A 72,089-nucleotide genomic window follows, 5' to 3' on the forward strand; every position below is an offset into this window, starting at 1 on the left:
GAGAAGATTTGTTGAACCAGTTTTCAAGACCAACGACCAAAGATGAAGAACGGTTCGGAAGGATCGAGGAGCGTCCCCAACTTGAAGACCGGTTCAGGGGGCTACTGACGGTGTCCTGGACTAGGGGGTACTCACCACATGGTCTCCCAACTAGGTGGATCGGGCCGAGGACCCCCATGGCGGTTCACTCATGGGCCACTTCGGGCAGCCCATGCCGCATACAAGGCGTATTCCACAAGACTTGGTGATCAAGACAAGGACTCCTCTCCACCAACGTATTCGGCTAGGACTCTTGTTATCCTAGGCCTCCGGTATGTTATATAAGCCGAGGCTAGGCTAGTCGATAGATTATTATGACATTACTCATCATACCTCTAGGGTTTAGACCACAACATATGATCTCGAGGTAGATCAACTCTTGTAATCTTTATATTCATCAAGATCAATCAAGCAGGAAGTAGGGTATTACCTCCATTAAGAGGGCCCGAACCTGGGTAAACATCGTGTCCCCTGTCTCCTGTTACCCATCGATCCATGACACACAGCTCGGGACCCCCTACCTGAGATCTGCCGGTTTTGACAACGACAGCGGTCGAGCGGGGAGGAGGCCGGTGACATGCGGCGCGGGGCGGAGGCGAACGGAGCAGGGAGGCGGCGTACGGCGCGGGGCGGAGGCGGACGGAGCGGGGCCGCGGACAGGCCGAAGAGGAGGCGGACGAAGCAGGGCTAGAGAGGAGGCGGACGGAGCGGGGCCGGGCGGAGGATGGACCGAAGGCGGAGGCGGCCGGAGAGGAGGCGGGCGGAAGCGAACGCGATGGGGCAACGCAGCGGCAGGCGGCGGCCAAGGCGGGGTGGAATCAGTGGCGGGGGTCTAGATCTACGGCGGGGCGAGGCCTTAGAAAGTTAACATGTAACTCTTGCAAACTATTTCAAGAGCCTGTGGCAACGCACGGGCACTTTACTAGTATATTCTAAATGGGGGAGCGGTAAGCTGGTGCAGTTCCAAGCAAAGTGTGGTAGCTGATTCTACATGCAAGCGGAGCACATAGTTACCTCGAAGGTAGCGAAGGAAGGTGTCTGGATGAAGCAGTTTGTCGGATTTCGGGTTCCGGCAAAACCCTTAAGGTTCGAACACTGGGGTGCGCGCGAAGATCTCCCCCTCACCGATCACGCCCTCAAACACTTCGCGATCTCTAGGCTAGGCACGACGAACTCACAACACACGAGACACAAGATTTATACTGGTTCGGGCCACCGTTGCAGTGTAATACCCTACTCCAATGTGGTGGTGGTGGATTGCCTCTTGGGCTGAGGATGAACAGTACAAGAGGAAGAACAGCCTCCTGAGGGGAGGTGTTCTTGTGCTTGGTGAACTTGTGGGTGTGTGGATGGAAAGTAGAACCCCCTCCTAACGTGGTGGCTAGTCCTATTTATAGAGGCCCTGGTCCTCTTCCGAAATATTGAGCGGGAAGGGATGCCAAAACGGCCAATTTGAAAGGGGTCAACTAGTACAGCTTATCCTGACAAAAGTAGTCTTCGCCTACCAAAGGCTTTGGTGGTGACGCCATCTTAGGCTCCACGGTGACCTCCATCATGCCGTCCTGCTGGTCTTGGTCTCGTTACACCGATATGGAAACCTTTGCCTAATTCCTCCGAACTCGTCACCTGCGCTTGCCTCCTTAGCACCAAAGTGGAAGCAAGGACACTGTGCGCGTGGGCGCCCGCCTGGCCTTGGTCGTCATGGCTCACGTCATGAGATCCTCGCGAGGTTTGCCTTGCCTTGATCTCTCCGCCACTCGCGAGCCAGCCTGGTGAGGCCGCTCCTGAGGAGGTCTTGCGTCGTCCGCCTCGCGAGGCTTGGCCCCTCGCGAAGGTCTTGAGTTCTAGCTGCTGAAGATGGGTCGTACGGGCCCACTCGCAGAGCCACGTCGTGGGCCGCAGGCAGGCAAGTCTGGGGACCCCCATTCCCAGAACGCTGACAGTAGCCCCCGGGCCCAAGGCGCGCTCGGACTTGGCTTGAGGCGAAGCCAAAGGGCAAGTGCGGAGCGCCGCGGGCCCCATCAGCCTGCGGCCATGGTCGCCGCGTGGCGGATGATTGGACGTGGGCGTCCTCGCTTCCCCATGTTGCCTCGGCAACTGCCCGACTTGACGAGCCCCTACTGCATGCAAGGAAAAACCATCATTACTTGTGATCGTGGGGGATGCTGGTTGGCCTTCTCCTGCTATAAATGGGGAGGGGAGCTGAGCCCCCGTCGCCCATTTCTTCCCATTCCGCTTCCTTCTCCCCCTTTGCTCCATTGCCAGTAGCGACACCAATGGCGCCCATCCGAAGGTTTTCTGCTGCGGGGAAGGGAAAGACTCCCCGCGATGAGCCAGGGCCGCTCCCGCCGAAGAAGAGGCCGGTCCATCACCGTGACATGGTGGTGATGCAGGAGGTGACAAGGCCTTGGTGCGAGCGGCCTCCTCCTGGGCATCCGTTACCCCTGTACGCCCAAGCCGTAGGCTCAGGAGGGAGAGGCGACGAGCGGCTCCGCCCGCGCCGCAGCCTTGGTCGTCGCACCGCGGTGGCACGCATCGTCGCCCCCGGAGTCCACGCCGCGGACCCCTCGTGCGAACTCGTGTTGTGGGCGGTGATGCCTCCGTGTACTTGGATCCACTTCCCTTCCTTCTTCTCTGCCGATATGCCGCCAAGGGGGACCCTCGAGCTTTGGCTGCAGCACACCGACTGCGACGCGCCGGCAACTGGAGCGGAAGTTGAAGCCATCTCTTCGGGCAAGATCTTCATGACCCGGGGCTGGGGTGAGATCGCTCGGGTGTGCCGTGCGGAAGGCGCCCTCGCGATCCACTTTGAGTACGACGGCGCCTCCATGCTGTCCTTCAAGATCTTCGACGCGGAAGGCCGCCGCCTGGAGGCTTCTCCAAAAGGGGCCGTCAGGACGGAGTCGCAACAGGAGCAGGGCATGCTGTCCGTGTTGCCAGCGGCTCCTCCGATAGTAGCAGCGACGCTTGAGAGTCCAGCGATTCTCTCGAGCTCTACGAGACCCCGGAGACGAGCGACGACAGCTACGTGCCCCCAAGTTCTCGCCGCGCCCGGAGCAAGGCTGCAGCGTCCGGCCGTCACCGCCGCTGATCTGGATGGGGTTGGCGCTAGCCTCCCGTGGCCCACTGTTGATGATGGCGTCGGCCACCGGGGCGCGTATAGATAGGGCTCCTAGAAGTTCTTCCCTTTTGTTCCCTGCGAGGAGTCGAGAAGTACCCAGCGGGGGCGTGTAAGGGTCCGTAGTGTCCTTTGATATTATCTTCATTATGGAATTGCGCGTGTGCGTGTCCCGTTCCGTCTCAGTTTCCCCTTTTCCAACCTCGCGACGGCTTGGTGCTCTACGCCGACAGGCCCTAGTCCCCAGGCAGGCTTCAACCTTCGCTGGTATGCCAGGTCGCGATGCCGTGGTCAAGGCCAGGAGGTGAGCAACCCGAGGTCCAGTAAGAGCCCCTGAGTCGCGATGCTTAGGAGGTCCCCTTTAGCGTGCAAGCGACCGCCGAGAGGTAGGAAAGGGAGACTACGTTGCCGTAACGGGGCAACACAAATGAGAATTCTAGGCCGTAGTGATTGGTTGACCCGAGCGTGAAACTTATCTTGGTAGTCCCGGGCCGGTCCTTCATGAGGCGCCAGACTCGTGCATAGGTGGTTGTAGCATAGCCAGGTCCGGCCCGTACGAGTCTCTTCCCCATGCTCCCCTTCGTGCTCTACGTCCTCAGTCCCGGCCCTCGAGCGAGCTCAGCCGCCGCTGGTATGCCAGGTCGCAATGCCGTGGTCAAGGCCAGGGGGTGAGGGCTGGAGAGCCAGTAAGAGCTCCTGAGTCGCGATGCTCAGGAGCCCCCCTTTTAACGCGCAAGCGGATTACATGGGAGAAGAGGGAGCCCGCGGTACCGCCTGTTGTGGTCCTCAGGAGGTTCGTGCAAGCCAGCACGAGGAAGGGCGCAAATTGCCATTATGATTGCCAGCCGGCCACTGGTCGCTCCGCAAGAGAACAAAGGCACTGAGGGCCTGGTGAGGTGACGCGCGCGGGGCGTGCCACGGGCCAGAGCTCGACCGCTTAGATTTGTCGATGTTGCAGGGACGGACCCACGCACAAGTGTCGTGCCGGTGTGAGCAGCTCCCATGGTGGGTGACAATCGAGCAGGTGATAGTCATATGTAGATTAAGCATGGAAAGCAAACTAGCTAAGGTAGATGCATGAACGACACATGCCACTGGGTCAGGCCCGAGCGGATTGGGGATGGCGCAGCCCGATGGGCGCCCCCAGCAAGGTAAGCTAAAGACATAAAAATGGATACATGCCATAGGGACGGACCCACGCGGCCTGGGAATGATGCAGCCCTGGGGGCGCTCCCAGCTAAATAAACTTGGAAAATGTCACCTGGTTCCGTTGTAGAAGGAATGCTGGAGCAGCTGAAGATGCGTGGCGAAGGAGTTGCTTCTCACGCGCCACCGGGGGCCCGAGCCTCAGGAGGCTCCGGGGGTCCGGGCAGTTCCTTGAGGACCGCCTCCATCTCCGCCAGGACAGCATGCTGCCTGGCCTCCTGAGAAGCCAAGATGCTCCGCAAGTTGCGCGGGAAGGCAGATACCATGCTCGGCAGGCCAAATCGCATGCGAACATAGCTGTGAGGTGGTCCCTTGCAGCGTCCCACACGCGAAGGCCAGAAGAGCTCCTGAGACGCGGCCCTGTTGAGCCCTGGGACATCGATGCAGACGTGCAACCCGGCATCCTCGCCTGGATGGGGAGCTGCGCCCGGTGAGCGGCGGTCGCCGCGCATGGCTCTCGCGCCTTGCAGTTCCTGAGTAGTCTTGGCACTAACTCCTGAGCGCTGGGCGCCCCTCGCCCTGTGTCCTCCTGAGGGAGACGTGCCGCAAAGCACACCTCCAAGTGGTGCCCGAGCGCCTCCCTCGTGATGTTGGCAAGGTCTGAGGCCCTCCAGAAGAGAGCCCCCGATCCCTGCCCTAGGAGGGCGCCGGGCGCGCCTTCCTATGCGAGGGAGGGAGGCGCCCAGGCGAGGGCGCTGATCCTGACGAGGTACCACTCGCAACGCCGCCCTCCTGAGGTCCGTCACGGAGTAGCTACTTCTTCTTCTTGGGGACAACCTCAGGAGGGTACCGAGTTGCGCTGTTGTCGGGGTCTTCGATTGACGCTGCTTGGAAGGCGCGCTCGAGGGAGCACACCGCATCTCTTTCTTCGCAGGGGGCTGTGATGATCCCGCCGCTCCCCGGCATCTTGAGGACGTTGTAGCCGTGGTGCATCATTGCCATGAACTTGGCCAGGGCTGGATACCCGAGGATGGCATTGTATGGCAGATGGATGTGGGTGACGTCGAAGTCGATGAGCTCGGTGCGGTAGTTGTTGCGTTCTCCGAAGGTGACAGGGAGGCGGACCTGCCCTATCGGTGTGGTGGAACCGTCGGTCACCCCTGATAAGGGCTTAGTGGGCTGAAGTTGGTCGTAGGGCACTTGGAGACTGTCGAACGTGTCGACGGACAAGACGTTGAGCCCTGCGCCGCCGTCGATGAGGGTCTTGGTGACTTGTACGTTGCTGATGGCGGGTGAACAAAGCATTGGGAGAGCGCCAGCGGTAGCCGCGCACTTGAGCTGATCTGCCGAACTAAAAGTGATGGCGCACTTGGACCACATGAAAACGAGAGGCAAAGGCAAATAAAAATATAACAAGTAGATGATAGTTTGTGCGAAGGTACTTGATAAGTATTGAAGATGTCTCCTCGACAACAGCGCGAGAAATACTTCCTGCTACTTGTGAGCTGCCTTGGGATTTTCCCCGAAGAGAAGAGGAGATGCAGCACAGTAGAGATAAGTATTTCCCTAAGTGAGAACCAAGGTATCAATCCAGTAGAAGAATCACGCAAAGCCTCATGAACAGCACCTACACACACAAAAGCAAATACTTGCACCCAACATGGGCAGGAGGGTTGTCAATCCCCTTGAACTCGTTACTTGCAAGGATCAAATCTTGTAGTGGTAGATAGAAAAATTGCAATAAAAAATAAAAGATAAAAAATTGTAGCAAAGATATTTTGGTTATATATATATATGATAAAAGTAGACCCGGTGGCCATAGTTTTCACTAGAGGCTTCTCTCTCGAACACATAGCATACGGTGGGTGAAAAAATTACTGTTGGGCAACTGATAGAAAAGGGCATATTTATGATGATATTCAAGGCAATGATCATGTATATAGGCATCACGCCCGAGACAAGTAGACCGACTCCTTCCTGCATCTACTACTATTACTCCACCCATCAACCGCTATCCCGCATGCATCTAGGGTATTAAGTTAATAAAAACTGAGTAACGCCTTAAGCAAGTTGACATGATGTAGACAAAGTAAACTCAACTAATATGAATAAACCCCATCGTTTTACCCTTAATGCAACAATACAAATATGTGTCTTGTCCCTTTCTGTCACTGGGATAGAGCACCGCAAGATTGAACCCATTACAAAGCAGTTGTCCCACTGGACATAAATCAGTCTAGTTGAGCAAACCAAACACATAGATCAGAGAAAAATACAAAGCTATAACAATCATGCATAATAAAGTTCAGAAAAGACTCAATTAATTCTCATGAATGTTCATATCATAAAGCCACAATTCATCGGATCCCACCAAACACACCAAAAGGAAGATTACATCGGATAGAACTCCAAGAACATCGAGGAGAACATTGTACTGAAGATCGAAGAGAGAGAAGAAGCCATCTAGCTACTAGATATGGACTCGTAGGTCTGTGGTGAACTAATGATGCATCATCGGAGGCGGCAAGGATGATGTAGAAGCCCTCCGTGATCGATTCCCCCTCCGGCAGAGTAACGGAAAAGGCCTCCAGATGGGATCGCGGAAGAACAGAAACTTGTGGCAGTGGAAAAAGTGTTTTGGTGGCTCTCTGTTGGTTTCCCAATTTTATAGAATTTATAGAGGTGGAATTAGGTTAATCGAAGCCATGAGGGGCCCACAAGGAAACAGGGCGTGCCCCCCCCCTCCAGGGCATGCCCTAGTGCCCTGTGCCAGTTGTTATTTTTACCGTGTTTATGTCTTGCACAGAAAATCAAAACCAAACGAAGTCCAAACGGAACAAAACTTTTTGACGATTTTTCTTGGACAACAAGACACCTAGGAAGCTTCGGGAGGAGGCCAGAAACCCACGAGGGGGCCACAAGCCCTATGGGCGCACCCCCTAGGCTTGTGGGCCCCCCGTGGCTCTTCTAACCCTAATCTTCGTTCTATAAATACCCGAATATTCCCCGAAGACCAAAGGGCACACCAAAAATACTTTTTTCTGCCGCAAGCTTATGTTCTCGTGAGATCCCATCTTGGGGCCTTTTTTGGCACTCTTCCAGAGGGGGTTTCGATCACGAAGGGCCTCTACACCAACCATGCTTCCCTTCCGATGATGCATGAGTAGTTTACCATTGACCTAAGAGTCCATAGCTAGTAGCTAGATGTCTTCTTCTCTCTCTTTGATCTTCAATACAATGTTCTCCTCGATGTTTTTGGAGATCTATTTGATGTAATCTTCTTTTGCGGTGCGTTTGTTCAGATCCGATGAATTGTGGGTTTATGATCAGATTATCTATGAATATTATTTGAGTCTTCTATGAACTCTTTTATGCATGATTAAGATAGCTTTGTATTTCTCTTCGATCTATTGATTTGGTTTGGCCAACTGGATTGATCTTCCTTGCAATGGGAGAGGTGCTTTGTTTTGGGTTCAATCTTGTGGTGTCCTCCCCCGATGATAGAAGGGTAGCGAGGCACGTATTGTATTCCCGTTGCCATTAAGGATAAAAAGATGGGGGTGTTTACCATATTGTTTGGATCTATCCCTCTAGATCATGGCATCTTGCTTAAAGTGTTACTCCATTCTTGTTAACTTAATACCCTAGATGCATGCTGGATACCGGTTGATGTGTGGAGTAATAGTCGTAGATGTAGGCAGGAGTCGGTCTACTTGTTACGAACGTGATGCCTATATTCATGATCATTGCCTTTGATATCTTCATAACTATGTGCTTTTCTATCAATTGCTCAACAGTAATTTGTTCACCCACTGTATGCTTTCTTCAAGAGAGAAGCCTCTAGTGAAACCTATGGCCCCGGGGTCTATTTTTACCATATTATTTTTAGATCTATAAAACCAAAAACCCGAAAATACCTTGCTGCGATTTATTTAATTATAATTACTTTTACTTTTTTACTTATCTTTTATACCTATCTCTATCAGATCTCACTCTTGCTAGTGACCATGAAGGGATTGACAACCCCTTTTTCGCGTTGTGTGCAAGTGTTTGTTAGTTTGTGCAGGTGCATCTATTGGGGACTTGCTTGTGCCTCCTACTAGATTGATACCTTGGTTCTTAACTGAGGGAAATACTTATCTCTACTTTGCTGCATCACCCTTTCCTCTTCAAGGGAAAAATCAACGCAAGCTCAAGAAGTAGCAGGAAGAATTTCCGCTGCCGTTGCCGGGGAGGTTCTACATCAAGACTACCAAGTACCTATCATAAACTCTATCTCTTGCACTTACATTATTTGCCATTTGCCTCTCGTTTACCTCTCCCCCACTTCTAAAATGTTTTCAGAAAAACACAAAAATATTTGCCTTTTTATTCGCCTTCTTTCCGTTCGTCTTTTGGTTTGCTTGTGTGCTAGATTGCTTGCTTTGTCAAGATGTCTCAAGAAAATACCAAGTTGTGTGCTTTTTGCAACACTAACAATAATGATTTTATTAGTATCCGATTGCTCCCGCCACTAGTGCGGAATCTTATGAAATTAATTCTGGTTTGTTGAATCTTGTTATGAAAGAACAATTTTCTGGTAGCCCTAATGAAGATGTTGCATCCCATGTAAATACTTTCATTCAGTTGTGTGATATGCAAAAGAAAAAATGTGGATAATGATATTGTTAAATTTAAGCTACTTCCGTTCTCACTACGAGATTGTGCTAAAACTTGGTTTTCATCTTTGCCTAAAAATAGTATTGATTCATGGAATAAGTGTAAAGATGTTTTTATTTCCAAGTATTTTCCTCCCGCTAAGATCATCTCTCTTAGGAACGATATAATGAATTTTAAGCAACTTGATCATGATCATGTTGCACAATCTTGGGAGAGGATGAATTGATGATAAGAAATTGCCCTACTCATGGTTTAAGTTTATGGATGATCATACAAATTTTTTATGCTAGATTGAATTGTGCATCTAGAAATATTTTACATTCTGCCGCAGGAGATACTTTTATGGAAATCACATTAGGAGAAGCTACTAAACTCCTATATAATATTATGGCAAATTACTCTTAATGGCATACCGAAAGATCCTCTACTAGTAAAAAAGTGCATGCGATTGAAGAAATTAATACTTTGAGTGGAAAGATGGATGAACTTATGAAATTGATTACTAGTAAGAGTGCTCCTATTGATCCTAATGATATGCCTTTGTACACTTTGATTGGGAATAATAATGAATCTATGGATGTGAATTTTGTTCGTAGAAACAATTTTGGTAATAACGCATATAGAGGCAATTTCAACCCTAGGTCGTTTCCTAGTAATTCCTCTAATAATTATGGTAATTCCTACAAAAATTCTTATGTAAATTATAATAAGATACCTTATGATCTTGATAATAATATTAAAGATTTTCAATGCTATGGTAGAAGAAAATTTGCTTAAGATTGATGATTTGGCTAGAAACGTTGATAGAATTTCTCATGAGATTGATTCTTTTAAGATTAGATATATGCCACCCAAGATTGATATTAATGAGTTTCTGAAAGCTATTAAAATTTTCTATTAATGAAAGTAGAGAGAGAGCCGCTAGGATGCGTGCTAAGAAAGATTGGCTAGAAAAAGCATGTTCTTCTAGTTTTCGTGATAATAATGATGAAGATCTTAAAGTGATTGGTGTGACTCCTATTGAATATCTGTTTCCTAATATAAAATTTTATAAAGAAGGGACTGGAGATGAGTCAACTTTAGCTAGAAGGCGTCCCAATAATTTGGAGGGTGAAGATCTTAATGAAAAAATTGATAAAACTCGGATTGGCGAGGTCAAAACTTTAAGTAGTGATGAACCCACTATTTTGGATTTAAAGGACTTTACTTATGATTGTTCTTTGATTGATTGTATTCCTTGTTGCAATCCATGCTTAATTCACCTCATGCTTATAATCAAAACAAGGCTTTTACTAAACATATTGTTGATGCTATGCTGAAATCATTTGAAGAAAAACTTGAGTTGGAAGTTTCAATCCCTAGAAAGCTTTATGATGAATGGGAACCTACTATTAAAATTAAGATTGAAGATTATGAGAGCAATGTTTTGTGTGATTTGGGTGCTAGCATTTCCACTATCCCAAAAACTCTATGTGATGTGCTAGGTTTCCATAAACTTGGTGATTATTCTTTAAATTTGCAATTAGCGGATTCCACTATTAAGAAACCTATGGGAAGGATTAATGATGTTTGTATTGTTGCAAATAGGAATTATGTGCCCGTATATTTTATTGTGCTTGATATAGATTGCAATCCTTCATGCCCTATTATTCTTGGTACACCTTTCCTTAGAACGATTGGTGCAATTATTGATATGAAAGAAGGAAACATTAGGTTTCAATTTCCGTTGGCATGGAACACTTTCCAAGAAATAAAATTAAGTTAACATATGAATCTATTATGAGGGCTACTTATGGATTGCATACCAAACATGACAATACCTAGATCTATGCAATATGCCTAGCTAGGGGAGTTAAACAATAGCGCTTGTTGGGAGGCAACCCAATTTTATTTTGTGTTTTTTTGTTTTTTCTTCTGTTCTTGAATAAATACACAATATTACTTCTCTAATAATTGTGTTTTAGTGTTTTCATTAGTGTTCGAGCCAAGTAAGACCTTTGGGATGATCTATCGTGATAGTTGATTTGATTTTGCTGAAAAACAGAAAATTTTGTGTCCAGTAGCAAAATTGTTAAAATTCACTGGAGCGTGATAAAATTCTGATTTTTTTACATAATATTGATATACAAATTGCCTATGTTGTCCTAATTTTAAAGAATTTTTGGAGTTACAGAAGTTTGGCTACGTACAGATTACTACAGATTGTTCTGTTTTTGGCAGATTCTGTTTTCGTTGTGTTGTTTGCTTATTTTGATGAATCTATGGGTAGTATCGGGGGGTATGAACCATGGAGAAGTTATAATACAGTAGTTATAACACCAATATAAAATTGGAATGAGTTTACAACAGTACCTAAAAGTGGTTTTTTTTGTTTCACTAACGGATCTCACGAGTTTTCTGTTGAGCTTGTGTTGTGAAGTTTTCAAGTTTTGAGTAAAGTTTTGATGGACTGCGGAATAAGGAGTGGGAAGAGCCTAAGCTTGGGGATTCCCAAGTCACCCCAAGGTAATATTCAAGGACAACCAAGCATCTAAGCTTGGGGATGCCTCGGATGGCATCACCTCTTTTGTCTTCAATCCATCGGTAAAATTACATGAGGCTATATTTTTATTCACCACGTGATATGTGTTTTCCTTGGAGCGTCTTGTATTATATGAGTCTTTGATTTTTAGTTTTCCACAATCATCCTTGCTGTACACACCTTTTGAGAGGGACACACATCAATCGTGAATTTATTAGAATACTCTATGTGCTTCACTTATATCTTTTGAGCTAGGCAGTTGCTCTAGTCCTTCACTTATATCTTTCTAGAGCACGGCGGTGGTTTTATTTTGTAGAAATTTATGAAATCTCATGCTTCACTTATATTATTTTGAGAGTCTTATAAATAGTATGGAAAATTTCTTAGGTTATGAATTTAGTCCTAATATGATGGGCATTCAAGAGGGGTATAATAAAAAAATTCATGTAGATCATTGAATATATGAGAAGTTTGATTCCTTGCAATTGTTTTGAGATATAAAGATGGTGATATTAGAGTCTTGCTAGTTGGTAATTGTGGGTAGATAGAAATACTTGTGTTAAAGTTTATGATTCTCGAAGCATGCACGTATGGTCCTACGTTATGTGATGAAGTTGGAGCATGATTTATTTTTGATTGTCTTCCTTATGAGTGGTGGTCGGGGACGAGCAATGGTCTTTTCCTACCAATCTATCCCCCTAGGAGCATGTGTATTATTACTTGGTTTCGATGGCTAATAAAGCTTTGCAATAAGTATGTGAGTTCGTTATGACTAATGTTGAGTCCATGGATTATACACACTCTCATCCTTCCACCTTTGCTAGCCACTCTAGTATCACGCAATTTTCGCCGGTGCACTAAACCACCTTATACCCTTACTCAAAACAGCCACCATACCTACATATTATGGCATTTCCATATCCATTCCGAGATATGTTGCCATGCAACTTCCACTGTTCCGTTTATTATGACACATACCATCATTGTCATATTGCTTTGCATGATCATGTAGTTGGCATAGTATTTGTGGCTTGGCCACCTTTCATATTTTTTATACATGTCACACTAGATCATTGCACATCCCAGTACACCGTCGGAGGCATTCATGTAGAGTCATATCTTTGTTCTAGTATCGAGTTGTAATTCTTGAGTTGTAAGTAAATAATAGTGTGATGATCATCATTATTAGAGCATTGTCCCATGTGAGGAAAGGATGATGGAGGCTATGATTCTCCCACAAGTCGGGATGAGACCCCGGACTTGAAATAAAAAGAGGCTAAAGACCCCAAAAATATAGGCCAAAGAGCCCAAAGGGAAAAGAAAAAGAAAAAAATGAGAGAAAAAGAGAGAAGGGACAATGTTACTATCCTTTCCACACTTGTGCTTCAAAGTAGCATCATGTTCTTCATGATAGAGAGTCTCCTATGTTGTCACTTTCATATATTACTAGTGGGAATTTTTCATTATAGAACTTGGCTTGTATATTCCAGTGGTGGGCTTCCTCAAATTGCCCTAAGTCTTCGTGAGCAAGCAAGTTGGATGCACACCCACTTAGTTTTCTTTTGAGCTTTCATACACTTATAGCTCTAGTGCATCCGTTGCATGACAATCCCTACTCACTTGCACCAATATCAATTGATGGGCATCTCCATAGCCTATCAATTTGCCTAGTTGGTGTGAGAACTTTTTTCTCCTCTTTTGTCTACTACCACCTTCTATTCCACCCATAGTGCTATATCCATGGCTCACACTCATGTATTGCGTGAAAGTTGAAAAAGCTTTAGAACATCACAAGTATGAAACAATTGCTTGGCTTGTCATCGGGGTTGTGCATGATAAATACTTTGTGTGATGAAGATAGAGCATGACAAGACCATATGATTTTGTAGGGATAACTTTCTTTAGCCATGATATTTTGAAAAGCCATGATTGCTTTATTAGTATGCTTGAAGTATTATTGCTTTTATGTCAGTATTAAACTTTTGTTTTGAATCTTATGGATCTGAATATTCATACGACAATAAGAAAAATTACTCGATAAACATGTTAGGTAGCATTCCACATCAAAAATTCTATTTTTATCATTACGTACTCGAGGAGAGCAGGAATTAAGCTTGGGGATGCTTGATACGTCTCCAATGTATCTATAATTTTTTTTATTGTTCCATGCTATTATATTATCCATCTTGGATGTTTTATATGCATTAATATGCTATTTTATATCATTTTTTGGGACTAACCTATTAACCTAGTGCACAGTGCCAGTTGTTGTTTTTTCCTTGTTTTTGTCTTTTATAGAAAATCAATACCAAACAGAGTCCAAACGGAATGAAACTTTTTGACGATTTTTCTTGGACAACAAGACACCTAGAAAGCTTCAGGAGCAGGCCAGAAGACCCACGAGGGGACCACAAGCCCTAGGGGGGCGCCCCTAGGCTTGTGGGCCCCCCGTGGCTCTTCTAACCCTAATATTCGTTCTATAAATACCCAAATATTCCCCGAAGACCAGAGGGCACACCAAAAATACTTTTCCGTCGCCGCAAGCTTCCGTTCTCGTGAGATCCCATCTTGGGGCCTTTCCTGGCACTCTGGCAGAGGGGGATTCGATCACGGAGGGCCTCTACACCAACCTTGCTGCCCTTCCAATTATGTGTGAGTAGTTTACCATGGACCTAAGGGTACATAACTAGTATCTAGATGGCTTCTTCTCTCTGTTTGATCTTCAATACAATGTTCTCCTTGATGTTCTTGGAGATCTATTTGCAGTGCGTTTGTTGAGATCCGCTGAATTGTGGGTTTATGATCAGATTATCTATGAATACTATTTGAGTCTTCTTGAACTCTTTTATGCATGATTAAGATAGCTTTGTATATCTCTTCGATCTATTGATTTGGTTTGGCCAACTAGATTGATCTTTCTTGCAATGGGAGAGGTGCTATGTTTTGGGTTCAATCTTGAAGTGTCCTCACCCAGTGACAGAAGGGGTAGCGAGGCACGTATTATATTGTTGCAATTAAGGATAAAAATATGGGTTTTTTAACTTATTGTTTGGATCTATCCCTCTACATCATGTCATCTTGCTTAAGGCGTTACTCCGTTCTTGTTAACTTAATACACTAGATGCATGCTGGATAGCGGTCGATGTGTGGAGTAATAGTAGTAGATGCTGGCAGGAGTCGGTCTACTTGTCACGGACGTGATGCCTATATTCATGATCATTGCCTTAGATATCGCCATAACTATGCGCTTTTCTATCAGTTGCTCAACAGTAATTTGTTCACCCACTGTAGGCTTTCTTCAAGAGAGAAGCATCTAGTGAAACCTATGGCCCCCGGGTCTATTTTTACCATATTATTTTCAGATCTATAAAACCAAAAACCCAAAAATACCTTGCTGCAATTTATTTAATTTTATTTACTTCGACCTTTTTACTTATCTTTTATACCTATCTATATCAGATCTCACTCTTGCTAGTGACCTTGAAGGGATTTACAACCCCATTTTCGCGTTGTGTGCAAGTGTTTGTTAGTTTGTGCAGGTGCATCTATTGGGGACTTGCTTGTGCCTCCTACTGGATTGATACCTTGGTCCTTAACTGAGGGAAATACTTATCTCTACTTTGCTGCATCACCCTTTCCTCTTCAAGGAAAAAATCAACGCAAGCTCAAGAAGTAGCAGACACCACTAAAGAAAGAGCAACATAAATATCATCAAAATATTGAAGGAATGCCAACTTCTCATGATTACTTATAACAAGACTTCTCCCATGTCCTCAAGAACAAAAGTAACTACTCACAAATGATATGCATGTTCAAGATAAGAGGTGTATTGAATATGCGTAAGGATCTAAACATATAATCTTCCACCAAATAAACCAACTAGCATCAACTACAAGGTGTAATCGACACTACTAGCAACCCACGGGCACCAATCTGGGGTTTTGAGAGAATGATTGAATACAAGATATGAACTAGGGTTTGAGAGGAGATGGTGTTGGTGAAGATGTTGATGAAGATTGGTCCTCCCACGACGAGAGAATTGTTGGTGATGTCGATGGTTTCGATTTCCCCCTCCCGGAGGGAAGTATCCCCGACAGTATCGCTCCACCGGAGAGCAAAAGCGCTCCTGCCCATGTTCCGCCTCAAGACAGCAGCCCTTCGTCCCGAAAGTATTCTTTTTATTTTATTTTTTAGGGAAAATGGCATCATATAGGATAAGGAGGGCCATGAAGGCCTGCTGATGGGCCCGCAAGCCTGGGTGGCGCGCCCTAGGGGGGGCCACCTGAGCTTGTGGCTCACTGGTAGGCCCCTCCTGGTGATTCTTCTTCCAGTATTTTTTTATTAATTCCAAAATAATTCTCCATAAATTTTCAGGTCATTTGGAGCTCTAAAGAATATCTATCTCTGATGTAGCTTTTTTTAGGTCCAGAATTCTAGTTGCCGGCAATTTCCCTCTTCATGTAAATCTTGCAAATTAAGAGAGAAAACGCACATCATAAAGTGAAATAATGATCCAAAACATAAAAAATAACGCCGTTCACTGGTCATCCTGAACGGGCGCATGAATTGTTGGATATAACACATATGTATCTAGTCCAATGAGTATACCGACGCGCGGTGGATACTTATACTTCGTAACATTCACTAATGATTTGAGTAGATATGGTTATATTTACTTGATGAAACATAAGTCTGAAACATTTGACAACTTGAAGAAATTTGAAAACGAAGTTGACAATCATCGTGGCAAAAAGATAAAGTTTCTACGATCAGATCATGGTGGAGAATATCTAATCCATGACTTTAGCAAACATCTAAGTGATCGTGGAATTGTTTCACGACTTACTCCTCTCGGAACTCCACAAGGAAATGGAGTATCTAAAAGGCGTAACAGAACCTTGTTAGACATGGTGAGGTCAATGATGTCATTTACCGATCTACCTTTATCATTTTGGGGATATGCACTTGAAACAACAACACATACACTAAACAAAGTGTTGTCTAAATCTGTAGAGACAACACCATATGAGTTATGGAATGGGAAGAAACCCAACTTGTCACATCTCAAGATTTGGGGTTGCGAAGCTTATGTAAAACGTTTACAACCAAATAAGCTTGATCCCAAAGAAGATAAATGTTAAGTTGTAGGATATTCCAAAGAGATAATTGGGTATTCCTTCTACCAAAAATCTGAAGACAAAGTGTTTCTTGCAAACAATGGACACTATCTCGAGGAGTTTCTCGCCAAAGAAATCAATGGGAGGATAGTACAGCTTGACGAGATTACTGAATCTTCAGAAGTGAACAGGACTAATGAAACGGAATCTATTCCGCAAGTTGTCCACACGACTGACCCAGAAGTTATTACACCAGTTATAGAAATTGTAGTTAAGACTATAACTGAACCGCGTAGGTCAGGAAGAGTTACCGAACCTCCTGAATGGTTTCACAATTAAATATTCAACTTAGAGGAAGATGAACCTGCGCACTACAGAGAAGCGATGGCGGCGCCCAGCTCAAAAGAATGGCTTAAAGCCATGCAATTTGAAATGGAGTCGATGTACTACAATCAAGTTTGGAACTTGGTTGATCCTCTAGAGGGTGTGAAACCCATACAATGTAAATGGATCTTCAAAAGAAAAACAGATGCAGATGGTAATCCTGCTAACTATAAAGCAAGGATAGTTACGAAAGGATTTTTGCAGGTTGAGGGAGTTGATTATGACAAAACTTTCTCACTGGTAGCCATGTTCAAGTCTGTGCGGGTCATGATGGCAATTGTTGCATACTTCGACTATGAAATATGGCAGATGGATGTCAAAACTGCTTTCCTAAATGGAAATCTCAAAGAGGATGTATATATGATACAACCAGAAGGTTTTGTCAATCCTAAGGATGTCGGTAAGGTCTACAGGCTTCAAAGATCTATCTATGGTTTGAAGCAAGCATCAAGGTGCTGGAATCAACGTTTTGATGAAGTGGTTAAAGAGTTTGGCTTCACTAAAAATGATGAATAAGCTTGTGTATACAAGAAATTTAGTGGGAGCTCTATAGCAATTTCTAGTCTTATATGTAGATGGCATATTGTTGATTGGAAATTATATGAGTTTTCTTAGCACAATAAAGGACCATTTAAAGAGTGTGTTTTCAATGAAGGAATTAGGTGAAGCATCTTATATATTAGGCATAAAGATCTATAGGGATAGATTGAGACATCTAATTGCTCTAAGCTAGAGCATGTACATTGACAAGGTTTTAAGAGGATTAAAATGCAGAATACAAGGAAAGGTTTTCTCCCAATGTCACATGGCACAACACTTAGCAGAAATCAATGTCCCAAGACAGTCGATGAGCGAGTGTAGATAAGTGGAGTTCCATATACCTCCGCAACTGGATCCATCATGTATTCTATGATATGTACTAGACCATATATTTCTTATGCGCTTAGTGTTAGCAAAAGGACAAAGTACATGCTCCTTGTCTATGGAGGAGATGAAGAACTCGTCGTAAATGGTTACACCGATGCTAGCTTCATGACTGATATAGATGACTATAAATCTCAATCAGGCTGTTTATACCCTTAAGTGTGGTGCGGTGGTTTGGGAGAGTCTCAAGCATAACACTGTTGCGGATTCTACGACAGAAGCAGAGTATATTGCGGCTTCAGAAGCTTCAAAGGAGGCGGTCTGGATCAAGAAGTTCTTGAAGAAGTTGGTGTGGTCCCAAGTGCAATGAACCCAATGGCGCTCTATTATGAGAATAGTGGTGTTGTTTCTCAAGCAAAGGAACCAAGATCCCACATGAAGACCAGACATATCGAGCGTAAGTATCACATTATCCGACAGTATGTCGAAAAGGGTTTTGTGAAAGTTCTCAAGGTTCACACAGATTTGAATGTGCCAGACCCAATGACAAAGGCTCTACCACGAACAAAGCATGAGCAACACCGGATAGCCATAGGTGTTAGAGAAACTATGTAAACTAGATTATTGGCTCTAGTGCAAGTGGGGACTATTGGAAATATGCCCTAGAGGCAATGATATTGTATTATTATGTTTTCATATTCATAATTAAGAGTTTATATTCTATGCTATAACAGCTATGATCCTGGAATGTGTGATTCAGTGAAAAATTCATATGCACGTGTGGAATAATAAACGGTATAATAATATTCATATTCTCGCCTCTAAGACTGGCTCAAGTGTTGTCGATGATCATGGGTCACCGGCACCGCCGTCGCCTCCATGATCATCGCCGTAGGTCGCGGGCGTCGACAGGCCTACTTCCCTTCATCGATCGCGGCTCAACCACGCCCGCCTCTGTCGCCGCCCACAAGGTACCATGGTCGATAGCTCATATGAGTCCTTATACAATAACATCATATGTTCATCGAACAATGAATCATCCAACGATTAGGATTTTGTGGTTGCTAGTATGGTCATCAATGAGCACATTTCTAGGATGCGTCGAATGTTCAGGGGGTCGATCCCAGGTCATGCTCCGACGTTGAATCGTAATAGAGAGAGCGGCCATTGTCTGCTCTATAGCGATTATTTCCGGTGCATGCCCCCACTCTTCAATGCGAAGCTTTTCCGACGACACTTCCGGATGATGAGACATGTGTTCAACCGTATTAAGGAGTGGTGGAGTTTGATGATTACTTTAGATGCAAGAAGAATGATGCCCTCAGAAGGGCTGGCTTCTCCTCTTACCAGAAATGCACTGCAGCTATTCGGATGCTTGCATACAAAATTCTTGGTGATCTTGTGGATGTGTATGTCTACACGAGTGAGTCCACATGCCTTGCATCATTGTACAAGTTCTGCACAGCTGTGGCTGCAGTGTTTGGCCCGGACGATTTGACAGAAGCAAATGTTGCAGATACAGCCGGGTTGTTGGCGGTCAATGAATCCAGAGGCTTTCCGGGAATGCTTGGTAGCATAAATTGTATGCACTGGAAGTGGAAGAATTGCCCATTTGCTGGCAAGGGCAGTATAAGGGGCTTGTTAAAGCTTCCACGGTCATGCTTGAAGTTGTGGCATCACAAGATATCTCGATTTTGCACTCTTTTTTTGACATGGCAGGTTCTCACAATGACATCAATGTGCTTCAATAATCTTTGGTGTTCGCATGGCTTGCATAAGGCAACTGCCCAGAGGCAACTTTGAGGTCAATGGCCACCACTACAATAAGGGATACTACCTAGTTGATGGTATTTGCCCTCAATGGTCAACTCTTGTGAAGACAATCTCCTAGCCCGCAGGAGAGAAGTAGGCTAGGTTTGCCCAAGCACAAGAGAGTGCTAGGAAGGATATGGAGCGTAGAACATGGAGTCGGCGAAGATGTGGGAGGTGATTGACTGTTTGTATGATCATGCACAAGATGAGGATGAGCGTGATGACAGCATCTTCGACCAAGGGTTTGATTTTCAGGAATGTTGAGCCTGAGCGTGGATCGGCAACTTCGTCATGAAAATCATGATTGGACCACTCACATTCAACTTCAAAATGATTTGGTTGAGCATCTATGAACTCACCAGGCAACAATAAATGTATCAGATCTTCTTCTTTCAATGTAATTAATATAAGAGCGTTTATAGATAACTAAAGTAGTGATCTAAACGCTCTTATATTATAGTTTACGGAGGGAGTACTTGTGATAATTTCAAATTCATTTGATTGTAAACCATGAGATTTTTATTTAGTTATAAACTTTTTATTGTGATGTAAAACTAGTTGATTTTTTATTTGTATCCATATGCATAAAATGTAAAATGTTAAAATTTGGACAAAAACCAGCCAACTGGACCAAATGGGTTTTTGGTCCGGCCAATTCGGCACACTAGCAGGTAAAACACGGACGAGGGTGGACACTGCCCCTTCGGCCGACCCAAACAAACAAAAAGCAGACTAAAATCACATTTGTTTGCCTCGGCCGGTTGGAGTTGGCACTAGCTCAACGGTGGGAAAAGGGAGGTATTCACACGGACTACTCCTGTCATATTTCTGACGATAGAACCAATGACTACATGTTTATATTCCTTCAAAACAAAATTTGGTCAACATGATCCTTGGGATCACCTATAACTTATAGCCTTAATGTGGTGTCTGCTGCAGCTCCAGAGTTCACAATCTTGGCTTGGAATTCATGACAACCTACTCCTAAATCGGTGAATTCGTTAATGAGACCCTTAAATAATATCTCAAGCGAGCACTTGAAATTTTGTGAGCAGCTTTTGTCACCCTCGTCAACATCTTGCACTCCGTCTCCAGCAAGGCATCCAACTTGGGCACCGCCCATGTAAGCTTTGCATCCTACGAGGATGTCACGCCCATATTTCCGGAAATGTCCACCAATGAAGTGCTCAAAATGCTGCAAAATGTTGTAGCCAGGTCAAATGCATGAATAGTCTTCGTAATACCTCTTACATTTTGGCAGAGAGAGTAGATCATACACAGCACAACTGGTTCACCAAACACAATTCTTCACAAACGAAATTGTATGACATCATGTGCAGATTTCCTGCCATGGTGTTAGCTATGCCTGTGCATGTTATGGTAACCGTTGGATCCTGGCTACTTTTTATCCGTGACACATTTTTCTTTAGCTGATGCAAAAAAAATTGCGCTCGCTCCCGTCGCTCCCAGGGGGGCGGCACGGGCGATAACCTAGCCGCCGCCGCCCCCACTCCCCGCTCCTTCCTCGCTCCCCTGCCGCCGCCGGGGGATGCCGACGGGCAAAGCCCGCTCCGCGGACGGCGGCGGCGGGGCCTCCTCGTCGCGTGGCGTGCGGCTTCGGCCCTGGACGGAGCTCCACTCCTGGTTGCGGCTGGGCGGCGGCGGGCCCTATCGCCGGCGCAGGCAAGCCGGGGCGACGGCTCCGGAGCTGGGGGTGTGTGTTTGTTGCGATTGTGGCCTTGTGTCGTGTGGTCGACAAGGCTTCGTTGCTTGTGCGGTTTTCGGCTCGGTTTTCCTTATAAACCGGCCACTTTGTGAGGTTTTCGATCCGGTTTCCCTTATAAACTGGATCAACTCTCTTCTTCTATAATGCAATGCCAGAGCTCCTGGCCCTCTGACGAGGTTCCGTCAAAAAAACATTTTTCTTTGACCTCCTATTGAGGTACTGTTTCGGACATTACATCTGTTTGTTTGCACGATTAAATATTTCTAACCGGGTTTCCCTAAAAAAATCTGACCAGGTGAGAACTGGGGATGGTTGTCAGCGTTATTTTGCTTCAGAAGGTAAAAAAAATATTTGTTCCTCAAAAAAAGAAGGTAATCTGTGCTGCATCCTACAGCCGTACGTGGTTGGATTTTACCCCTATTGCTATTTTGTTCAGAATGACACCAAGCCTTGTCAAAGTACAGAGGAAATGTGAAAAAACACGCTAATACGTAAGGTATCAATTACGCTGGTCCGCAAAGATGGTTAAAAAAACTAAAAAACCTGGCCTTAAGCAATGAGATTCAACCTAAAAAATGCATGGATTCTACCATAAAAAATTAACAACCTGCTCTCAGGAGATGAACAAACCTAACATATAAAATTGCACAGATTCTGCCAATCAAGCAAGCAGCTAAGAACCTGTCCTCAGGCTACAAATAAACCTCCAAGAGATCGGTACTGGTTTGTAACAGAGGAAAGGGGTGAAAGTGTGTGTGTGTGTTGGGGGGCGGGGGCGGGGGCGTCTATGTTTAGAACTTCTTGTAGTGCGTCATGGCATACGGAGCGCCGGGGCACTAAATCATTTGAACAGAACTGAAAAGTTGGTACCCAATGCAAAAAAAAAAAAGAGGCCCACAGTTCAAGCCATCCTTATGTGAACGGCGTGCGCTGGTACAAAACATTGCGGGCAAACCATTTAACTGTTGGGATGGTGCGTGTGCTGACCGTGTGACATCATATGTCAGCCAAATGAAGTGTGTGTATCCAACACCAGGGATAGTGAGACATTTCTGATATCCAGAAAACTAGAAAAGGAAAACATAGCACCAGTGTATAGATATTCATACCTTTGGTGGATTGCGAAGAGAATACAGCATGGTTCTACAGGATAGCAGAAAAGTCTCCTCATTATAAGCCAGGGACAGCTTCTCCCCAAGGGGTGTGTTAGCATACATCGAATGACCAGGTTCATTGAAATAAGGTTTAGCATTCAGCACCAAGGCTTGAATGGAGACCAGGACCTGCAACATAGTTGAAGTGGATGGGTTCCACATCTCACACCCACTACCAGTCCATGTGTTTAAGAGGCTAAGGCAGACTTTCCCACAGGCATAGAGATTTGGATTAAGCCGCAGACCTCCAGAGCGGTAATTCACTTGCTGAAAATAATAGTCACGTATATACATCTCAAATTCTCACATCCATGCTTCGAATAGAGAGAGAAATGAAGAATGAGCTATACTATGTGTGTAGATGACATCAAAGAATACTTACAGGAGGTTTACATGGATACTGGGAAGGGAAATAGACATCAAAAAAGAACAACCCGTCATGGTAAGGAGTGCCTGCAGGCCCAACTATGACAGCTCTAAGCAGGTCCATTCTGTCCTCATAAGCTCTTACAAATATTGTATCTGTTCAATTTGGAGAAAACTAGCAGTCAGTACATGAAACCACTGTACTCCATGAGTCCATGTTAGTGCCAAGTTATATCCAAAAAGGGTACATTTGGCTAGCCTGAACTCGATGTCATTTCAAACATGCAAATGTAGTTGTAAACATCAATCGCCAGTACACCCGCTGTGGACGCACAAAGGGAGGAAAGGAAAGGCAATAGAAGAAATGTGCAACGTCTTTGGCAAATAGACCATAAATATTTTGTCCCTTACCTGGTAAATCTTTCCCTAGAACTTTCCATTCATGCTGAATTCTCTTCACCCAGTCCTTTGATGGCTGTTAAAGTGACAACTTAGTACTGAAGTAAGAAGATGGAATGCAGACAGAGCATCAACAGAATACAAAGCACTACCTTCTTCACGGTCCGAAACTTCAAATAAAAGTGATCACTGTGGTCACCAACAGTATCAAACTGCTTAAATGCCTTATACTTTTCCTCAATTTCACTTTCCACAATCTTAACTTGCTGCCGCTGCTGCGTTGAATCAGCAGGGGCCACATGTCCCCTTGGTAAATACAACCCCACACTAGGTGGAAAGCCGTAATGATCCACATTCAAGTTAAAGCTGCTATCGTTTTCCATCAGAGGAGTGTTGTAACTATAGTTACTGAAATCATCTTCATCATAAGCGTAGTGTTCCTCTCCAACTGCCCCCAAAACATCATCAAAATAAGCTGGAGGCAATGTACCTGTATGGTAAGTTCCTACGCTTTGCCATGGATAAGAAGCAAAAGAACTTGGGCCAGCAAAATCCGTAGGCAAGCCATAAATTGGAAGTTTGGGACCTCCATGGTAAGTTCCCAGGCCATCCCACGGATAAACAACTTTGGCAGAAATAGCACTTGGGCAAGCAATGTCATCGGCCGCCAAGCCAATCTGAGTGTTCCAACAGAGAAGCATGTATCAATCAATGGTAGATTGCACAAACCAATGGCACCAAAAGTAAGCAAGTACACAAAGGATCCACCTTTGCATTCTTCCAGCAATTTACAGGATGACCAACAGCTTGTTTATTCTTGTAATCTGATGTCTTTGCATCAATGATTGTAACTCCGTCATGATCATCATCAGCATCAAGTTCGATTATTTCATGAGGAGCAACCTGTTTATTAAACATGTGACGGTTAAAAAAAAGAGGCTGTGTGGTACATTCACAGCATGAATTTCTTTGAAGATTAAAAGAAATGTCAACCATTGCACTCCCACATTATACAATGCGATCACGCACTTATGTTGATTTTGTGGGGGCGGGAGAGAGAGAGAGATTGCCATGCATTTCGCAAAAGGCAAAGCGAGAGAAACATGACAGCCTCATTTGGTTTCCAGTTGATGTTCTTGTAGTTTTGTTTACATTTGTTATGTATTGTTGATTCTTCTTTTATTGATAGAGACTAACTTTCCCACATGAGACTAACAGCATAACTGTTAGGCACTATGGCGCTCTTTACAAAAAGAAGCCACATAACAAGACTCTAGTTCGTTCATATAAAGGGATAATGTATCATCTATATATAGTTATATACCAATATAAAAAGACCCAAAGAGGCAGATCCAACTAATCTCGGCCATCAAACCATGTGCATCTAATGACCTACATTGCTCCAATGGTGAGTGCTCAACATGTTTAGCGTGCAATCATTATCATACCAAATATTAACATTAGCACAAACCGTGCAATTAATACTACCTTTCCTAAAAACATATCCTGCCTAATACATCAGCATGCAATTAATGTCACCTTTTTTAACTCTCAATTAATACCCTACCTGATATCAATGTGCATTGCATGTACGCATTTACTATAATATTAAGATTGCTATTACTAGAATATTTAGATTGCTAAGTTGAAACTAATACCGTTAGATTTTTCATGAGAAATATGTGCATGCTATAAAATTTCATAATTCTCTACTAACATGTGCCTACAAAAATTAATGCAAAGATGAATGTTGGAGATCGTGTGATGTCTAAACGTCATCTATTTACGAACGGATGGAGTATTAGAAAGAGAGTTGGCTATACTCAGCTGCAGAAATTGCAAATGTTTTGCAAGAGGTAAATCCATGAAACATAAAAAGGCAGCCGCCTTTCCAGGCTCCACATCACCTGGGCCCGCTTCCGCTTCTGGCGGACGGAGTTCCATCCGGCGGCGACCTCCGGTGGCACCTCGACGACCTCCGGGTCGTCCAACACCAAGCTTCCCCCGAAGGGATAACTCCTGCGACCAAAACCAACATCCGAAACAAAAGACCCATCAGAAACCGAACCGTACCAGGGGAGCGCGGCGGGTGGAGAGGAGAAGGGCGCCGCACTCGCCTGGAAGATCCCTCCGCCATGGGAAGGGGGAGGCGGCAAATGCGCTCGTCGGCGACGGCGGCGGGCTGCGCGCGTGCTGTGGGGTGGGGGGGGGGGGGGGTGGTTCTGTTTTGGGTGCGCCGGCGCGTGCGGAGCGAGAAAGATTTTTGCGATAAAAAGCGTGAGGAATAGAAGGGAAGGGGAAAGAAAGGGTCCAAATATTTTGGCGTTTCCTTTCCGCTTTGGTTCGTGGGATTCGGAAAGAGTGGGGCTCCCTCTTTCGGGCCAGGGAAGTGGGCCTGGCCTGACGCGAATCTGGCGTGTGGGGGCCCACCAGTCAACTGGAGGTGTGGATGCGTGGGGTCCGGGCTGGTGCCTTTGGTTTGTTTGGTGCTTCGTCCTTCCGGATAACCTGCGAATCTTTCCAAGGTTGGATGATTTGGTGATGAGTTTTCCCTTTTTTCAATCCGATTGGAGATCAAGGTCTAACTCTAACGCGGGGACCCATTTTATCTACTCATGTCTGTTTAGGTCCGTGTGAATAATGTTAGAATTAATTTAAGGTACGCAATCGATCCATCGAGGAACACAGCATAATGACGACATCAAGATTTGCTAACGAGGTTCGGCAAACTCGCCTACTCCTCAGGGCAGTGACTACGGGGGCTCCTCCCTGAGATACTGCAACACCGGCCACCCGGGTGCCGGCACAAGCCGCCAGCACCCCTTGCGAGCCTATCGCTATTAGTCGTCATGAGTTACAACGTGGGGTGCCTCTTCATATATAAAAGACCAAGGGTACAACGTGTCCGACTCCGACATTACAAGTATGTTACCCACACTACAACACCAAGTCCGAACGTAACCCAACTAGTACAAAATATTCGACACAAACACAACAAACTCCATCTTGACGAATATTCTCCACCACCTTGAATTTGTCCATGCTTCAAACTTCCATGTACTCTGGACTTGTGTTGTCTTCTTCGTAGCTTACTGAGAGCTACTCGACGAGTCTGCCCCAGACCCGCCGCCGCCATGAGACCCTGCTGCTACTCCCGCAACTCCAGTCTCCGTGACTCCACCTGCAATAGTGCTCCCTTGCAACTTGTAAAGATGTGAAGCCGTCCTCCCTCCAATCATCACGGTCACCTCATCTTCCATGATTCTCATGGTCTTCTTATCCCGATCACAACGGAATACCATACCACCATCATGAAGAACACCAAGCGAAATTAGATTTCTCCTTAGCCCTGGCACATGCCTGACTCCCCGAAGCATCCGCTCAACTCCGTCAAACATCTTGATTTTGATGTCACCTACTGCAGCAACACGATAACCCGTGTCATCGCCCACATAGGCTAAACCAAACTCACCAGACTTGTATGAAGAGAACCACTCCCTGTTGGGTGTCACATGAAAAGAGCAAGCCGAATCCAACATCCACGCTTCACCTTTGGTTGACCGCCTGTCTGATACTACGAGGACATCACTACTATTGTCTGAGTCATCACCATGAGTTGCCACATTAGCACTTGCCTCACCATTGAGTTCTGGACAGTCATTTCTCATATGTCCCACTGCTTACACTTGTGACACTGTATATTCTTTTTCTTTTTCTTGTTCTTCCCAGCCTCATATCCCTTCCGCCACTCCTCACCCTTGACTAGCAAACCTTCACCATGAGAGAATTCCACCGCGTTCTTCTTTCTCATATCATAAGATAGCAATGCCGCAGTAATATCCTCATTCTTGACGGTCTCCTTGTCGTGCGTCAAAGTAGTGATCAAATGGTCATAGGATGATGGCAATGAACAAAGAAGTAGAATTGCCCTATCCTCGTCGTCAACCGTCGCACCCAAGCGTGCTAGGTCAGTCACGACTTGATTAAAGGCGTTCATATACACCACAAGATCTGACCAGTCCTGCATCCTCATCCCATACAACTTTTGCTTCAGATACACCTTGGTCGTTGCAGTCTTGGACATAAACTGACTTTTCAGCTTCTCCTAGATCTTCTTCGGCGAATTCTCATCCATCACATGATAAATAACCTGGGCCGACAGACACAACCGTATAGTCCCGGCTGCTTTCAACTGTAACTCCTCCCAGTCATCCGCCTCCATCTTAGTTGGCTTGGCTTCCTACAACAACGCCTTCAAGCATCCCTGTTGTGCCAACAAATCTTTCACCCTTGTCTGCCATAACCCAAAGCTTCCAGTTCCGTTGAACTTCTCCACCTCAAACCTGGTACCCATTGGCGCCATTGTTCTTTGTACGGCTGACCCTGTGAAAAATTATCCGAGCTTTGCACGTGATGCCCCAAGTACATAAATAGAACCTTCGGTCTTCCGCGTACTACTAGCAATTCCAACCAAAAAATCCTTCTGGTCCTCACGTGTAGCAGCTCCTGTCTTGACTCAACTTCCTGATGCTAGCGCTTGCTTCGCCTTGCCACAGCCCTTGCTTTCCAAGGTATCAGAGCACAATGACGACACCGAGATTTGCTAACGAGGTTCGGCGAACTCGCCTACTCCCCGGGGCAATGACTACGGGCGCTCCTCCCCGAGATACTACAACACCGGCCACCTGGGCGCCGGCACAAGCCGCCAGCACCCCCTTGCAAGCCTGTCGCTATCTAGTCGTCATGAGTTACAACGTGGGGTGCCTCCTCATATATAAGAGGCCAAGAGTACAACATGTCTGACTCCGACACTACAAGTATCCTACCCACACTACAACACCAAGTCCAAATGTAACCCAACTAGTACAAAATATTCGACACAAACACAACAAATAAAAATCACGGCCCAACGCCGCGGTGCATTTGATTACTCTGTTTTTTGGTTCGTCTAAGCCGCCGTGGGGTGGGGGTGGGGGGAGGGGGCTCGTGGTGAAGGAGGAGCCTGAGGACGATGAGGCATCCGAGCTGGCCGAGCTTTGCGATGTGGCCTGAGCTACCACTGGCACTCCACGCATCGTCGGTGGCGGCCACCGCACCGCCCCTGTGATACCGCCAGAGCCGGAGCCATGGCCACTGGAAGGGCTAGTGGCACAGTTGTGGGCATGGACTTCCACGTTTTCTTGCACGCCTAAGCTAGAGGAGGAGCACCAGGAGGAGCGGTGGGAGGTGCCAGCTACGCCACCACCCGTGTCGGCGGTAGGACCATCAACAACAACCTGGCCATTGCCATGGCCGCTGATACGTCCATTTTGCATCATGTTTTCTTACTGTTATTTATAAAAATTCTATATATACTTCATGAACCTGTTAACCACCGTATCGCGGAGAAAATCCTCTGTTCTCTTTTCTTGTTGTTTCCGGTCAGATTTATCAAGCTAAGCATCATGTCTTCCTGCTCCTCCAACCACATGGAAGAAGATGCTTGGCTGATGAAGATCGAAATGAAGCTGAAGGAAGCAAAAGGCAAATTACGTTCTTCATCACCACCACCATCTTCTTCACCACCAAACGAGAACTGAGTGTCGGGTATGGGCACTCCCCTTGGTTTCTGCCAAGCTTGGGGGAGGTGCCCCGGTATCGTATCATCCCACTATCTTTTTTACTTACTTATCTTAGTTTAATCTTTTGCTTAGATGAATAAAGTTTAGTTCGGTCTTTTCTTCTTTTAGAAGTTTGCTTAGTAATCTATCATTATAATCATGTGCAAGTTATATAATAAAGTTAGTTTGAGTTTTTACTTTCTTTACTTTCATGTTGCAAATAAAGAAAGAAAGAAAAAGAGAAAGGAAGCAAATAAAAGAAAGGAAATAAATCAATAAGATCATATACTAATCCTCCACATAAGGAAAAGTATAAGTAAGAAATTTTTATTAGAGATTGACAAACATGGCATTAGTCAATGATGCAACTCATGAAAGAATTAATAAGGGAAGGGAAGATTCACATATAAATATACTATCCTAGAAATCTTTTGTGATTGTGAGCCCTCATCAAAATATCATATGCCAAAATTGTTGACGTTGGACAAGGAAGACAACGTAATGGTTTATGTATGTTTATATTCACATAGAAGTCATATTGTCATAGATCCTTTAACATGTGATGCTTGCCCCTATCTTTGCTAGCCAAAAACTCCGCACTAAGTAGAGATACTACTTGTGCATCCAAAAACCCTTAAACCTAAACCTTTTTCAAGTGTCCACCATACCTACCTATGTATTGAACAAGATCCTTCAAGTAAGTTGTCATCGGTGCAAAAAGGCAATAAAGATTGCTTCTAAATATGTAAGATCATTTAGTGTAAGAGAAAATTGAGCATTGTACGAACTTGGATGACAAAGAATAAAAGTGACAGACTGCATAATAAAGGTTGTCATCTTAAGGGGCAATACAACGTGGCGTTCTCTTGCACTAAGGGATTGAGCATGCAAACAAATAAGCGCATGGCAACCTCTGCTTCCCTCTGCGAAGGGCCTATCTTTTACTTTTATGTATTTACTTTTATGCAAAGAGTCAAAGTTTTCCTTATATTCCTTTTTATTTATTCTTTTGGCAAGCATCATGTGGTGAGGAAAGATCTAGGCACATATGTCCAGTTGAATATATATAGCATGAGTTATTATTGTTGACATCAACCTTGAGGTGAGTAAGTTGGGAGGCGAAATTATAAGCCCCTATCTTTCCATGTGTCCGGTTGAAACATTTTGCTCATGGGTACAAGGTGAGTGTTAGCAATCATAAAAGACTATATGATGGTTGAGTATGTGGACTTGCTTAAGAGCTCCGATACGTGACCCTTCCTGAATAGATGATGAATTGTAGTTGCAAAGTTGACTGAGAACATAGTTTGTTGGTTTCTAATAGAGTTTTTGCTTTATACTTCGATTGTGTGATGAACTATTACTTATTCATGGGAAGTATATGATGCAAGTTCTATGATAAAAGTCATATGTTTAAATTTGTGGTTGTTATAATAATCAACATGATGCTTCTATGTCCATATTTTTTTTTATCGACACCTCTTTCTCAAAGCATGTGGACATGTTTCTCGATTTCGGTTTACGCTTGAGGACAAGCGAGGTCTAAGCTTGGGGGAGTTGATACGTCCATTTTGCATCATGTTTTCTTACTGTTATTTATAATGTTTTTATCCATAATAATGCTTTTTGGAGTAATTCTAATGCCTTTTCTCTCATAATTTGCAAGGTACACACCAAGAGGGAGAATTCCGGTAGCTAGAAATCTGGACCTGAAAAAGCTACGTCAGGCCACCTATTCTGCACAACTCCAAATGGGCTGGAACTTCACGGAGATTTTTTATGAAATATATAAGAAATATTGGAGCCAATAAGTACCAGAGGGGAGCCACCAGGTGAGCACAACCCACCTGGGTGCGCCAGGCCCCCCTGGCGCGCCCTGGTGGGTTGTGGCCTCCTTGGTGAAAGGATCGATATAGTTGACTAGAGGGGGGTGAATAGGCAACTAACAATTTTTAGCTTTTCTTTACCAATTTAAACTTTGCATCAAAGTAGGTTGTCTAGATATGCAACTAGGTGGGCAACCTATATGATGCAACAACAACTAGCACACACGCAAGGAAGGGATACAACACAATATAAGCGTGCACAAGTAAAGGTAAGAGATAACCAAGAGTGGAGCCGGTGGGGACGAGGATGTGTTACCGAAGTTCCTTCCTTTTGAGGGGAAGTACGTCTCCATTAGAGCGGTGTGGAGGCACAATGCTCCCCAAGAAGCCACTAGGGCCACCGTATTCTCCTCACGCCCTCACACAATGCGAGATGCCGTGATTCCACTATTGGTGCCCTTGAAGGCGGCGACCAAACCTTTACAAACAAGGTTGGGGCAATCTCCACAACTTAATTGGAGGCTCCCAACGACACCACAAAGCTTCACCACAATGGACTATGGCTCCGCAGTGACCTCAACCGTCTATGGTGCTCAAACACCCAAGAGTAACAAGATCCGCTAGGGATTAGTGGGGGGAATCAAATTTCTCTTGGTGGAAGTGTAGATCGGGGCCTTCTCAACCAATCCCGAGCAAATCAACACCGTCTTCGCTTCAAGCTCCTTATATAGTGGGGGGAACAATCCAACCGTTACCCCCCATACCAGCCCCGCAGAGAGCAGTACTACCGCTTGGCCAGCGGTACTACCGCTCCCCCTCGCGGTACTGCCGCTGGGCCCAGAGCGGTACTACCGCGGTGGTCAGGGCGGTACTACCGCATAAGAGTGGTACTACGGCCCCCACTGCCACGGCTAGTACCGTAAAACCCGACATGAAAAAAGACCCCTCGAATCGAGGCGGTACGAGCACGAGACCGCAACGGTACTACGGCTGGGGGCTACCAGCGGTACTACCGCTCTGGAGCGGTACTACCGCTTGTAGCACCCAAGCGGTACTACCGCTCCGGCCCGCGGTACTACCGCTGGGACCAGAGAGGGCACACTGAGAAGGGTAACGAGCCCATCATTGAAGCGGAAAGGCTCGGAGGGGGGCAAAGGAAGTGTACGTGATGATTCCGCCCTAGCCTTTCCAAAGCGGACCCCCTCTTGATAGCACGGTGATCCCTATGAAACTAGTCCACCAAACTAATTCGAAAGGACTACACCGTCTTCGCTTCAAGCTCCGAGGGGAGGGAATCATCTCGTGCCAAAAGGATGAATCTCTGAAAATACTCAATGCACATGATTAGTCCGCAAAAGCATTGTCATCAATCACCAAAACAGCTAAGGGATACAAATGCCCTTACAATCTCCCCCTTTTTGGTGGATTGATGACAATACGGGATTCGCACAAACGGGAACAGACAAAGGACATAAGCAAACCCCCCAAGTCTCTAAAATATAGACGGGCTCCCCCTAGATGTGTGCCATCAAGATAAGTGCTTTGGACTGCACGACACACATACTAGGATCAACACTCCCCCTGTATTTTAGAGACCAACAACCTAAGCGAGATTCAAGAGAGCAGGATATATAACATAATAAGCATGCAACTCATGAAATACCAAAAGACTAGAGACATAGATAAAGATATGATAAGGATAAGGTAGCATATGTCTCACACCATATGACTGGAACTTAGGTCTCACGGAACACAAAACCAAACAAAGCACGAGGTAGCAAACACAACGAAAGCACAAAGACAAAGACACACTCGCAACACAACGACGCAAATCTTGCAACACAACGACGCAAATCCCTAAACTCTCTCCCCCTTTGGCATCGAGACACCAAAAGGGGCAAAGAGCGCTCCTACAGCTCCAGGTGAGAGCATGCTGAGGATCTCGAACATCAGTACTCCGCGTGATCGTCTGCACCGCCGTCCTCGGTCGGAAACTGCTCGGCATCTGAATCGGTCCACGGACAGTGCTGCTGGATCCACTCCTCCTCCTCAGTGATGTGACCCTCAGAGCCGCTGGTGACTGTCGCACCTAACTGACGCATAAGCTCCTTGTGGCGTCCCCTGGCATTCTTCTCAGCCACATGTGTCATGTACTGACCGTGAGACTCCATGCAGAACAGCTTCTTCATCTTGAGCTTGAGCTTCTTTGCCCAAGAGGGCTCTGCCTCAGAAGGCACAGAGTCATGGTCAACACCAGTATCAGCCTCGCCCTCGGTCTCCATGGCAGCAGCAGAAGAAGGAACCCCAGATTTAGGAACGGAGGTGCCCCAATTGTCCTTCTTCCTCAGACGCTTGATCTCATGAGAAACCAACTCTCCAGTTTCCAGCAATTCCTCGGGATAGGTACTTCTCCAGGCCTTCTCAATGAGCAACATGATAAACGGAGCATAAATCGGGCACTTGCGCTCAGAAACAGCAGACAGAAGTTCAGACCACATAACATGAGAGATGTCCAGGGACTCGCCAGTGTTTGCTTCCTTCTGACGCTGGTAGAAGAGAAGCATGTCCACGAGATAGGAGTGAACCATGTCCAGATTCCCGATACGAGGCAAGAGAGTCTCAGGGAAGATACGGTGAAGCATGTCCAGAAAGGCAGACAGCTCATAGGTTTCCTTCTTGGTCTCAGGGTTGATCTTCAGAGTACAGTAGGGCCAGAGGGCTTGCTTGTGAGTGGAGGTAACACTGTGGTGAGGACGGAACCCGACTGGAGTCTCGAGCCCTTGATCTTCCACCTCAAGCAACTCCATGAAGGCCTTCCACTTGACAGCTAGCAACTTCCCATTAGTCATCCAAGTCAGAGTCCTGTCTACATCAGTTCCTAGGTGGACAGTGGCATAGAACTGGGCCACCAAATCTGCATCAAAGTCCTTGTTGAACTGCATGATCCTGAGAATGTTCAACTGAGAGCACATCTGAAGGGCATCACCAAAGTACTCCGGGTCCTTCTCCATAGCATCCATGTTGATGGAATGAACATTGACAAAGAGGTTCTTCTTAGCCTTGATCACGTCAAAGTAGGTGGCATACTGAAACCGGTTCCAGAACGGGCGATTGACAAGGTTGGATTCTTGGGCTTCCTCATATGGGTTGCAGCGACGCCTGTCCCAGAATTCCTTGGCAGCCATCTCAGTCACCTTCTTGCCAGTTGACTTCGGCCGGTTGGCAGACTTCTTCTTGAGATGAGGATTAGCACTTGAGGAAGCACCCACTGGCGGCGGTGGAGCACTGGAAGAACCACCTGCAGACTCAGATGAGCGGTACCGCTTTGACGTTGAACGCCCGGGGTTGACACGGTGGACTTGCTGCTCAGGATGTTCATCACCTGGAACCAAACACACGGACACACGAAACAACCAGAAGGAACGATCAAAACCAAATAAACACAACAAATATGGATCAACATGTGGTAGGAAACGATGGAACTGGGCATCCGGCGGTAGTACCGTGCCTGCACAGCGGCAGTACCGCACCAGCGGTAGTACCGTGCCTCCACAGCGGCAGTACCGCTCCAGCGGTAGTACCGCGCCAGATGGGCGGTAGTACTGCCCGAGACGGGGCACAGAGGATCCCTACTGCCGTGGTCAGATCCGGCACTACCGGGGATGCCAAATTCAAAAATAAACCTACCAAACATCAATCCAAAGAGTCTAGTTGCCTTCTCCAACCTACTCAAGCCTAGATTTGGCCAAAAATCTAGAGATGCAACCACTATTGCCCCTAAAACGCGAGATCTGAAAACTAGACAAGAAGAGAAGAGGAACGGGGGCAATACCGGCATCCATGGCAAGAGGACGAGGTGGGGATCGACTCCACCGAAGGAAATGGAGAGGAACGGTCCGGAGACGGAGGGCTGCCGGAGCCCTCCCGCGGCGAGATGGCGCTGGAGAGAGAGGAAGAGGAACGAGGGGACGAAGCAAATGGGTATGGGGGGAGGAAACCACCCCTGCCCACGACTTAACCCCCTGGCCCCGCCCCTCAGCGGTAGTACCGTGGTGATGGGCGGTAGTACCGCTTAGCCACATAAGCGGTAGTACCGCTCCCGTATAGCGGCAGTACCGCTCCAGCGGTAGTACCGCGCCTTCACAGCGGTAGTACCGCCCAGCGCAACTCAAAACTAGACTCAACACCTATGGCACAAAAAGAAAAGAAGGGAAACGACGACAAGAAGAGAAAACCAACACAAAGCAACAAGAGCACCAGCAAGAGAACAAGAACCACACACCTCTACACGAGAGGGCGGTGGCCGAGGCCACCTATGTTTGAGTCAATTGGTATGGCACCGCGAAGAATTATCCTTGGGCCCATGACCAAAACTCGTCTTTGAAGCACAAGTACCATAAAAAATGGCTAATGTGAGAGAGTGAGATTAGTTTATGCATTATGGGGGGAGGAAGAGTTCATTGAGAGAACAACACTCCCCCTAAGTCCATGCCTACACCTAGACAAGAATGCATGATGAATGTGAGGGGTGTGCAAAGGTTCAAACCACATTGCTCGAATCAATGATATTTAGCTCATGCCTTAACTCGCGAAATCTTGCTTCATCCAATGGCTTCGTGAAAATATCTGCAAGGTTATCATGAGTGTTGACATAGTTGAGCTCGATCTCCCCTCGCCTAATATGATCCCGGATGAAGTGATACCGAATCTCAATATGCTTCGTCTTGAAGTGTTGCACCGGGTTGAGAGAAATCTTGATGGCACTTTCATTGTCACACCAAAGAGGCACTTTGTCACAAATGACACCGTAATCCTTTAAAGTTTGCCTCATCCATAAGAGTTGTGCACAACAACTCCCGGCCGCCACATACTCCGCTTCGGTGGACGAGAGAGACACACAACTTTGCTTTTTAGAAGACCAACTTACCAAAGAGCAACCAAGAAATTGGCACCCTCCGGAAGTGGACTTCCTATCCACTTTGTCTCCCGCCCAATCGGAGTCCGAATAACCTACAAGCTTGAAGTTTGCTCCTCTTGGGTACCATAAGCCAAAGTTTGGGGTATGAGCCAAATATCGAAAGATTCGCTTGACCGCCACAAAGTGGCTTTCCTTAGGTGCGGCTTGAAACCGTGCACAAATTCCCACACTCAACATGATATCCGGTCTAGATGCACAAAGGTAAAGCAAGGATCCAATCATGGAGCGATATACCTTTTGATCCACCGCTTTACCATTGGGATCAATGTCAAGTTGGCACTTGGTGGGCATTGGAGTGGAAGCCGGCTTGACATCACTTAGCTTGAATCTCTTTAGCATGTCTTGAGTGTATTTGGCTTGGTTGATGAAGGTTCCTTCTCTTCTTTGTTTGATTTCGAATCCGAGAAAGAACTTCAACTCTCCCATCATAGACATCTTGAACTTTGAGGTCATGAGAGCGGCAAATTCTTCATTGAAGGCTTTGTTAGGGGAACCAAAAATAATATCATCAACATATAGTTGGCACACAAACAACTCCCCTTTGACCTTCTTAGTAAAAAGAGTGGGGTCGATTTTCCCGATTTCGAATCCACGATCTTGTAACAACTCCGTAAGATGCTCATACCACGCACGTGGGGCTTGTTTAAGGCCATAGAGCGCCTTGTGGAGTTGATACACATGATCGGGGAAATAGGGATCTTCGAACCCGGGGGGTTGTTTGACATACACCAACTCATTTATGGGACCATTAAGAAAAGCACTCTTCACATCCATTTGTTGCAACGTGAAATTATGATGAGAAGCATAAGCAATCAACAAACGAATAGATTCAAGGCGAGCGACGGGGGCAAAGGTTTCACCGTAGTCGATACCCTCGACTTGGGAGTAGCCTTGTGCCACCAAACGAGCCTTGTTGCGAACAATGATCCCATGAGCATCTTGCTTGTTCTTGAATATCCACTTGGTTCCAATGACATTATGGTTCCCGGTTGGCCTTGGCACTAATTTCCACACTTGGTTATGTTCGAAGTTGTTGAGTTCTTCATGCATGGCATTGAGCCAATCCGGGTCCTCGAGCGCTTCATAAACCTTTTGGGGTTCGACACAAGAAACAAACGCATGATGTTCACAATAGTTTGCTAATTGTCTACGAGTGCTTACCCCCTTTCTTAGGCTTCCAACCACATTCTCCATGAGATGACCTTTGGTGGTGAGCTTGGAAGCGATCTTAGCGGCACGACGCTCCAATTCCTCCTCGGAAGTGAAACGAGGAGGGGTTACTTGATCATCTTGAGCGTCGTCTTGAGCTTGTTCTTGATCTTGAACTTGCTCGAGGGGGAGAACTTGACCTTGGGCATCATTTGGTGGATCACCACCATCTTGAGGTTGATCTTGCCCTTGATCTTGTTCATGAGGTTGAGGGCCTTCACTTTGTTCTTCGGAAGCGTGTGGGTCTTGGGTTGGTGATGGCTCCACTTGAGTGGAGCATTGTCCTTCTCCTTCGGCCACAAGGGGTTCCTCAATGGGTAGGATATAACCAACACCCATTCTTCTTATGGCTTGGGGAGGAATTTCATCACCTACATCACAAGTACCACTTTGCTCCACTTGGGAGCCGTTATTCTCATCAAACTCCACGTTACACGTCTCCTCAATAAGTCCCGTGGACTTATTGAGAACACGGTAAGCATGGGAGTTTGTAGCATAACCAACAAATATGCCCTCATGAGCTCTAGTCTCAAATTTAGACAAACGAACACCTTTCTTGAGAATGAAACACTTACACCCGAACACCCGAAAGTACTTGAGGTTGGGCTTGTTACCGGTGAGTATCTCATATGGAGTCTTGTTCAAGCCTTTGCGGAGATAGAGCCGATTTGAAGCATGACACGCGGTGTTGATGGCTTCGGCCCAAAAGTTGTATGGAGACTTGAACTCCGCCATCATGGTCCTTGCCGCATCCATCAACGTCCGGTTCTTCCTCTCCGCAACACCATTTTGTTGAGGGGTGTAAGGTGCGGAATATTGATGCTTGATCCCCTCATCACTAAGAAACTCATCCAAGGTGTAGTTCTTGAACTCGGTGCCGTTGTCACTTCTTATTGTCAAGATCTTTGCATTGTGTTGACCTTGGACTTCATTTGCAAAGTCAATGACGGTTTGTTGGGTCTCACTCTTCCTCTTGAAGAAATACACCCAAGTGTATCTTGAATAGTCATCCACAATTACCAAGCAATACTTTCTACCCCCAAGACTATCAAAGGATGGAGGCCCAAAGAGATCCAAATGAAGGAGCTCCAAAGGCCTCTTCGAGTAAATGAGAGTCGTGGGAGGGTGAGCCTTCTCATGAAGCTTTCCTTCGATACAAGCACTGCAAGCACGATCTTTAGCAAAACTAACATTCGTTAGTCCACAGACATGGTCCCCTTGAGAAGACTTTGCAAAGATCTCATATTGACATGGGCTAAACGGTGATGCCAAAGCCATCCCACGTCAACTTTAGCCATTAGGCATGTCGCGGTCTTAGTGGGTCGCTCCGAAAAGTTAATCACATAGAGACCGTTCTCGACATGCCCAACAAAGGCTACTTTAAGAGTCTTGCTCCACAAGAGGGCCACGGTATCAATATCAAAGAAAGTGGCAAAGCCCATGGTAGCAAGTTGACGAACGGAAAGTAAATTGTATGCAAGGGACTCAACTAGCATGACCTTCTCGATCGTGAGATCATGAGAAATGACAACTTTGCCGAGTCCCAATACCTTAGAAGACGAGGCATCACCCCACTCGACATTGGTGGGCATAGATGGAATCTTGTGCACGTCCACCACCAAGTCCTTGCTTCCGGTCATATGATTTGTAGCTCCACTATCGAGCAACCATGATCCCCCACCGGAAGCAAACACCTACAAGAGATCAATGCTTGGTTTTAGGTACCCATTTTGTAATGGGTCCTTTGATGTTAGTAACAAGGGTCTTAGGAACCCAAATGGACCATTCAATATACTCATGAGGAGAACCAACAAATTTGGCATAAACATGCCCATCACTAGCACGGCATAACACATAAGAAGGATTAAAGTCGCCGGCTTTGTTGGATGGGGTGGTATTGCCCTTCTTGACACCGTCACCCTTCGCATTGTTCTTCTTCTCCTTGGAAGCACCCTCTCCCTCCTTCACAAAAGTTTGCTTGAGAGGAGGAGGTCGTTTGGTCTTGTCATTCTTCTTCTTGTTCTTGGGCTTGGGTGCGAACCCAATCCCCTCCTTGGCCACAACTTCCTTTTGGTTTCTCAAAAGGTCGTTGAGGTTCTTCTCACCTTGTATGCATGACACAAGGCCTTTCTCAAGTTGCTCCTTCAACTTAGCATTCTCCTCAACAAGATGCACATGCTCACAACAAGGGTTAGTAGCATTTGCATTATCAATTAACACCATATGAGGAAAGGTGGCTTTCTCCTTAGTTAGCTTTACTTGGAGTTGATCATGAGACTCCTTGAGGCTAGCATGAACGCCCTTCAAGACTTTGTGAGCCTTGTCGAGAATGTCAAACTCCTCTTTAAGTCTAGCAAGATCAACCCCAAGTTTTGCCTTCTCGGAGTTTAGCACACGAGACACAACAAGAGCATGATCAAGATCTTTCTTTAACTTAGCATGATCATCGTTGTATGACTCCTCAAGAGCCAAACGAAGACCACGCTCTTCGTCAAGAGCATTGGAAAGATCCGAAATCTCATCGGCATAGTCACGACTATGCCCCTCCATCTTAGAGATGGTATCTTCGTGAGCCTCGATCATGTCATTGGCTTCACCAAGTTGTTCCAAGAGAGCAACGAAGTGCTTCTTGGATTTACCCTTGAGTTTACCCATAAAGGTCTCAAACTCATTTTCCTCCACATTTGTCCCTCATGTTCATCAATGCTATCCGTCGAAGAAGGATGATTAATGATGGTAGTTTTGATGTTGGAGGTTACCTTGTTGGTGGCTTTAGCCATGAGGCACTTGGCGGTGATGTTCTCATTGGGTGAGTCGAAGAGAGACATCCGTGGAGTCTTCGCAATGGCAACGGAGGCCATGGCAACCGACTCACCATCTTCATCATCGTCATCATCCTCGTTGTACTCTTCTTGTACCACCAATGCCTTGGGAGGAGTCTTCTTGGTGAAGTTGCTCTTGTTGGGGAACGACTTGGCCTTGTCCTTTCTAATGAGCTTGCCACCATTGTCCTCCCTCTTCTCGTAAGGGCACTCCGCAACAAAGTGGCTCACATTGCCACAATTGAAGCAAGTCCTCACTCGTTGCTTGCCCTTTGCGCCACTTGAATTGTTCTTGTTGAAGTTTGGCCTTGTGTTCTTCTTGCTCCAAAATTGCCTTGAAGCAAGAGCCATGTGTTCATGATAGGCATACTTCGTATCTTCGAGGTTGCCCTCCTCTTCTTCCTCTTCATCCTCTTCCTCCATACTAACCTTGGCCTTTAGAGCAAGGTTGGGCTTCTTTACTCTTTGAGAGCGAAGAACCGCATTGTCGGCGGTCTTGTCCAAGATGCTCATAGCAACAAACTCATCCAACACTTCACTTGATGACAAGGTGTGGAAGTCCGGCCTTTGACGAATTACGGAGGACATGGCTTTGTGGTAGGGCATCATTGCCTTGAGGAATTTGCGCTTGATCCAATTGTCATCCGTGTCCTTACTTCCATGATCTCGGAGAGAGACCGCGAGTTTGGTTACTCTCCGAAAAAGCTCACGAGGTTCTTCATCTTCTTTCATTGCAAACTCGTCGGCTTCATCTTGCACCACTTCATAGTTGGAGCGTTGAATGCTTGCGCTTCCCCGATAGAGGGAAACAACTTGGAGCCAAGCATCTTTGGCCATGGTGTAAGGCCGGAGATGAGGAAGATCTTCGGGTGGGATTGCTTCTTGGATGATGAAGAGAGCATTCTCATTGAATTGATGATCCACAACTTCTCTAGGAGTGAAGTTACTTCGGTCATGCGGATAGAAACCTTCTTCAATGATTCTCCAAAGGTTAGTGTTCACATGATTTAAATGACGCTTAAAACGATAGACCCAAGAATCAAAATCTACATTCTTCTCAATCTTAGGAGCCGGGCGGGCATGATTTAAATGAGTGGAAGGGAGCGGTCCACCATAGACAGGTGGAGGTTCCACATGGGCAAAGATGCCGGTGCCCTTTTTACCACTAGAAGAAGGAGCTTTCTCGCTAGTAGCTTCCCCTTTGTCGGAGGTTGCATCCGTCACCTTGTTGGCAGGATCACCCACTTTCAACGGTGCGGTGGAAAGCTTAAGCCCTTCTAAGTATTTATTAAACATGCTTTCGACCTCCGTAGTCATTGAGGTTTTCAATGTGTCCAACACCACATTTAATTCCTCACGAGAGACCGTGATTCCCCCATCTTCCGTAGACGAGACCGGATTCACACCGGAGTGCTCCTCCACACCGTCTACGACGTCAACCATACTCTTCGGACGGTAAAGTCCTTAAAAAGAGACGAGGCTCTGATACCAATTGAAAGGATCGATATAGTTGACTAGAGGGGGGTGAATAGGCAACTAACAATTTTTAGCTTTTCTTTACCAATTTAAACTTTGCATCAAAGTAGGTTGTCTAGATATGCAACTAGGTGGGCAACCTATATGATGCAACAACAACTAGCACACACGCAAGGAAGGGATACAACACAATATAAGCGCGCACAAGTAAAGGTAAGAGATAACCAAGAGTGGAGCCGGTGGGGACGAGGATGTGTTACCGAAGTTCCTTCCTTTTGAGGGGAAGTACGTCTCCGTTAGAGCGGTGTGGAGGCACAATGCTCCCCAAGAAGCCACTAGGGCCACCGTATTCTCCTCACGCCCTCACACAATGCGAGATGCCGTGATTCCACTATTGGTGCCCTTGAAGGCGGCGACCGAACCTTTACAAACAAGGTTGGGGCAATCTCCACAACTTAATTGGAGGCTCCCAACGACACCACGAAGCTTCACCACAATGGACTATGGCTTCGCGGTGACCTCAACCGTCTAGGGTGCTCAAACACCCAAGAGTAACAAGATCCGCTAGGGATTAGTGGGGGGAATCAAATTTATCTTGGTGGAAGTGTAGATCGGGGCCTTCTCAACCAATCCCGAGCAAATCAAGTTTGATTGGCTAGGGAGAGAGATCGGGCGAAAATGGAGCTTGGAGCAACAATGGAGCTTTTGGGGGAAGAGGTAGGTCAACTTTGGGGAAGAAGACCTCCTTATATAGTGGGGGGAACAATCCAACCGTTACCCCCACACCAGCCCCGCAGAGAGCGGTACTATCGCTTGGCCAGCGGTACTACCGCTCCCCCTCGCGGTACTGCCGCTGGGCCCAGAGCGGTACTACCGCGGTGGTCAGGGCGGTACTACCGCATACGAGCGGTACTACGGCCCCCACTGCCGCGGCTAGTACCGTAAAACCCGACACGAAAAAAGACCCCTCGAATCGAGGCGATACTAGCACGAGACCGCAGCGGTACTACGGCCGGGGGCTACCAGTGGTACTACCGCTCTAGAGCGGTACTACTGCTTGTAGCACCCAAGCGGTACTACCGCTCCGGCCCGCGGTACTATCGCTGGGACCAGAGAGGGCACACTAAGTAGGGGAACGAGCCCATCATTGAAGCGGAAAGGCTCGGAGGGGGGCAAAGGAAGTGTACGTGATGATTCCGCCCTAGCCTTTCCAAAGCGGACCCCCTCTTGATAGTACGGTGATCCCTATGAAACTAGTCCACCAAACTAATTCGAAAGGACTACACCATCTTCGCTTCAAGCTTCGAGGGGAGGGAATCGTCTCGTGCCAAAAGGATGAATCTCTGAAAACACTCAATGCACACGATTAGTCCGCAAAAGCATTGTCATCAATCACCAAAACAGCTAAGGGATACAAATGCCCTTACACTCGGCCCACCTCCGGTGCCCATCTTCCGGTATATAAGTGGTTTTGACCTAGAAAAAATAAGAATAATACTTTCGGGATGGAGCGCCGCCATCTCGAGGCGGAACTTGGGCAGGAGCACTTTTGCCCTCCGGCGGAGCGATTCTGCCGGGGGAACTTCCCTTCCGGAGGGGGAAATCATCGTCATCATCATCACCAACAACTCTCCCATCTTGGGGAGGGCAATCTCCATCAACATCTTCACCAGCCCATCTCATCTCAAACCCTAGTTCATCTCTTGTATTCAATCTTGTTACCGGAACTATAGATTGTTGCTAAGGGGTGACTAGTAGTGTTGATTACATCCTGTAGTTGATTACTATATGGTTTATTTGGTGGAAGATTATATGTTTCAATCCATTATGCATATTAATACCCCTCTGATCATGAGCATGTTTGTTGATTGTGAGTATTCACTTTTGTTCTTGAGGTCACGGGATAAATCATGTTGCAAGTAATCATGTGAATTTTATATGTGTTCGATATTTTGATGGTATGTATGTTGTGATTCCCTTAGTGGTGTTATGTGAACGTCGACTTCATGACACTTCACCATATCTGGGCCTAAGGAAATGCATTGTGGAGTAGTAAATATATGATGGGTTGTGAGAGTGACAGAAGCTTAAACCCCAGTTTATGCGCTATTCCGCAAGGGACCGATTGGATCCAAAAGTTTAATGCTATGGTTAAGATTTATCCTTAATACTTTTCTCGTAGTTGCGGATCCTTGCGGGAGGGTTAATCATAAGTAGGAGGTTTGTTCAAGTAAGAACGGCACCTAAGCACCGGTCCACCCACATATCAAATTATCAAAGTAGCGAACACAAACCAAACCAACATGATGAAAGTGACTAGATGAAATTCCCGTGTACCCTCAAGAACGCTTTGCTTATCATAAGAGACCGTTTTGGCCTGTCCTTTGCCTGAAAAGGATTGGGCTACCTTGCTGCATACTTGTTACTATTATTGTTACTTGCTCGTTACCAATTATCTTGCTACCAAACTACTCGCTACTTACAGTTTCAACACTTGCAGACAATACCTTACTGAAAACTACTTGTCATTTCCTTCTGCTCCTCGTTGGGTTCGACACTCTTACTTATCGAAAAGAGCTACAATTGATCCCCTATACTTGTGGGTCATCAGCCGCCTCCAGTCTACATTGATCTCATCGGTGACGAGGACTAGGACGACGAGTAGTAGATCTATGGTTTTTTTTAGTTTAATTAATGTAATGAACAGACTTTTGGCGACCTAATATATGAGCCCTCGTCTCAAAATGTGTGTCAAAAGAAACTCTTGCATTTTGGCGACCGATCGGGTTGCTCCATCGACTGACACACACGTGCCCATCGCAATGGGCACCGCACAACTTTGTTCACTCGTTCATATCCTTTCCCCTCTCGTCTTCACCGCGACTGCCTTGGGACTCCTCGTCTGAGCTTGCCCCTCCTCTCTTTCTCTAAGACCCCCCAGTTGCCGCCGCACCTTCACATCACCGCCACCGCAACGCTGCTAAAATGCCACACCCCACCCCATAATGCAAGTGACCCACAACGAGGGTGCTCCACACTCGCGTGCTCGCTGGAAGATGGGAGACGATGTGTAAGTCCCGGCATGTGGAGCTATTCCTAGTTTAGTACATTGCTGTCAATCTCAAAATATGAACGCATTTGATATCGCCCACAATGTATCTTCAACCATATTTATAGGAATATACACCACAGGGTAATACATGATCGGGAACATCACGAAACCATCTAAAAAGAAGCATCGATATAAATAGAACTAACATGGGTCAAGATCCAAGTTATTACATCGAGAGGCCACAAGGCTCAACATAACATTCATACATTAGCGGAAAAACGATCCCATCCCACGAGGTCTCAGCCACTCGGGATCTCCTGTCTACTCGTCACCATTATAGTACTAAATGTAGTATCGCACATAAGCGTCGTAGTAGAAGTAGTCCTCTACAAGAAATTGTTTATAGCAAGGGTGACTACATGTCTCACTCCTCCAGGCTTACATCAAACCCAAGCTAGTACTCCACATTGTCAAAGAAGGGTATGGTTTAGCTGTGCAAATACTAAGAATTCTATAGAGATACACTATAACTTGTGTTTATTAGAGATGAGGTGAGAAAGCACATAAGAAGTAAAGGAACGTCGATCCACTAGTCCGTCCACCTACCTAACCACAATCATAACACTACCTTGGTTTCCCCCTCGCAAACCCTACGAGGAAGAACCCACAAGGCACTCACACGGTTGCCAAGCTTTAATTATTAAGTTGAAGTTGTTCTATGAACAAGTTAACATGCTCCAAGTCATCTATAACCACGTATGCAACTATTTGAATAATTTTATACCTGCATGGGTGCATGGGTGCACCAATGTACTCATACATGTTCGGCTATCCTTGAAGGCCAGGTAAGCACATTATATGACATGTATGACGTGGTCTTGATCGGCTATGACAATTTTTGTGCCATCATTCCCACTTGTTTCCCATCACCTATTGGTTCCTCTTTGGCATGGTGGCTTGTATGCTCGCCCCTCCATTTTGCCCTTCTTCGTCCTCAAATCCAATTAATTGATTGGAGCTAGACTCATCATTTTCTTCATCTTTTTGGTGTCATTTTGGAGGTCCCCAAGGACGATTTGCCACTTTGGTTTCTTTTTCAATTTCATCCAACAATGGGCAAAGTGAATGACTTCTTTTTGATATGTTGGTACAAAGTCGCAACCAAAGTTGCATATGGCTTTGGCCTCCTATGCCATTTTGGTTGCAGTCAACCACTTGTGTAGAAACCAACAAACTTGTTCACATTCTCTTGCATAGTGGACCATCTATATTGAAGAGAGCCCTCATTGCGGCCGGTAGCGATTGGGTGCGGTTCCACATAGTGTTTTTCCTCATGAGAGAGTTTGTGATTTTTTGCCAATATTTGACGCCATTTTGCTCGCTTACACATACCGGATCCATGCTTCTGGCCAACCAAGAATCAACCAACAAAACATCTTCAAAATGTGTGAATGGCATACCTCTTGGCTTGATTGCCTTCTTTTTGGGGCGCGACGTTTGCCCGACTTAAAATAAAGGGGAATTGGTATACCCCATATCAAAATGTAAAGAATCTTGACCATCATTAATAATGTTTAGCATTATTTCGTCCTACACAATATGGGTCGCAACTAAACTACCATCACTAGATTGATCAAATGGCATGTGCCACAAATGAATCAACCAATGTCGTATGGGGCAAAGAATGTACCGGGTTTTGTTCGGGCATATTGTCGACCAAATTGGTGGGCATGCCCAAGGCTGGCCTTGCCCGACGTTGTTCAATGCCTTTGGAGTTGCGGCGAGTCGTACACCGTCTCCTTGACGGCGGCGTCTTTCAAAAAGTTATGGCTTTACCGATGAGTTCTTCTTTCCCGCGGCTATGACGAACGGATCGGTCGCCAGACCGCATGCACCCAAGTCCATCTCCTCATCACCAGCCATCTCCGCACCGACCCTCTCCGCAACTACCTTCTCCACCGCTTCTGGCAGCGCTCCCTTCTGGCGGCATTCTTCGCCTTGCAACTGACGACCACAGTCCGGGATCCCCATGGATTCCGCCCAGGCATCATCCATGCCGATGGTGGCGGACAAGGTAGTCGACAACGACATCTATGACAGTGGACGAGGGCGGTGGCACGAATGGCAAGGGTGCAGGTGGGCGGCGGCGTGAACGCGGGAGGAGTGCACTCAATTTGGTGGACCAGTCAATTTGGAGTGGATTTGGGATGGTCCGGCCTGTCCGATCCGACGTATCGGACGCATCCGGGCGCCCCTATATCCAACCCATTAGCTGGGTATTTGTTTGGGTGTGTGTGTGTGTGGGGGGGGGGGGGGGGCTGGACGTTTGGACTGAGTTTGGCAGGTCTTGTTGGGTGAAAGTTTTCTGTCCGAGCCCGACCGCCTGACGTTTGGGGCGGAAATGGGGCTCCGGCTGTAGATGCTCTAATTGTATCGCACACCATCCCATGAAAAATGGAATTGCCACTCATTCATTTTGGATCGTGTCTTTCACATGTGAAAAATCGTGCTGTACTTGGAGAAGAACGAAATATACTTTGGGATGCAAAAAAAGGCGGATTCGTTCACCGCTGAAGAAGCGAACGCATCTCTGTTTGTCAGTGTACAGAAAAACTGCAGACCCTTTCCTTTTTTTTTGAGGGTCAGACCCTTTCCTAGTGCTAACAAGAAGCTACTGCACCGTGGCGTCCAATATTTCTCCGTTGCAACCCAACCGTGCTATCACCGGTTTCCGGATCAGGCAGTAGGTCGATGTCATCTTCTGCATCTCCCGGTCTTCAGAAATGAACCTGGTTTCTCCTCCTTCAACTGAAACCTGAAGCTACGGCGGCACGGGAGACCTTCGGGCTAGGATTCTGAACTAGCACCAGCAACGGCTGTGAAGAATAGCACGGTTCGGCATGAGAAGTCCTCTGCAGTATCACCAGGTGTTAGATTCAAATGCAACAACTCTGCGATCATAACACAAAGATGAACAAATAACTGAATTAATTGTGCAGTGTTGCCTACCACTCCAACATGCCATTGGTCCGAGACGAGGCCTCTGAAATCGGCTGCGTCCATTTCCTGTGTTGTTACAGTAAGCACGGCGCATTTCAGTCGAGTTTTTCAGACCACAAGAACACAAGATGCTAAAGAAATGAACTGAGGTTAGGTGACCATACCACGCTGTAAATGGGTGGCATGGTAATCTCCCAGTTCGACTTCATCAGGGGCATGACCGGCAGGTGGAGTGATGCTTCAGGGATCCTGAAGTTCCACCTGAACATTTGGAATTCATGTCAAATTTCAGCTCAAGATGGTGTTTCGGTTCCTTCTAACGACCCTGTCCGGCGATAATCTATACTCACCCAATATACATGAAGATGCAGAACTGCACCCATTCGCGTACCAACACACGGAACCAGTAGTTATCCGGCGTATCATCAGCCCTCATGTACACCTGAAGTCACAAATGGCATCATCACAGTTCAGTATGCATCGTCTTACCAAACTCTGAATGTACCATAAGAAAACGGTGTGCATGCGCAGTCAAAGCTGATTGTTACCATGATGAATGCCACTGCTGCCACCTGCATTGTACCCTGAAATCTCCTGAAGAGAAGAAAACAAGGAGCTAAGCACATGAGTTATTATTTTAAGAAGAGTAAATTACTTTAAGTGTTCGTCAGGAATAAGGACTGCTTACTTAAACATTGTGTACTTGGTGTTGAGTGTCCCATGCAGTGAATGGATGTCTTCCTCCTCCACGAAATTAAGCTGCTCGCGCAGAACCAGCAGGCATTGCGACGTGCGGCGGAATATGATGTAGAATGACGCGAAGTAGTTCATCAGAAGAAAACCCTGTTCCAAAATCAGAGCACAGTTTCTGATCATCTGGCTTCTTAGATAGCTAATTGTATAGAATCCCCAAACAAATAATCTCGGAAGAAGACAGATGGCTTACGGTGAAATAAGGGACTGCGGCTTTATAGCCGATGAGGCTAAGGTAGAGGAGGCATCCGAGCCCCGCAGTTGTGCGTCTCTCCCTGATGGAGAGGCGCTCGTACATGATGCAGTAACCGTGGGAGATGAGCATGAAGGAGACGAAGGAGGCCGTCTGGAAGAGGATCCCCGTCACGTACACGCCGAACGACATCCACAGCGAGCATGTGTGAAGGTGTACGCACGAGTACCTGCATGCGCGGCACCCAAATTCAGACCTTCGGCAACAACATCAGGGGCTTGTTCACATTTTTTTCAGGGATGAAAGGTGCCAAACTGAAGTACTGAACCTAGTGAAGTGAAAGGGAAACAAAATATAAAAAAAGAATCAGACTGCTCACCAGAACAGAAACGAGAGTGCCATTTGCAAAGCTTTGATCAGGGGAACCAAGGCCAGGATCCACTGAAGGTTATTCGCCTGTTGTAAAAAAGAAACAAAATTAGGAAACTAACCAACAACGGAATTACGAAAAAAAAAATCCCTCTCAATTTAATCAGGCACCCAAAGCAGGTGGTACATACTGAAAATTCTGCTTGAAGCTCATACAGTTCTGGGGAAAAAAATGTTGAAATTGAACGGCAGGATTCAACAGACCTGGAAGTGGCGATTCCTCCATGAGCTGAAGGCCCAGGAGATCCCCGACGCCGCCCATATCGCCAAGAAGCCGAGGTAGAGCGACGGGAGAGGCTGGTAGGCGCTGCTCAGCGCCGGGAGAGAAGACGACGAGGCCTCCTGCATCTTCCTGCACGGGCAACCGACCACTGGCAATGCACAGAAACACGGAGAAGATCTTGGCGAAGATGGGACGGAGATGAATCACGAGAGGCTTGAACGGATTGATGATGATGGATTGGAGCAGCAGTGTGCGTAGATAGATAGATAAATAGCCAGGGCTTGGATTTGATTTTATCATGGCAACGGTGCGGTAATGGGTTTGGCGTCTGGGGGAAGGGGAGTACGTGCGCCCCCTCTTTTTCTCACCAGAAGCGTTATGGGAGTGTAGGAGTAGTTAGGGTTGGTTGCTTATTGGAGGGAAAATACTAAAGGCAACGGCTCTATTCGTGTCTCACAAATTAAATAAAAATCATTACCTTTTTTTATAGCCGAAAATTATTCTCTTCTCTTTGGTGGTGTTGTTGACTTGTGCCTGGAATAAAAACATATGTACGCGTACGTGTGCATTCCTTTTGGCCCAAGGGCGTGAGGGACACCTTTTTTGGGGGGCAATTTGACTTTGGCCCAAGGATGATCATGCTACACTTTGGTTTGACTTCGGACTGACATGTAGGGTCCAGAGTCAGTTCATATCAAGGTGTAGCAAAAGTGCGTCGTTATCAAAATTTGACAGCCCGAATAAGCAGTCAGCTCGATTGTTCTTGTTGCGTAGGGGTACTACAAGTATAAGAAAAGTATATGTACCACGACACAGAAATTAAGATATGGTATGAGATCGTAATAGTAGGTGGTGGAAATGAGAAAAGAAAAAGCTTGCAGGCCTGTATAACAGGGGACGGAGAAAGATCATGTCACGAATTTGTAGGGCCGGAAACGCTAAAGAACGCATTCTCGAAGAAATGTTTTGGTAAAGTACTCGAAGGCACGCACCGTGCCAGCGTCAGTCGCCTGGTGATCTGGGTGCATGCCTTACCGCCGGAATTAACTAGCGCTGTAATATCGGCGGATCGTGGCCGCATATCGCGCATGCTCATGTATGGGCCATCCAGGGTCAACACATAAATAACTTGGCTTGTTTTTTCTTTATCTTGCGATGCGATTCATGGAAGGGTGTGAAGCAGGACACGTCGCAGAGCGTCTCTGTGAAGCAGATTTCAGGGCAGTTGGCGCAGTGGCGGCCTACTGATTCCACGTCTCAAGAAGGCCGCTTTGACTGGAACAGGTGCGGGTGCGGGTGCTGGGAGGGGGTGTCAAGGGTTTGAGATTTAGGTGCGCGGCTAAGCGCATTAGGTAAACCAACCCTCCCCTCCCCGACGAGGATCATTACGGCGCACGGAACTGCCCCTGCGTGCGTGCGTGCGTGACGATAGACGAGGACGAGTAACGTGGCTGCTCCATCACTGGTACCGGAGATAATTAGAAGTGTCGTTTGCCCAAGTGAGACTTTATATAATGCAAGTTGCTTAGAGGAGGTGCTCGATAAAATGAGCCGAGCTTTTTCTCACACATTAGTGGTTATCTCTATAGAAGGATGATAATTAAACGTCTACCTTCTATAAATGAGCACTGGTACTTAAAAAAATTAACTTATCTTTTTAAGCACCTTTTCTAAACACCTTGCATTGTGCAAGGTATATAGCATAAAACTATCAATACTGTCACTGCTTCAATTTTGATAAAAGAAATACAATCACTTTACATTACAGGCAAGGCAATACGTCGGTAAGGCGTCCGTTCGGTCGATTTAAACACAATTGGAAAAGGCATGTATAAGCCATGAAATTGGGTTTTTGACTTAGCTTTGTGGCATGTAGAACAACGCTTGGTTGAACACGCCACATCATAAAACATCTTGGGCCAATAGTATTTGTTGGAGAGCATGGCATGCGTCTTGTCGCGTCCAAAATGTCTCATGAGTCCTCTTGCAAAAAGAGAAAACACAAAAAGGACTCGAGACTGCAAAGTTTGTTAGTACTTATAAGATGCCCATCTTTCATATAGTAACCCTCCAAACAAGTGTTAGTTTGGCACTTGGCAAAGGGTAACACAAAGTATGCGTCATGCTCATATAAATCTTTGATATGCTCATAATCAATCACATTTAGCTCAAGTCCAGTAATTAACATACGCTTGTGAGAAAAGAGCATCCGCTACAACATTTTCTTTGCCCTTAATGTATTTGATGACATAAGGAAAAGATTATATTAATTCACTCCATTTGGCATGTCTTTTATTTAAATTGGTTTGGCCTTGTAGGCATTTGAGAGTTTCACGGTCTGTGTCAATAACAAACTCACTAGGCCCGAGGTATGCTCCCAAACATGCAAAACTCTCATCAATGCATACAATTCTTTGTCATATATGGGGTAATTCAATTGTGGGCCGGATAGTTTCTCACTTAAATAAGCTATCGGACATTTCTCTTGCATTAACACGCCACCTATGCCATTACCACTAGCATCACAATGTACTTCAAATGTTTTATCAAAATTGAGTAAAACAAGCAATGGTGCATGTGTTAGCTAATTCTTAAACTCACTGAACGCGGTATCTTGTGAGGGTCCCCATATGAATGGTGCATTCTTCTTACTCAAAGCATGTAAAGGTGAAGCAACGGTGCTAAAGTCTTTCACAAAGCGACGATAAAAATCGGCTAACCCAAGAAAACTGCGCACATGGTTTTAATCGGTGAGTTGGGGTCAAGTTTTAATAGTATGAGTATTAGATTCATCTACTTCAATGACGTTAGAGGAGACAACAAAACCAAAGAAAATGAGCTTGTCTACACCAAATGTGCACTTATCATGATTGGCATAAAGTTTCTCATCTCTTAGAAGTTGCAAGACTTCCCTAAGGTGTTTGACATGGCCATCAAGAGTTTCACTAAACACAAGGATATCCTCAAAATAGACTACAACACTTTTTCGAATTAATTTCATAAGCACATGATGCATCAATCACATAAAGGTACTAGGTGCTTGAGATAAAGGCATGACTAACCACTCATAGAGACCAAACTTGGTTTTAAAAGCGGTTTTTCACTCATCGCCTTCTTGCATACGAATTTGATAGCACACACTTTTAAGGTCAATTTTAGAGGATATGGTGGCACCACTTAGTTCATCTAGCATATCACCTAGATGGGGAATAGGGTGCTGATACCTAATGGTAATAATGGGGAATAGGGTGCTGACACCACAATCGGAGCACATTCGCCAACTACCATCCTTCTTAGGCACAAGAACCACGGGAACCACACAAGGACTAAGGCTCTCGTGTACATACCCATTGTCAAGTAGGCATTGAACTTGACATTTAATTTCTTTGGTCTCGTTGGGGTTGACGCGGTAAGCGACTCGGTTCGGTAGAAGCACGCCGGGGATGATGTGGTGCTCGATTCAGCAAAGAGGAGGTATTACCAGTGGTAGCTCATCGGGGAAGACGTCCTCAATTTCAGTGATGGTGCTACGGAGGCACAAAACAGTAGACGGAAATAGTATATTTGCACGAACAATACCCCGTGGCAAAAATAAGTTCTCGAGCGATTAATGTCCATTTTTACACCATGACATCAGTGAACAGTGCAACAACAATTATTCAAACAAAAACTGAAACAACATCCAAATAAACCAAGAGCGACATATACTAAAACGGGAAGAGTTTAATTTTTCTGGTTTTTGACTTTTTAAAGGTACTGTTCAATTACATATACTAAAGCATGAACAGTAACCACGCACAATCAGTAATCGCTTATGAACCGCGATCACCGATCAGTCCCCCTTGTGTGAACAGTACTCCCGAAGAAAAAATCCGCGTTAGAAAAAAAACTAAGATATTTTTCCCATCATTTCTCTCCCTTCCTCCACCCCTCGCGTCCTCATCATTTCTCTCCCCCTCCTCCACCCTTGCATCATCATTTCTCTCCCCCTCCTCTACCCTCGCGTCCTTATATAGAGGATTAAGATTTAGGATTTTTGTACACATCATTCCTCTCCACTGGCGTACTGATGCACAAACGTTTCGATCGTCTCCCAATCATTTTAAGTGATGGTGCTATGGAGGCACAAAATAGTAGACCAAAATGATATATTTGCATGAACAATACCCCATGGCAAAATTAGTTCTTGAGCGATTAATGTCCATTTTTACACCATGACATCAGTGATCAGTGCAATAACAGTTATTCAAGAACCGTAACCAAAATAATAGCCCAAATAAAGTGAAACAACAAACCCGAATATCCCAGAACTGTAGAATCGCTGCCACGGAACAACACCTGAATAAACCGAAACACATTAACCCACCCGAACCATAATTCGAAACCTTTACCGAATTGTAACCCAAAGCAATACACCCATACAAATCGGGACAACAAAAACAGTAAAACATCACTATGCATTCACGTGAACAGCAATCCAGAAAAAATACCAAAACAACTAAGACTCCTTCCCCGTCGACCCGGAACAATAAAACCAGCGACACGGTACAACATTTGAATAAACCGGAAACATTAACCCCATCCAAACCATAAGCCAAAGCAATACCTGAATTGTAATCTAGGACAATAAACCCGAATAAACATGAACAATAAAAACAGTAAATCAGCACTATCCATTCACGTGGATAGTAATCCAGAAGAAATACCAAAAAAATCCCTAAAAATAAACTGAGACTCATTCTCCCTAGACGTGTTCACCTACGCAAGGAGAATAGCCGATGGTGTTTCAGTCGTCTACCTCGTTTTCTCCTCTCTGTGGCCAACCAGATCAAGGCTTCAACCACACTGTAGTCACTGAAGCCATTTCTACGACGTGCTCCATCATGTCAGTCTATAAGCAGCCAACGAGAAGAGGCAATATGAAAATAAAAATTGACAAACCTCTCCACTCCACTTCCTATTCTGTTTCTTTGACCGATTCAAAAAAAAAAAGAGAAAAATACAAGTCCGTGTAGAGCAATATTTTCTCAAAAAAAAAAAAACCATTGTTGAACCAGTTAGTCCTTGGTTGCAAAATTTTCCGATGTATGGATATACCACTTATCCTATATCACAGTTCGAAAAGCACACTGGGTTGAACGTCTTATTATCAGATTAGCCATTCACATGTACTGCATTCAAATAAGCTCTCCGCCAATTACTATTCATTTTTACACCACGGCAATTTTGGGGTTTAAACTGCTTGCAAAATTTTAATTTTGAATTTTTATTAAATAAATTCATGTTTGAGAGAGAATGAAAGAGTGCCGAGTAGAAACTAGATATGAAATATAGGTGAAAACGATGCACAAACTAGACAAGAAATATTTACCTCCTATAGGGTCTACACATTGGTAAAAATTCCATTCGGTCTCACTGTTGATCGAATAGGCCATATGAGAATGAATCCAAATACATATTGCTATAGCGTCCATCACATTATTTTTACTTACGAAAAGATAAAATATGTGCTTATGAAAAAACATTAATAGGCCAGCCCGTTTACTTAATTTCAAAATTATTTAATGTTTATTACGTGCCTACACATATCATGGGTAAAGATAGAATTCATGTTCTCTTTTCCATCTTATTTTCTCGCGTAATACATGTTGTTTTTCTGTTTATTTCAGCAAAAGACAGACATAGCCGGAGATAGAATCAGTGGGCGCGATGCACGCCGCGCTTCCCGCGCTAATACATTTTCTAAAAAAGCAATCGGGTCTACAACTGCGGCCACCCGGAGCTAGCTAGCTAGCTCACCCGCTAACCATGCGTGACGGCGGCCAGACATAGCCGGAGCTAAGCCGCCGCGAGCGCCGCTGCTGCATGCCGTCGCTCCCGCTTGCCGCTGCCACTGCTCCCGCTTACCGCCCGTTGCTGCTGCTTGCTGCCGCCGTCGCTGCTGCTTTTCACCTCTCCCGCTTGCCGCCGCTGCTTGCCTCCACTGCCATTTGCCGCCCGTTGTTGCTGCTGTTTGCTGCCCGCCGCACGCCGCCGCTGCTATCGGCGGCTCTTCTCCTCCAGCGAGGAGCATGGGCCGGCTTGGGAGTAGGAGGGGGCTGGGCGTCGAGCGGTGTATAGAGAGAAGGGAGACAAGCTGACATGTGGACCCTGCCCAGTCATAACGGTCAAATTAACTGTTTACATAATGCCATTGACTTTTTTTGCCACATGGACCTGACGGGTGGACCCTTCATGTCATAATCATAATAAAAAATTAATCATTCAGTTACTTGTTTTTTTGGAATAGCCAACCAAAACAGTGGTAGCATTTTGAAATTTTTTAAAAATAGATAGTTTTTCATAACCATAGCCGGTAATATGGTAATTTTTGCTATTTGGTCAACAACATGAAAAATCGTCTTTCTTGCTTTTTTGTTGTTGTAGTTAAACACATAGTACATGATAAAAAGAGAAGCGGGACACGCGCGCACGTTGGTGGGGGGACTACATTCATGAAGACAAATTCTTTGTACCAGCAACTCAAGTAGCCAAATGAGCTTCTCGCTCGGGATTGGAAATCTCCTCATGTTCAGATCCCTTATCGAAGTTCCTCTGCTTATATGTTTATCAACAACTTCGAAAAGCTTTTGCATAATTATGAAATAGCCATCACACATTTATTCAGGAGCCTGAGGTATCAAAACAAAACTTCAGTTAAGGAATATAGAAGTGCAAAAGAAGTGACTAAATGTATGGTAGACATACTATTTCATGTTGACCAGGCACTAAAGTGAACGCAATGGTTCTGAATGAAGCATATCATTCTCTGATAGCACAGGAAAAATACGGATCGAATTTCGTTCTCTTGTTCAGACTGCGATCAATCAATTACATACCGCACGATTAGTGGCAGAGCTTCATGGGGCCAAAGGGGGCCATTGCCCCCCTACTCTATGAAAACACTTAGTGCTTGTAGTCACGTATTCCTTGTAGTGTTACGCCTCCTGCAACTCTTCGTGGTCGCGCTTCTGCACCCCCGTTGGCACCTTCTCCTGCACAGGGGCAGGTCAATATAAAATCTTTCATGTCGATTCTCTAAGCCGGAATACATACATGCATACAATAATACGATATGCTGCCTAAGAGTTCCTGTAGCATCGTCTTGTGCTGAGGCACTACACGCCCCCCTGGGGTCAGGATCCCGTTGGGCGAGCTTGATCAAGCATGCAAACGACCTATATGACGACAAAATGTTGCATTAAATAAAGTAGCATACTTTGTGCTTGAGAGGGATAACAACATTCCAAACGTAATTGGCATATTGCCAAGCTACGCCTCCGAATGTGATCAGGTTGTAAGATCAGCAAGTGCTTAAACTGGCAGAGTTCACATCCGAGCATTTGGAAATTCCCCATCTTGTCTGCAGCGCCATCCCAAGATGGTTGGGCGGACCTTGAGATCTCTGCCGCGAGCTCCATTTGGTTGGAACTAGTTGAAACAGAAACCCAACATATGACATCAAAATGTCGCTCGACTCTTGCATCGTTGAATGCCATCTGAGCGAGTGTTGTCTTCCCAATACCCCCGGCACCAGTATTTAAAAGTAATAGCAACCCATTGTGGAATTTACTCGTTACGGGATTATATAGGTAGGGGTAATATATGTTTTTGGTTTACTGGAGAGAGGTTGAAATTTTTGTTAATGGATGGTGCTTCCCATCTGGTCCTGAACACAGCATATTGTATTTTCAGATAATGTGAGCAAAATTTCCAAGACTGTCTCGTGGTTTGGCTGGACCAACAGGGAACTTGTGGTTCTTTTCGAATCAGTTGGCCTAACTCGGAGTGAAGATGTTCCTTTTATCTACATTTAAAATAGCAAATCCAATGAAGGCGCATTCAAGGGAAGTCTGGTCTTTCAGGATGCTTATGGCTTTCAAATTTGAACTCAGTTGTAATGTTCGGGCTTATGCCTAATAGTAATAACCCATGTTTGTCAGTTGCAGTTTGCAAATCCTTTATTCAGTTGGAGCTGGGTCTAGCTACCATGTGCCATGCCTATGTCGCATTGGACATGCAGGATCACACAGTTCCTGATCACCTGAGTTCTCTTGGTACAGATGGACAATACAACAACACATACACCTGTCTAGTATTTCCTCCATTCCTAAATATAATCCATTTTAGAGATTCAAATACAGACTATATGAAGCAAAATGAGTGAATCTACACTCTAAAATATGTTTATATAAATTCATAGTAGTCCTTGTTGAAATCTCTAAAAGGTCATATGTTTAGAAACGGAGGGAGTAATGACAAAAACCAAGAAGCAAAAACCCAAAAGAGGGGGAGCTTCAGGTAGCAGCTATGGCAGAAAGCGAAACATCTTCGTCCTAGTTACAAGGTAGTAACCACTTGGAATAAGCGGGTAGCTATCTCAAAAATAATCAACAACTAAAAAGTTTTAGAGGTAGTACAAATCAGGCGACGTGGCAATCGCCCCTACAAATTGTAATGGTTACACGACAATCACCTCTAATAATCTGATGAGTTAAACTGCAGTCACCTCTGCAAACTACATATACTTCTTGTCTGCTGTAATCCGAGGAAGGAAGTACGAAATAAGGTGGCGCCACGATGCGCGTGGCACTGATGCTGCTCTCAGCAGGAAAAACCGTCGCGGGCTCGTCTTCGGCTGCGAGCGACGAACAGGATAACCTCTCCCGCCGCGACTGCAACATCGACGACGTTGGAGCTGAAGTCGACGGCGGCGTCGTTCGAGCTGAAGGCACGTCTTCGTCCATGACGGTGGTCACCACATTGCTCGAAGCGGTTGCTTTAGGCAGATTATGGCAACAACGCTGTCTTACTGGAGGTGCTTCGTCGGGACTCTGGTCGTCGTTCTTCCTTTTACCTCCAATCTCGTCATCAGCAGCCTCTGCCGTGGCATGCGCAGTTGAAGATGACACACGTGGTGTGAAGTAAATTTTGCACAAGACCAGATCCGGGTCGTCCGACGGCATCTTCTCCACCTGTTCGCGGTCGAGCCGGAGTTCCACCATCAACCACCCAGTCCGGATCCGTTGACCGTTGTGCTTGTAGACGAAGGAGAAGAACTGACGGCATCCCACGCGGTGACCGTCGCCGTCCTCCACGGCCTTCGTGCCTGCCTCAGAGTGCCAGCATCCCGCCCCGGATTCAAGCGTCCGCGCCTTGCGCTGGCCGCGAACGTTCTTCGTCCTCACCGGCGAGAAGAAGTACCACACTTTCTCGTCACTGTCGTCGCTTGCCGGGAGAAACTTGCCAGTGAGGCTGGCCGGGTCCGCGGTGTAGACGTCGGCGTCGTGGATGAATTCCCATGACAAGTCCTTCGTGATCCGACCGAGGAGGTACGACTTGATGAGCTCCGGTTCGGAAGGATGACGAGGGGTTGCGGATACTGGGCATGACGTGGCCATGACAAAACCCGACGACGACTGGCATAGATTCAAGAAACGACGATGGCCGGACGGCGAGCACATGAGCGAAATTGTTGCCACTTCGAAATCGTAAACCTTGGTGCTACATATATCGGTGTCAGGTGTCCGTTGCCGCTGATCCGTAGTTTGGAATCAAAATAGGTCCCGGGCTCCCGAATCGGTTCTGGCTCCACTTAGCAAGGTTGGCAATTGCACCGCTGGCGGTCAGGTTTCCGTTGCCGCTGATTCGGAGTTAGAATCCAAATGGGTTCCGGGCTCGACTTACCAAGGTTCGCATCGGAGGAGTCCAAATCAGTCACCTCTGTACTCCTATCTGCCACACTTTACTTGAAACCAAAATCGGGCTCGTGCGTTTCACGAACGGAAACGGAATCGGGTTCTCTTTTGAGTCTGCTTGCTGAGTTTATATTATGGCCCCTAATATGTGAGACCTCCTTACCAGAGCCTTAAGCGTCAGGCAGAGGAGGGCGAATCCTACCTATTGGACGCCCGTGTGCGTCCCGTAGCGATGGCTTCGGTGAAGATTTCCTCCATGGCGGAGTGACGTAGGCCGGCCCACGTACGCGCATCCACTGCTTGTTCTTTTTCAGTCGCTGTCTGCTGCTCGGGTTTTCCCCTTATCTTCCAGTTTTGTGTTTCAGGTTTTTTTCTTTCTCTTTTTTCAGAATTGTTTTTTCTTAAGGTTTTTTCTTCCGGTTTTTCGTTCTATTTATTTATTTTTCTTCTCTTTTTTGTGTATTATACAAAGAGTTCACCGTGCCATATGAAAATGTTCATCGTATATAAAGGAAATGCTCACCGTGTATTAATAAATGTTCAATGTATTTTGAAAATTGTTCAGCATATATCACAAAAATGTTCAATGTGTATTTAAAAAGTGTTCAGCATATATAAAAATAATGCTCAGTGTGTAAAAAAATAGCATATATTACAAAAATGTTCTATGTATATTTAAAAAGAATCATCGTATATATAAGAATTTCAACAAATGTTCGGAATTGAAAAACAAATTCCAAAAAATTGTTCATGTTTTTAAAGTTTGTTAGAATTTTCAACTTTTTTCACGATAAGAAAATTTTGTTGACACTTTTTTCAAAGAAATGTCGATTTTTATTCTTTTAAAATAGGACCTGCCACTCTACCTAGGACTTAAAGCTTAGTGCTTCGCTTTTAGCAAATCTTGGTGTGCTGGTTGAGTGGCTAGCAAAGCTGCTCCCCAGTGTGACGTCGGGAGTTATATTCCATGTTTTTGCTGTTATTTTTCGTAACATGTATTAATTTGCTCGACGCCTACCAATGGGCCGGCCTGTTACGTCGCGCCCTTCAGTGAAAGCTCTTCTATTGGATGCACGCGGGCCTCCAATAGGAGCTCTCCGAGGAGCTTTCGCTGAAGAAGATAGACGCAGATGGGCCGGCCCATTTGGAGCATAGGAACTCGAGAGCGTACAACAAATCACCATAAATACACGCGCCAGCGAAAGATAGAATTCGTGACGTCCCGCTTATGAAGTCTAAAACCTTACCAATCGAGCTAAAAATTACTACTGGTTTGCAAGCAGCGCAAAATTTTAAAGTATCATACATCTTTTGAATTTTCTTGAACAATTCAAAGAAAATTGAGAACAAAAAATATAAAATTCTGAAAACAATTTGACAAACGTGAACACTTTTAAAACCATGAACAATTGTATTCAAAAAACGTGAATAAAAATTGAAATTCAGATAAGCTTTTACAACATGATCAATTATTGAAAAGATGAACACAAATTTCGAAATTGCAAAAAGAAGATTTTTTTAAATAAACATTGAAACTTTTTGTATCTGAACAATTTTTAAATACATGCTGAATTTTTTTGTAATATGTGCTGAACAAATTGAAATATACATTGAACTTTTTTTGTTATATACGATTAACAGTATTTAAATACACAATGAACATTTCTTTCATATACGGTGAACAAATTTTGAATTATGAACAAAAATTAAAAACCATGAATGTTTCATAAAATGATGAAGAAAATGTGGAATTTCAAACATTTTTGGAACCAAAAGATAAAAATACAAAGAAATAGGATAAAACAAAAAGAGAAGGAAAAGAAAAAGAAATAGGAACATAATCATTAAACAACAGAAACAACAAAGAAAAACAGAAAAAATCGTAAAATCATCAAAGAAAAAAAAAAGAAATCGGTTTAGGAAACCTTCCAGAAGGTTTCCAACACTGGTTTAACTGGCATTACTTTAGCTCGCGAACTAGGCCTGCCCATCGCCTGCCGCTGCTCCTATACTTCAGCGAAGCCACGTTTCTTGACGCACGCGCGTGTCAAATAGGAACCACCATCAAACAGGAGCTCGCAGAGGAGCCAACGCTCACGCGCCCCCGCGCGCCCCCGCTCCATGGTCCGACCCATGAACGAGGCTGTTCTCGCAGTTCTCCCGAAATCATAGTTGAGGAGTACTCGTTGCAAAGATCACTCCAACTCCCCAGGTTGCGACAAGTGGTGCATATGCAGCGCGCCACTTTGTTTCAACCTGGGAGTTTTTCTTTTTTTGTAGATTCATTTATTCAAAATGTTTTATCTCTCTAATCGTGCGTCCAAATCTCAAACCGCTTTCACTGTTGGATTCCTCGCGTCGAGATCTTTAAAACTAGATCCCATGTTGATGGGTTTTGATGAACTTTGTTTTCACGAAAAAAACCGGCCGAAAAAACCGAACTGGCAGCACTGATTTTTTCCCTTTCCGAAAGAGGCACGTCCGTGCCTCTCACGAAATCACAACCGTGCCTCTGGCGGAAGGAAAAAAAAAAGAAAACGCGTTTTTTTCGTTTCCGAGGAGGCACGGCCGTGACTCTCGCGAAAGCACACCCGTGCCTCTCGCGAAAGGAAAAAAAAACAGAAAACGAGTTTTTCCATTTCCGAGAGGCACAACCGTGACTCTCGCAAAAGCACAACCATGCCTCTCGCGGAAGCAAAACCGTGACTCTTGCGAAAGGAAAAAAACATAAAATGCATTTTTTCCGTTTCCGAGAGGCACGGCCGTGACTCTCGCGAAAGCAAAACCGTGACTCTCGCGAAAGGAAAAAAAAACAGAAAGCGCGTTTATTTTTTCCTTTTCCAAGAGGCACGGCTGTGACTCTCGCGAAAGTAAAACCGCGCCTCTCGCTAAAGCAAAACCGTGACTCTCGCGAAAGGAAAAAAAAGAAAGCGCGTTTTTTCACGCAATTTTTTTTTCGAATTTTTTTTGTCGAAATGCTAAGGAAGACCCGTGGAAAACCAAAACGTCAAAAAAATCTGGAGGGAGCGCCCAGAGCGCGACACATGGCAAATGGCTGAGAGCGCGCCAAGTGGCGCTGATCGTTGCGAGGCTTCCGAAGGAGCGCTCGTTAACTAGTGGCTCACCAGTTCTCCGGCCCGTCAGTTCGGCAGTTGACATGTCAAGGTTGACCATCCACCATTAACGGTTAAGTGTGGTCCATTGTCTTTTTCAAAAAATACAAATATTTCCAAACAATAGGAAATCAAAAAAATTTCACAAAATTTGAACAAATCACGGGTTCAGAAAAACTTCGGAGATTTGAAATAAGTTCATGAGCTCAAAAAAGTTCACGAGTTCAAAAAAAAAATCACGGGATTTGAAAAATGTTTGTGCATGTGGAATAAGTTCACGAATTGTAAAAAATTCACACATTCAAAAAATATTTGTGGAATTGAATAAAGCTCATGCATTTAGAAACGTTTGTCCACGAAATACTCGTTGGCTTTGAAAAAAGTTCATTGATCTGAAAAAAAGTTCATGCATTTGAAAAGAGTTCATGTATTTTCAAATGTTCATGAACTTAAAAAAAGTTGTCACATTTGAAAGAAAAAAATTGGCCAAACGAAGGAAAAGAAAATATAAAATTCAGAAAAATAAAATGAAAAAACCAGACGCAAAAAAAGAAAAAACCAGTTGGAAGCTTCTAAAAGGGTTTTGGCAAGCTTTTAGAAGCTTCACCAAACCAACTGGAAAAGTATGGAGAGAAAACAAAAGCGACTTTGGCCCATTGGCGTGTGATACGTGAGCTCTCGAGAATCAAGGAAAAAAAATGGCCAAGGCCAAGGTGAAGGGGAATGGTGTGCGCCAGTTTGTAGATATGCCTATAACTGGAGCTAAGGGCGGCAAATAGGATTTGGGGTAATATTTGGGCAGGTCAACTAGGAGTTGCCATTCATGAGAATGAGTTCCAGAGCCCGTTTTCAACTATGAGCTTTATCAGGAGATTTTTGGAGCAACTAGATATTGCAGCTGTTCAAACATCGCGTGCGCAGCCGGCTCGCTCCGCAGCTCCGAAGGTGCGCCATTGGGAGAAGCCGCGAAGATGAACTGTGATGGTGCAATCTCCACTCTTGGGGAGAAGGGAGCAGCGGCTACTGTGTGTCGAGACAAGTCAGGAAAGTTCCTAAGAGCATCAGCAGTGGTATTTGACAGCTTGATCGACCCGGCGAGCTTGGAGGCGCAAGCATGTAGCGAGTCTCTCGCCCTTGCACAGGACCTGAATTTGCAGGATCTCGTGATCGCTTCGGATTGCTTAGAGGTGATTTCAAATATCAATAGAGAAGCCTCGCCAGTGTATGCGCCTATCCTGCATGAAATCTATTGCAGTACAAACTTTTTTTCCTCTGTTATTTTTCGTTTTAAAAGTAGGGAGAATAATTTCGAGGCCCACTCGATAGCAAAAGGAGCCGCGTCTCTGCCGATGGACCGCCATGTGTGGCTAGGGGTTCTACCAGATATTTCTTGTATTCCGGACATAAATGAATACCCTAGTTACCCTAAAAAAAGGAGCTGCCCTCTAATGAACGATTCATTCGCTCTTGCATGGGTCCTCCACCAAACGTTTCAGGTGATTTGCTCGTTGTTCCAAAATCACTAATTGAGGAGTACTCATTACAAAGATCACTCCCACCTTTCCAAGTTGCTACAAGTGGCGCGCTGCATGTGCGCCACTTGTCACAACCCGGGAGTTTTCCCTTTTTCGTAGATCCGTTCATTCAAAACATTTTATCTCTTAAACCGTGCGTCCAAATCTCGAACCGTTTTCACCATTGGATTCCACGCGTCGAGATCTTCAAAACTAGGTCACATGTTGATAGGTTTTGACGAACTTTCTTTCATGAAAAAACCAGATGAAAAAACCAAATCGGGAGCACGGGTTTTTTCACTTTCCGAAAGAGGCACGCCCGTGCCTCTCGCGAAATCATAACCGTGCCAAAATCATGCCTCTCGCGGAAGAGAATACACATTTTTTTTCCGTTTCCGAGGAGGCACGGCCGTGCCTCTCGCGAAAGCACAACCATGTGTCTCGCAGAAGCAAAACCGTGCCTCTCGTGAAAGAAAAAAAAAACAGAAAACGTGCTTTTTTCCGTTTCTGAGAGGCACGCACAACCGTGCCTCTCGCCAAAGGAAAAAAAAAACAAAAAACGCGTTTTTTTTCGTTTCCGAGAGGCACGGCCGTGACTCTCGCGAAAGCAAAACCATGCTTCTCGCGGAAGCAAAACCGTGACTCTTGCGAAATAAGAAAAAAAGAGAACATGTTTTTTCGTGGAATTTTTGTTGGGTCCAAAAGTTAAGGAAGACCGGCGAAAAACCGAAACGTCGAAAAACCCCTGGAAAAATTGTTTAAAAAGCCGAAAATGCATGCGAAAAAATAAAGAAAATCCAGAGGAGCGTACAAAGCGCGACACGTGACGGGCGGCTAAGAGCGCGCCAATTGGCGCTGATCATTGCGAGGCTCCCAAAGGAGCGCTCGTCAACTAGTTGCTCTCTCTTTGTTCGCTCCGACGTGACCCTTGTTGACCTAGAGGCCCATTTAACTTTTGGACGCCAATGCCTGGCGACCGGTCATTGGGGGCGCTGCCTTCAGCAAACTATTTCATTTGCTCTCGTTGGAATCTTTTATTTTTCTGAAAATAAGCCTATGCTATCACCCAACAAAAGTTGCCACCTTTCAAGCTATCAGCGAAAAAAATCTTTTTTGGAAAATAGAAAAAAATTGTGGTGCAAAGAATTAAAAATGCCATCCTTAGAAATAATAAAACTAACATACCATTAAAAATAAAAATGCATCCTCTCATAAGAAAAATAACATACAATTTCTAATAAAAAAATCCATACTTTAAATAAAAAAATCCATGTTCTTAGTAATAAAACTGCCATGCCATTAAAATTAAAATATCGTTCTTTAAGTAATAAAGCAATCATGCTACTAAAAGTTAAAATGACAACATCTCAAAAATAAATATCTGTCCTCTTAATACAAAAATGACATCCTCTCAATAAATAAAAATACTAACCTATTAGTAATAAAAATGTCATGCTGTTAGCTGATGCCTCTCCCTCATATAAAATTGCAATAGTGATTACCAGTTTAGTTATCGATTGAGGGACAAATAACTTTCTTGTGACAAAAATTTTCTACTAAAACTAACTTAATTGTTCTTTATCTAAACAACATCTAGCTTTTATTTACGTGTTCTTTATTATCTTACAAACCTATCCTGTCACACCTATAAAATAGTTTCATACTTGTTCTAGGTAAAGCAAATAATAAGTGCGCGTAGAGTTGTATCGGTGGTCGATAGAATTTGAAGGGAATATAAATTCTACCTTTAGCTTTTCGTTGGATTAGACACTCTTACTTATCGAGAAAGGCTACAATTGATCCCCTATACTTGTGAGTTATCACAACTCCACCCAGAACATGCAATTGAGGGGCCCTCCTTTTTTCGTCCCAATTGCAAGTTCACCCCGACACGCAACCGGGGCTCAAACCTAGTGCAAGTCCAACCACAGCCTCACATGCAATTGAAGGCCCACCTTTTTATCCCAGTTGCAAGTCCACCCACACAATTGGCTACCCGACCAATTTTGTCCCAGTTGCAACTCCACCCTCGATACGCAAATTGGAGCCTGACCCATTTTTATCGCAGTTGCAAGTCCACCCTTGACACACAAACAGGGCCGACCATTTTTGTCCCAATTGGAACTCTACCATGACATGCAATTACGAGCCAACATTTTTTCTTCTCCTAGTTGCAAGTCCACCATCACAATCAACTGGGGCTCAACCTATTTTTGTCCAAGTTGCAAGTCCAATTACACCCCTGACATGCAATTGGGGTGTGGGGGTGCATGCCCAGTTGCAAGTCCTGAAGGAAATATGCCCTAGAGGCAATAATAAAGTTATTATTTTATATTTCCTTATATCATGATAAATATTTATTATTCATGCTAGAATTGTATAAATCGGAAACTTGATACATGTGTGGATACATAGACAAAACACCGTATCCCTGGTAAGCCTCTACTAGACTGGCTCGTTAATCAAAGATGGTTAAGTTTCCTAACCATGGACATGTGTTTTCATTTGATGAACGAGATCAAATCATTAGGAGAATGATGTGATGGACAAGACCCATCCGTTAGCTTAGCATATTGATCGTTCAGTTTTATTGCTATTGTTTTCTTCATGTCAAATACATATTCCTTCGACTATGAGATTATGCAACTTCCGGTACCAGAGGAATACCTTGTGTGCTATCAAACGTCACAACGTAACTGGGTGATTACAAAGATGCTCTACAGGGATCTCCGAAGGTGTTTGTTGGGTTGGCATATATCGAGATTAGGACTTGTCACTCCGAGTATCGGAGAGGTATCTCTGGGCCCTCTCGGTAATGCACATCATAATAAGCCTTGCAAGCAATGTGACTAATGAGTTAGTTGCGGGATGATGTATTACAGAACGAGTAAAGAGACTTTCCGGTAACGAGATTGAACTAGGTATGAAGATACCGATGATCGAATCTCGGGCAAGTAACATACCGGTGACAAAGGGAATAACGTATGTTGTCATTACGGTACGACCGATAAAGATCTTCATAGAATATGTGGGAACCAATATGAGCATCCAGGTTCTACTGTTGTTTATTGACCGGAGAGGTGTCTCGGTCATGTCTACATAGTTCTCGAACCCGTAGGGTCCGCATGCTTAACGTTCGATGACGATTTTTTATTATATGAATTATGTCATTTGGTGACCGAATGTTGTCCAGAGTCCCAGATGAGATCACAGACATGACGAGGAGTCTCAAAATGGTCGAGAGGTAAAGATTGATATATATGATGATGGTATTCCGATACCGGAAGTGTTTCGAGGGTACCGGGTACATATCGGGTCACCGGAAGGGGTTCCGGGCATCCCCCCGGCAACTACATGGGCCTAATGGGCCAAGAAGGGGACAGACCAGCCCCTATGGGGCTGGTGCGCCCCATGTAGGCCGAAATAGAGGGGGGAAGGAAAGAGGATAAGAGAGAAAGGAAGGGGAGGGATTCGGCCTCCCCCTTCCTTCTCCCCTTCCTCCTCCTTCCTTCCCCCTCCGGAAGTTATGGAAAGGGGGGAGGCCGAATTGGGAGGCGCCCAAGTTGGATTCCTCCTACTTGGGGCACCCCCTTGGCTGCCTCTCCTCCCCTCCAACCTATATATATGTGTGTGTGGGGGGGGGCATCGCTAGAAGAGATAACAAACATCTGTTAGTCGTGTGCGGCGCCCCCTCCATAGTTTACGCCTCCGGTCATATTGTCGTAGTGCTTAGGCGAAGCCCTGCGCGAATCACTTCACCATCACCGTCACCACGCCGTCGTGCTGACGAAACTCTCCCTCGACACTTTGCTCGATCAAGAGTTTGAGGGATGTCATCGAGCTGAACGTGTGCATAACTCAGAGGTGCCATACGTTCGGTGCTTGATCGGTCGAAACGAGAAGAAGTTTGACTACATCAACCGCGTTGTCAAACGCTTCCGCTTTTGGTCTAAGAGGGTACGTGGACACACTCTCCCCCTCTCGTTGCTATGCATCTCCTAGATAGATCTTGCGTGCGCGTAGGATTTTTTTTGAAATTGCATGCTACGTTTCCCAACAAGTCCATACTTAGTACGCAAAGGGGCCCAACCAATTTTGTTCCAGTTGCAACTCTAACGAAACCTAAACCGGCAGATCTCGAGGGAGCAATGGTAACAAGGACACATGATTTATCCTATGTCCTACTTGTGTTTATTGTGTTGGTGTATAGTATATAGTATAGATATTTACGAAGAGATTTTTTATGTCTAATGTGTTCTATCGAATAGCCCGACCTCGGCTTATATAAGATACTGGAGGCCTATGATTAAAAGAGTTCTAGTCGGCTACATCGATGGAGAGGAGTCGTCCACGGATAAGGAGTCCTTGTCTTGAATGGCAAGACTTTAAAGTATTCTTTGTAGAGCATCATGGGCCGTCCGTAGTAGACCAGGACTGAATCGACAAGGGGTCCTCAGCCGGCCAACCAGGGCAGTAGTCCACATGATGAGAGGCCCCGTAGTCGTGACACAACCAAATTCCACCCTCGATACGTAACTGGGGGGGAGGGGTCGGCCCATTTTTTTCCAAGTTGCAAGCCCACCCTCGACACACACCTAGGGGCCAACCACGTTTGCCCCACTTGCAACTCGACAACCAAAAAGTAATTGGGGCGCCTAGCTTTTCCAAGTTGCAACTGTTGACACACAACTGGGATCCAACTCAGTTTTTTCCTAGTTGCAAGTCCAACTACACCCCTTATTATGTCGCAGTTGCAAGTCCATCCTCCATACGCAACTGGTCCTCGACCAATTTTTCTCAATTGCAACTCCATCCTCGATACGCAACCGGGGCCCGACCCATTTTTCCCCAGTTGCAAGTCCGCCCTCGACACACAACTTGCCCTGACCTAGTTTTGTCCCAGCTGCAAATCCACCCATGACACGCAACTGCATGCCCTCAGCGAGACTGCAACTAAGGGCAGGAGGAGGGTTGTTGGCCAGTTGTGTCTCCACATTGTTTTAAATATTCATGATTTTTTTCATTTTCATATTTTATTGAAAAATCATGAACATTTTCTTAATATTTTGATTTTTTGAAATCATTAATTTTTTATTCACATTTTAAATTATTCCAAAAAATCATGATCTTTTCCAAATTAATGGACATTTTCTAATTTCATAAACTTTTTGAATTTGTATCAATGATTGTGCTAGTGTGCATGCATGCATGCAGAGGCAAGTGATGCAAAACTAAGTAGTGGATAGAATGAGTTATCATGCAAGTGTGCATGCATGCGAACAGTGGCCAGAGCTAGTGATGCGTAGCTCAGCTTTGATAGTGTAAACCCAAAAGGAAAGGATAACAAACAAGTACGAGTGAAGTGGCGCTTATGTCAAACTTAGATGTGACATAATTATGTCACAACTAAATAAAACACTAGACACTTCCTTAATTTAAAATATAACATCAAACCAATACAAAGCATTAAAAGCGATATCCAGCTTCTATATGGCAAGGATGCACAACAAAAACTAACAAGTTCGACTAAAAAACAAATATATTTGTAATAGTAAAGTTATACGAGACCGACATTAAGCCTACATCGAAGGAGGAGGTGGACCGATATGGTCATCAATGTTGGATAAAAACCTCACTCATCATCCGCTCTAACCACATACCCACTGTCTTGAAGATCGGTTGGTACTCTGCACGGTGTAGTATAGACCACATACAAACCAGTCCATACAATAGAAAATAACCAGGAATGAATAAGAATTTTTGTCATTAAAAGCAAAATCAGACCTACTTAGCCAAAGCGACCATACTAAGGTAGAAGCTCCCACCCTTATATCGTGTTAAACTTATTCGGTATTCTGTCAAGCTAGTGACCATATATGTTGGCAACACTGGCGGGCAAATACAAATTGGACGATATTTACATGACTGACCATGTAGAGCACACAAACTTGCAATGGAAGAAGAGGTGTTTGATTGTCCTATCATGAGTACAAAATCTACAGTTCCAGCTTCCATGCAAGTAACAACTCCCCTCGGAAATATCACATGAAAAATATTTTCAATGGTATACTTATTTGTTTATTATTATCCACTAGAATCTCTGAGATCATGAGTGCACAGTACATAGAGTCGATAATGAATGACCCAGATGTAGTGAGCTTCTAACAAAAAACATCCCATCATTGTGTTAGGTTAACTGATTCCAAAAGGTATAACAGATGTTGCCATGAAATAAGACTGGGGCCAACCAATTTTTTCGAAAATGAAACATCTGGCGGGTAGAGGAGCTCAGCACATGTGCAAGAGTATCATTCTTATCGTGAATAATACGGCACAAAGTCGGATACTATTCCCGAAGTAGTGTTTCCAAGCCACTTATCCTCCCAGAAAGGTATCTCTGAGCCGTCCTTTACCGCAAAAGAACCTAAGTGGAAAATATGCTTCTTTGCCGCCGTTAGGCCGAACCAAAATTGTGAGTTACCTGGCCTAAAAAACGCCCAGGGAACCGCTTTTCTCCCTATACTGTTGGAAATATGCCCTAGAGGCAATAATAAATGGTTATTATTATATTTCCTTGTTCATGATAATTGTCTATTGTTCATGCTATAATTGTGTTATCCGGAAATCGTAATACATGTGTGAATACATAGACCACAACATGTCCCTAGTAAGCCTCTAGTTGACTAGCTCGTTGATCAACAGATAGTCATGGTTTCCTGACTATGGACATTGGATGTCGTTGATAACGGGATCACATCATTAGGAGAATGATGTGATGGACAAGACCCAATCCTAAGCATAGCACAAAAGATCGTGTAGTTCGTTTGCTAGAGCTTTTCCAATGTCAAGTATCATTTCCTTAGACCATGAGATCGTGCAACTCCCGGATACCGTAGGAGTGCTTTGGGTGTACCAAACGTCACAACGTAACTGGGTGACTATAAAGGTACACTACGGGTATCTCCGAAAGTGTCTGTTGAGTTGGCACGGATCGAGACTGGGATTTGTCACTCCGTATGACGGAGAGGTATCTCTGGGCCCACTCGGTAATGCATCATCATAATGAGCTCAATGTGACTAAGGAGTTAGCCACGGGATCATGCATTACGGTACGAGTAAAGTGACTTGCCGGTAACGAGATTGAACAAGGTATTGGGATACCGACGATCGAATCTCGGGCAAGTAACGTACCGATTGACAAAGGGAATTGTATACGGGATTGATTGAATCCTCGACATCGTGGTTCATCCGATGAGATCATCGTGGAACATGTGGGAGCCAACATGGGTATCCAGATCCCGCTGTTGGTTATTGACCGGAGAGGCGTCTCGGTCATGTCTGCATGTCTCCCGAACCCGTAGGGTCTACACACTTAAGGTTCGGTGACGCTAGGGTTGTAGAGATATTAGTATGCGGAAACCCGAAAGTTGTTCGGAGTCCCGGATGAGATCCCGGACGTCACGAGGAGTTCCGGAATGGTCCGGAGGTGAAGAATTATATATAGGAAGTCCAGTTTCGGCCACCGGGAAAGTTTCGGGGGTTATCGGTATTGTACCGGGACCACCGGAAGGGTCCCGGGGGTCCACCGGGTGGGGCCACCTATCCCGGAGGGCCCCATGGGCTGAAGTGGGAGGGGAACCAGCCCCTAGTGGGCTGGGGCGCCCCCCTTGGGCCTCCCCCTGCGCCTAGGGTTGGAAACCCTAGGGGTGGGGGGCGCCCCACTTGCTTGGGGGGCAAGCCACCCCCCTTGGCCGCCCCCCCCCTCAGATGGGATCTCCAGGGGGCCGGCGCCCCCGAGGGCCCCTATAAATAGTGGGGGGAGGGAGGGCAGCAGCACCACAGCCCCTGGCGCCTCCCTCTCCCCCTGCAACACCTCTCCCTCCCGCTTGTGCTTGGCGAAGCCCTGCCGGGATCCCCGCTACTTCCACCACCACGCCGTCGTGCTGCTGGATCTCCATCAACCTCTCCTTCCCCCTTGCTGGATCAAGAAGGAGGAGACGTCGCTGCTCCGTACGTGTGTTGAACGCGGAGGTGCCGTCCGTTCGGCACTCGGTCATCGGTGATTTGGATCACGGCGAGTACGACTCCATCAACCCCGTTCACTTGAACGCTTCCGCTCGCGATCTACAAGGGTATGTAGATGCACTCCTTTCCCCTCGTTGCTAGTATACTCCATAGATGGATCTTGGTGATGCGTAGGAAATTTTAAAATTCTGCTACGATCCCCAACAGTGGCATCATGAGCCAGGCCTATGCGTAGTTACTATGCACGAGTAGAACACAAAGCAGTTGTGGGCGTAGATGTTGTCAATTTTTCTTGCCACTACTAGTCTTATCTTGTTTCGGCGGTATTGTGGGATGAAGCGGCCCGGACCGACCTTACACGTACGCTTACGTGAGACAGGTTCCACCGACTGACATGCACTAGTTGCATAAGGTGGCTAGCGGGTGTCTGTCTCTCCCACTTTAGTCGGAACGGATTCGATGAAAAGGGTCCTTATGAAGGGTAAATAGAAATTGGCATATCACGTTGTGGTTTTACGTAGGTAAGAAACGTTCTTGCTAGAAACCTATAGAAGCCACGTAAAAACTTGCAACAACAATTAGAGGACGTCTAACTTGTTTTTGCAGCATGTGCCTTGTGATGTGATATGGCCAGAAGATGTGATGAATGATATATGTGATGTATGAGATTGATCATATTCTTGTAATAGGAATCACGACTTGCATGTCGATGAGTATGACAACCGGCAGGAGCCATAGGAGTTGTCTTTATTTTTTGTATGACCTGCGTGTCATTGAATAACGCCATGTAAATTACTTTACTTTATTGCTAAACGCGTTAGCCATAGAAGTAGA

At 45.4% G+C, this 72,089-nt stretch overlaps 2 protein-coding genes across 2 annotated transcripts; both read right to left on the minus strand.

Moving 5' to 3' along the window:
• Positions 1-20,461: 20,461 nt before the first annotated feature.
• On the minus strand, positions 20,462-25,536 carry LOC123078989 (putative ubiquitin-conjugating enzyme E2 38). The gene is made up of 8 exons (XM_044501654.1): positions 25,423-25,536; positions 25,213-25,324; positions 24,074-24,208; positions 23,458-23,982; positions 23,318-23,381; positions 22,923-23,062; positions 22,496-22,807; positions 20,462-20,855 (listed from the first exon to the last, which is right to left on the minus strand). Exons 1-8 carry the CDS (start codon positions 25,440-25,442, stop codon positions 20,571-20,573), a joined length of 1,593 nt encoding a protein of 530 aa, XP_044357589.1. The 5' UTR covers positions 25,443-25,536; the 3' UTR covers positions 20,462-20,570.
• Positions 25,537-46,804: 21,268 nt separating this feature from the next.
• On the minus strand, positions 46,805-49,209 carry LOC123074690 (uncharacterized). Its single transcript, XM_044497466.1, has 9 exons — positions 48,848-49,209; positions 48,594-48,670; positions 48,215-48,443; positions 47,957-48,111; positions 47,817-47,862; positions 47,619-47,710; positions 47,433-47,529; positions 47,278-47,334; positions 46,805-47,180 (listed from the first exon to the last, which is right to left on the minus strand). Exons 1-9 carry the CDS (start codon positions 48,989-48,991, stop codon positions 47,073-47,075), a joined length of 1,005 nt encoding a protein of 334 aa, XP_044353401.1. The 5' UTR covers positions 48,992-49,209; the 3' UTR covers positions 46,805-47,072.
• Between the last annotated feature and the right edge of the window lie 22,880 nt (positions 49,210-72,089).

The sequence above is a fragment of the Triticum aestivum genome, chromosome 3D (assembly GCF_018294505.1).
Source record: "Triticum aestivum cultivar Chinese Spring chromosome 3D, IWGSC CS RefSeq v2.1, whole genome shotgun sequence".
NCBI lineage: Eukaryota > Viridiplantae > Streptophyta > Magnoliopsida > Poales > Poaceae > Triticum > Triticum aestivum.

Excerpts from the sequence above, each read along its gene's own strand:
- LOC123078989 (XM_044501654.1), bottom strand. The coding sequence starts at position 25,442 with ATGGCGGAGGGATCTTCCAG. Across the intron at positions 23,382-23,457 it reads AGTTTCGGACCGTGAAGAAG|CCATCAAAGGACTGGGTGAA; the intron begins GTAGTGCTTTGT and ends TCACTTTAACAG. Across the intron at positions 22,808-22,922 it reads AGTATCCATGTAAACCTCCT|CAAGTGAATTACCGCTCTGG; the intron begins GTAAGTATTCTT and ends TATTATTTTCAG.
- LOC123074690 (XM_044497466.1), bottom strand. The coding sequence starts at position 48,991 with ATGCAGGAGGCCTCGTCGTCTTCTCTCCCGGCGCTGAGCAGCGCCTAC. Across the intron at positions 47,530-47,618 it reads TGCATCTTCATGTATATTGG|GTGGAACTTCAGGATCCCTG; the intron begins GTGAGTATAGAT and ends CCAAATGTTCAG. Across the intron at positions 47,181-47,277 it reads ACCAATGGCATGTTGGAGTG|AGGACTTCTCATGCCGAACC; the intron begins GTAGGCAACACT and ends GTGATACTGCAG.